Raw genomic sequence first — 70,942 nt, 5'->3', positions numbered from 1 at the left:
CATCAACCCCCTCTGTGACCTCATCACCTCCTGTGACCTCACCACCCTCAGGAACATCAACCCCCTCTGTGACCTCACCACCTCCTGTGACCTCACCACCCTCAGGAACATCAACCCCCTCTGTGACCTCACCACCCTCAGGATCATCAACCCCCTCTGTGACCTCATCACCTCCTGTGACCTCACCACCCTCAGGAACATCAACCCCCTCTGTGACCTCACCACCTCCTGTGACCTCACCACCCTCAGGAACATCAACCCCCTCTGTGACCTCATCACCTCCTGTGACCTCACCACCCTCAGGATCATCAACCCCCTTCCTGACATCATCACCTCTCTCAACACTCTCAGGATCATCCACCCCCGCCCTGACATCATCACCTCTCTCAACATCAACACTCTCAGGATCATCCACCCCCGCCCTGACATCATCACCTCTCTCAACATCAACACTCTCAGGATCATCAACCCCCGCCCTGACATCATCACCTCTCTCAACATCACCACGCTTAGTAAGATCAGCGTTGCCATCGTCAGCGTTGTTCTGATTGGTCTCCGACTCGACCGGGTCCACAGACGACCCGTGGGGGTGCTCCTGAGGTGAATCACTAACTGGAGGAGAAGAAGAAGAAGTAGGAGAAGAAGAGGAAGAGGAAGAGGAAGAGGAAGAAGAAGTAGAAGTAGAAGATAGTTAAATAAACTTTTGTCCAAAGTATATTTCATGGGAGATTTGTTGTGGACCTGGTTTCCAAACTTACTTTGTCTTTCTCTCTTTCTGTAAAAAAGGAGATAGCCGTTCTGGCTCCTGTGAGGATGGGGATCAGAATAATGCTCATAATCCACAGGAACAAAGCATCGAGTCGCAGCAATTTAAAAGTATTTAAAAAAGTCTGCACGTACCATTCTGGATTAAAGTTGTTTTTCTGTGGATAGTATAAGGATTACAGTTATACTAACACGTTGCGAGAACTGAAAAGGATATGAATATTAGACGATAGCCAGTGTCTGCCAAAGAGACGCCAGACTTACCGGTGTAACCCATGAGTCGTTGAAGTCGTACCAGCCGTCGTCTGGAGACTGGATGGTGGCTGTGTAGTGGCCCCCCCTCAGGTCCCCCACATGGTCCACGGTGGCATAGAGCTCATAGCTCGCACCCTGAACAGGGACAAAGAGACCACAATGAGGAAGGCATAAGCAGGAGGATTGACAGGCTTCTGCACCTGTTTGAAGCGACACTGGCTTCACCCTGCGTCCCGCACTACTGCTACTACCCATCATGGCCACAGGGTGGCACCATAGCCTGCCCTTCAGTCACCATCAGAGGGGTATGAGTTGACTTTACATGCACTCGTTTTCAATGTTTTCTATAGGGTTCATTCGTCTCTGTCCGGGAATGTGTGTGCTTTTGTGTGTGTGCATGTGTGTGTGTGTGTGTGTGTGTGTGTGTGTGTGTGTGTGTGTGTGTGTGTGTGTGTGTGTGTGTGTGTCCATGCAAATGTGTGTGCGTGTGTTGTACCTTTGCCATTTCAATGTCCAAAGGAACATCCACAGGGCAATCGTTTTTCACGTAGTCCATTTCGTAGTAGCTGAACTCAAATCTCTTAAGCAGCAGCACAAGAACCTTTGGATAGAGTTCTACTGCACATTCCTAACGACACCACAGAATAAGAAAAGGGGAGGAGCCGAGTCAAAGCCTATCTGTTAAGATGGTGGTACATTCAGTCTGTAGTGTTGTTACTTACAGTCGTGGTGTCTGCTTTGACCGCACACTCATCACAGTACACTTGGTTGTCTCCGGTTAACTTTGATTGGCTGAAAAATCGTTTCAACCCGTCTTCCTGTGCAAGGCAGACGAGATGGAAGAGGGAGACGAAATATTATCTCAAATCACAACCATAGAATACAATAGTACAATTATAACCGTAACTCTGCTGTGGGTAGTCTCCTTTTTGTACTCTAATTCTCTAGGTTATAATAAAGTCCACAGGTTGCTTACCACGTTATAAACTCCATTGTGGGCATTGTTAATCGGGAGATTAAGAGTCCAAAATGAATTGTGTTCAACAGTGCTTACGCCACACGAACATGTCGTGCGGTGAATTAACCTTCCATGGAAAACCTGTAAACACACACACACACACACACACACACACACGCACAACCAGACACATACACATGATATAAATTGCCCAATGTACACAATAGTACAGAGACTTGGTGTGTGTTCAGTCCTGGTAAATCCAACATGCAGGAGATGTTTATTCTGAAGGTGCACCTCACCTGTGAGGCCTTAGGACTCGCCAGACTTAGAATCTTCTCAAAATACTGGGCAGCATCTTGCTGCTGCCCTACTGAAGGATGAAGAGACAAGGGTTTTAGAATTAAAGATCATCGGATACACACTCCCTATTTTTCTTCAGGTTTCTTTGTGTACCATTTTCTATCCCAAGTTTGAAGATGATGCATTCCGTAGTGGGAGAACCATTCTTCAGCTGACGGAAGAGATCTTTGAGATGAGCATCGATGTAGGAGCTTTCACTGTGGCAAAAACAATTTTTGGGATTTGATGACGAGATGACAAAGGCTTAAAGTCATAGTCAAAGTCTTCACATACCAGACATACATGAAAATCGAAAAGACGTTTCTCACTATCCCACAGTCAAAGAGATAAAGTGAACAGGCACAAGGGATAAAGACAAGACATTTCCTAACACTAAAGTAAACACTAAAGTGCACAACAGCTAGATATTTACTAATCATAAAAACATACAATAAAGTATTTGTCTATTATGTGTAAGTAGGTATAGCAAAAGGTTTTTTTAGTTGCAATACTGCAAAATACAGTTAGTAATAGCAGCAAAAGATAAATTGTATATTGTAATAGTGCAAATTATATATGTTGTAATAGTGCAAAAAGACAGTCAGTTAATGATAGATAGGGGTAGGCTTAGAGGGACCAAGGTATAGGGCCGGGGTAGAGAGGTTAGGAGGACCGAAACATATGAAGGTATTATTGTAGCAAAAGTCTTTAGCACCTGTAACTGCAGAATTTGAATGCGTACACTAAAGTCACAGTAAATTTGAAGTCGTATATATTTATTTTGCATGTGTACTCTAAAGTCACAAATGTGTAACAGTACATTTGTAGTCGTAAAAAAAATATAAATATTTTTTATACCATTGTAAACACAAAATAGGGTCTACGAGTACGCTAATCTGTGTTACAGGTGCACAAATCCTTTTGCTACAATTATTGCAGCGCAGTTGGTGCAAAACACATTCGCACACCCGTGTTTCATAATCTGAGAACATGCCCAAAAGGTGTGCATTCGTAAACCCAAATTTGAACAAATGCATCAGAAGTTGCACATCTGTGAACGCTATGTTAATTCAGCATTTTAATGAGCGAGCACAAAACCATTTTACAACTGTTTTTTTTGCAGGTTGTTTTGCAACACCCCTAGGTGGTAAATGTGTAGCAAAAGTATTCGTATCCGTAGATGACAGAGCGTCCGTGAGCGGGACAAAATAGTCCCGCCCATAATTTCCTAATCCAATGAAAATCGCCGGCAGGGATGCATTTCTCAAATTACACTGGGACCCACCCACCCCGTGCCAGCCATGGAGCTATAAAGATCGCAGCATACTCAGCACGGGATACGTTTATTTCTGGAGAAGTGAAGAGGGCGTCCTACTGAACGGAGATGGGTATCCTACATTATGTTAAATGAAATGACTCAGTTCAAGTGAATTCCCCCCAAAGTATTTCATTAACATGCCGCAAATGTCCTTGAATGTATTTTAATGGTCGCCATAACATAAATTCAGAAATGTTAATGCAATACTTTGGGGAGAATTCCCTTGAACTAAGTCATTTCATTTTACATAGGCCTAATGTAAAATGACATAATGTAAAAGGACCCCTACATGTCCTTCATGATTGACGGCGACACAGACGTCTCTACCAAAGAGTGTGTGATCGTCTACAGCCGCATTTTGCGCAAAGGGAGACCAGTCAACATTTTAATTGTGTAATACTTTAAGCACAAAAAAAGTTTTATTTTGCTTAATGGTTTAGTTCGAAATGTTCAATTTCAGCTCAATGAAGCACCTTATTTTTCTTTTTATTTATAATTGTGCTTCAAATAAAGAAATGCCTTTCTCTACACCTTAATCTTGTTTAAAAATCATTCACATTATATGAAAGTTATGAACAGAGATATAAAGGTGACCTCATGGCGTCTGGACCCCTGTGAAGTATTGATAAATGTAATGCATTCTTTAGCCCACCCACCCAAAATCACCACCAGCCGTCACTGTAATTTGAGAAATGCATCCCTGCCGGCGATTTTCATTGGATTAGGAAATTATGGGCGGGACTATTTTGTCCCGCTCACGGACGCTCTGTCATCTACGGATACGAATACTTTTGCTACACATTTACCACCTAGGGGTGTTGCAAAACAACCTGCAAAAAACCCCACAGCTGAGACTTGCAGGAGCAGATTCGAGCAGTTGTAAAATGGTTTTGTGCTCGCTCATTAAAATGCTGAATTAACATAGCGTTCACAGATGTGCAACTTCTGATGCATTTGTTCAAATTTGGGTTTACGAATGCACACCTTTTGGGCATGTTCTCAGATTATGAAACACGGGTGTGCGAATGTGTTTTGCACCAACTGCGCTGCAATAATTGTAGCAAAAGGATTTGTGCACCTGTAACACAGATTAGCGTACTCGTAGACCCTATTTTGTGTTTACAATGGTATAAAAAAAAATGTATATATTTTTTACGACTACAAATGTACTGTTACACATTTGTGACTTTAGAGTACACATGCAAAATAAATATATACGACTTCAAATTTACTGTGACTTTAGTGTACGCATTCAAATTCTGCAGTTACAGGTGCTAAAGACTTTTGCTACAATAATACCTTCATAGAAACACAACAAACTTTTGGACAGCGTCTCTGAATTCTTTTGTCATGAAGAGCACTTGAAGCACGCTGTTCAGGTAGCAGGTGGAGCCCTGGTTTCTCAAGCCTTTGTACTTGGGTTCTGCATCGTGAGAGAGGGATACACACAGAAACACAACAGATATACCACCATAACCAGGCCTATACATGCCAATTAAAACATCCAACAAGATATAGGACTATGGAGTAATGTCCCGTCATACAAAATACAACTGTACCTGCTCGATCCCATCCACGATTATAATTACTCATGGCGTGTCCCTTTGAAGGAATATAAATTAAAATTGTTATTAGGAATTGTTAAATTATTAAATGCAGAACTAATTGGTTCGTTGTGGAAGAAAAAGCGTCAAAAATATTTGACGCTCATAAGAACAGCTATGAGCGCGCGTATTTATCCATTCCCAAATGCAAATCGAAATGGTTGTCGATCGGAAATCGACTATTGGAATAGGCCTAATCATCAGGTCGTCATGCCTACCTTAAGCTTGGCTCTGTCCAGTGTTGTGTTGCCTGCTCCTCAACACAAAATGGAGTTGAACTATTCTTGAGCCATTCTTTCACTTTCGATTTCGAAGCCAAGCCACGAAAACAACATTGATGTTTTAGGCATGCAACAGGCATTTAGCTCAGTAGGGAGACTGGGTTGGCTGTTAAAGGGAAGGTTTCTAGTTAGATGCCCGTCTCCTCCTAGCTGAGAGTCAAGGTGTCCCAGAAGCCTGACCCTGACTGCGAGCCCGACTGCTCCAGACGAGCTGCTGGCTGTCGTCTTGCATGGTTGATTCCGCCGTCGGTGTGGGAATGAATGTTAGGCAATATTGTAAAGCGCTTTGAGTAGTCACTGATTAGAAAAGCACTAAATAAATGCAGTCCATCTGCATGGTTAGGTATATTCAGAGGATAAAATACGCACTGCAACAATAACGCTTAAATAATAATGAAGCAGAAAAGTTGTGGCCTGGTTTGATTTGAGAAATTTGTTGTCTTGAACTTCAGATATGACTTAATACTTGTGATATTTCCTCCCAGTATTCATAATTTCACAACATTCCTATTTCACATATGGTTAATTATTTTAAGATAGGCCTACGTCCCTGTCTGAGCAAGGGAATGAGTAATTTCCTTAGATGCGGGATTAAATTGATTTGATGCATGATTAAACAAATCAAACGAAATATTGTCCAGGCATTCGGTTTAATACGTCATTACGTTATCCAACAAGTATGCTACATAGTTGACGATGACAATCATTCACATCAACGCATGATGAACTGTACAATATCAAAGTGCTCGCTGGTCAGGGGGTGGTCGGGGTGTCAGGGCGTCACTGTTGTCGCTAGAGCTGGACTCCGCCCGGGACCTTGATCACCATTTGGATCGCGGACTTGTGTTGAACTCCATAAGAGACCAGGGTCCTCTCGTCGTCATCCAGCCCATCGGTTGTGAAGATCAGGCGGATGTTGTCCACGCTCTTCCCTGAATACCGAGACGATATTTGACATTAATACACCGTTAAATTGCCAGATCCACTCAGGCTATACCCTGCAGCTGTTGGTCTGGTGATTAGTTGGTCTGAATTAAATAATGGTATTTTAAAGGCCATGTACCTGCCCTCCCTGGAAGACGCTCGCCTAACTTGTTCTTGAGCTGCAGCACTGTCATCGCCTTCATCTGTTCTTCGGTGTTACACAGGTCGATGGTCATGTTCTCTCCGTTCAACCCGATCACTATGACTTGGTAAATCTTCCCCATGGTATCGCATGAGGCAGAATGACCGGACTTTACGTGAGCGAGATAATTAAAAGGAGACTCAAAGTTTCGCTTTCCTTCTGGTCTGCGGAGTGAAGTCAATGTTATATTGGCGGTTGTGCGCTCAGCTCCGACGACTCACCAGAGAAGAGCAGCGTCGGTTTCCGATGTGAAACTGACTTGTGCACATTTCCGTCTTGGCCACATGTCAATGAATAGAAGTCCTGCAAGATCTACGACATTTTTTTGAATTGCTTTTATTGTTATCCTTTAAACAAAATAATTACAAACAATAATACCTTCATACAAGAAGGACCAAAAAGCCATAACAAGAACTTAAGCACATGGGAGAGGTTTGGCTTCAGGAAGACCTTTCTGCCTGACACGCAGCAAGTTGTGTTCCCGCGTCACTAGGACTAGGGGATGGCTCAATGAATCCCTGACAGCCTGCCGTGCAATCACGTGTTTTCTCAGAAAGATAGAAAGAGAACCGAAAGCCCATCTTCTTCCAGTTGCCACCAACACGCAGCAGTTTAACAGCAAACGAGCAATAACAGTCGATAGAAAGTAAAATGAGCGAGCAGAATGCAGAGAAGAGATATGATCCGGAAGACACCACTCTTAAATTTGTCAACAGACCAGATGACTTAGACCCGCTTCGTAAGTGACCATCAAATTCACTAAATTAACCCAGCGTGTTGTTTTGAATTCGATATTGTAGGAGTAAATACGTCCATCCCTTATAATTATGAAACTTTTGTTATTGCAAACTTGCAAACCGTAATGCTTTTATTTTGAAGACTCGATCAGGGTCATCGATTGATTGCCTATCGACCACTGCGTGTGTCTTCCCCCCTCAGCACCTGAGGACGGGGACGAGCAGCTCAGTGCGGAGATGTCTTGCGGTCACGCCGTCAAGCCAGAATCTCTGACCGGGTGGTGTCGCAGTTTGCTGGACCAGGTAGCCATATTATTCACGTAGGCTATTATTACACTGCTTTGTTGAATAATCGATTCAGATTGTTACGAGCCGTCAGCAGTCTGCATAACAGACCATCAATATGTTTGATGGTCCGTTGCAGATGCTATTTACAAAAAAGACTGACCTTTCATTTTGAGCAAAAGCAACCTACACCAAAAGCAGTTCATGGGGTCTTGCATCGGCCTGTTGGAGTTTATTAGGTGATAATGACCGGCTGTATATTATTCCTTACTTATTTAACAGTGACGTGACCAGACCAGTTTCTCTATTGTGCAGACGATCTGTAATTGGTAGTGGTAGTATCCCCTGGGTCCCCCTACTAAACCGTAGCTACAAGAAAGAAACCAACTTTATTGAAATTAATATGGACAGAACGGGAGCAAGACCAAAAGAGTGACGTTTTGTCCTGCGTTCTTCCTCCGCAGGGCCAGTACACATTTAAGTGCCCTGCACCCACGGAGGGCACGGAGCAGTGTGGTGCCGAGTGGCCCTACACAGAGGTCCGCCGGCTGGCCGCACTGACCGCAGAAGAGATGCTGGACTTTGAAATGAAATTGGGCCGTCTAGCCGCCGCACGGTTTTGTGACTTTAAAGCAGTAAGTGGCCTTATTATGTGTCCAGAGAAGGAAAAAACGCGACTAAATGTCAGCTATTTAATTGCCACCCTTTTGTCTTCATCCCAAACAGTGCCCTGGCTGTAAAACCTACGTGGAAAGAGAAGCGTTAGACAATCTCTGTTTCCGCTGCACTATCTGTAAAGGAAGCGGTAAGCCCACCAAGCAGTTCTGCTGGCAGTGTCTGAAGCCGTGGAAGGGGAGGGCGCCGCGCAGCGACCGCTGTGACAACGACGACTGCTCGGACAAGGATCTGGAGCTGCTGAAAGGGTGTGGCACCATCACGATGTCCCAGGTGGCGGGGGTGGGGCCTGTCCCTTCCATCAGGGCCTGCCCCACCTGTGGCTTAAAGGTGGAGCACGACAAGACCGGCTGCAAGAACATCCTGTGCCCACGCTGCAAGGTGGAGTTCTGCTTCGTGTGTCTGAAGCTCACCGGGCAGTGCCTTCAGACCAGCTGCTATTTCATAGCCTGCAGCAGCGGCATCGCACCGAGGCAGACCGCCATGCCAATATGGAAGAGATAATAACGGTGTATTTGATTTATCATTCATGTTGTCGACACTGCGCCTTATAAGATTGTTATGACAATAAAAAATAAATTGGAATGGTATGGTGGCACGCCACTGCTCATTATTATGTAGGCCTATGTGACCAATTAAAGGTGACATATTATACCAGCAGGTGTGACGACAAAACGGATTGTAATGGCTAATCACACTCGCACCTGGTGGTATAATATGTCAACTTTAAGATACAACATGCCACCCTAGAAATTGCCTATTTAGAAGCCATAGTTTGAAGATAGCGTGCAAAGTAGATCAAGATTGTATTATTGCTTATGAGCAGCCATAGTTTGAAGATAGTGAGCAAAGTAGAAGAGAATGAGTCATATAAAGAAAGAGGCGTTCCACAACATTCCAGTGTACCCGAGTCACTCATGTTGTCAAGAAGCGAAACTCATTCTGCGTGCGACCATCTTTTAGGCACCGCGGTGAAGTTAGTTTTAGGTTGGATATTCGACGGATATTCAGTCCAGTTCCAGCCGCGACTTCACGGAGATTTGCCAGGCAATAGCTGCAGGAGAACGGTTAGCACACCTCGCAGAGCCTCGCGGTGAATCGCTGGAAACTGATTTAGGGACCGTCAATAAATTACTTTACGTAAATATATCAATACAAAATACTTGCAGTTTTTTCAATAGCTTCCATGCCATGTGACCCAGTGACTCAAAACCAGTATCTAATTGTATTATTAAACCCTGAGAATAAGACACACCACTTGTTATGGTATTTTAGTGCTTCCTCTATTTTATATTAATATTAATATGCAGGAATGATCATATTTCTTTCAATAGCTTCCATGCCATGTGACCCAGTGACTCCAAACCAGTATCCACTTGTAGAACTAAACCCTGAGAATAGGACACACCACTCTTTTTTTGCACTTTTACCGCGCCATTCAAGGGCCGGATTGTGGCCTTCTTGGCTTTCCATACTGCACGTACGCCCCAACGCAGCCTCCAACAAAAAGAGCGTCCGCTGGATCCAATGATGGTCCGATCATTCTGTCACGATTAGCCGGTGGCAGGCAGGTAGGACCCAATAGCAGACAGTTCAGGTAAAGGGTAATTTATGAACGCAAAAAGGCAAGGAACACCGAGAACACAGGTGACGCAGGTAACATGGGTAACACAGGGAACACAGGTAACACACAGGACACAACTCACCACAAACTACAATGTTTGTGGTCTTAGTGAAACAGCCTTGCCTTGGAGTTGGAGAAGTTGGAGTGATTGTGTGATTGTGCGAGAGAGAGCGCACCTGCTGTGGTGATGTTTGGCTTGTTGTGGGCTTATATGTGTTCAATGATGTATCTGTCTGATCGTATTATCTGTAGATGGATGATTAAATAATGTCACAAGATCGGTCATACTGCAGGCTCTCATTTCACTGATTGTGTGCTCGTCTCCGATATGCTATATATCTGGCATTTATTAAATTCATTGTTCTTCTGATTGCGCAAGAATGGTGCCAACAATTTGGCAGGAATTCCTGCCAAACCGCACGGATTCCGTACGGATTCTGTATGGTTTCCGTGCGGTTTAGCCCTTTTACCGCGCCATTCTAAGGACAGCTTGTGGCCTTCTTGGCTTTCCATAAAGGTCTGCGCACGCACCGTGCGTCAGGCAACCCCAGCCTGGCTGAAGTGAGAAAAGGACCAGGACGGAGGTTCTGGATATGTCCCCGATCCTTTAGTGGACAGCCGAGGACAGCCGAGGAACCAGTGTAGGGAGCGGACGAGCAGTTTTGTTAATTAAATGATTCCACATTTATAAATCCATTTTTTTATGCTTCAAAAGAAAAGCAATGATTCACGACCAGTAAATTGTGCGATTGAAAAGTTATTTTTTATTATCCATCGACAGCCCCCCAAAATAAGTATTTCGATATGTCCATATAATTATAAAGCGTTATTTCCCATATTTTGTCCTTCATGTGAATATCTAAGCACACCAAAAGTGCTTATTATCTATGCTTATTTTGGGCCATGTCTAACAAACAGCACGCCCAAACTATGAAAGCAGAACAAAACACCAGATTGATTCAAAAAATTACTGATTAAACATAGTCACGGTTTTAATAGTAATCATCGTGCCGGTCAACATGTTAAAAAGGGATAGTGTCCCCAAAAAAAACACAGCTGGTGCTCTTTCATTTTACTAACTAGCTTAACTTCACTAACCAAGGCACATTCAGCTTTGAATCCTGCAACCTGGCACAACGTTCAAATACATGTTCAAAGCAAAACCGGAATGTTTAAAAGCCTAAACTGGCTTTTACTCTGTATCCGAGATCTGCTTATATTGACACATAAAGCCATTCTTCTTTCGTCTCTTTTTAATTGTTTTTTTTATCTTTGACCATGTCAACCTTACTTCCCAGTCTCTGTTTACGCTTTGCCAATCTCGGCCTAGAGCTCAAACACATTCCACTTAGGGAGAGACTGTTTGGAATGTCAAAGACTTTTCTATGTTTCTTCTGTAGTACTCCGCCCTCCGTCTCCCCCTCCTCGCGGCAGTGTTAATTTTGTCAGCTATTTTAGATTTAGTCTTAGTCTTTGTCTTTTGACAAATGCTTAGTATATTTAGTCACATTTTAGTCATTGTTTTCCTTTGTAGTTTTAGTCTAGTTTTAGTCGACGAAAAGTCTTTACATTTTAGTCAACTTTTAGTCATTACTTTTAGTCAAAATGTTTTCTATTTTTAAACTAGTTCAATTAGGCTAACCCTATATAGGCTATATGGACACCTGCTAAGTTGTTCCACTCAAATAGAGCACTAAAGTGAAAACGTTACGTTGTCCTGGCAACCGGATTTTCAGTTCTAAACAACTGAACGAGAGATGGCGTTCTCCATTGCTTCCATGTGTTTCTTTCAAAATTTAAATAAATCAATTTCAAGCGGTGAAAATCACTACCAACGGGAGTGTAATGATTGGAAAATATTGTGCATTTTGAATGTCCAAATAGCACACCACTAACATTGTCCTGTCTCGTCTCGTCAACGAAAACAAAATGACATTTCGTCATAGTTTTTATTATCAAAGATCTATTTTTAGCTCGTCAACGTCTATTCTTAGTCACGGAAAAAAGGTTGTTGACGAACATTTTTCGTCATATTTTTCGTTAACGAAATTAACACTGCTCACATGTTGGACTTTCAAATGTACTTTTGAGAATACTTTGCAAAATCTCATGACACTGTTATTGTTGTAAATATATATATAGTTATATGTCCTTAAGATGTTTGTGTTAATGTTTCTATCGTTGTTTCTACATCCAAGGTTGACCTGTACTTTGTTAGTTTCGATTGAATATGCATGTTAAGTATTACCTTAGTTTGTTTCACTAGTCACTTTTGTTGTACATAGTCACTTTAAATTGTCACCTTTTTTCCACATTTGTATATAGTCACTGTTAGTACCTGGAAGCAGTAGGAGTGAGCTGCCTTTTCTTTTGACTAGTTTTCTCATGTTTTTTGTTAGTTTGGGATGTTAGTTTTAGTGATGGTCTTTTTATTATTTACTTTGACATAGGGTTTAGGTAGCTTCCCTTTGAAATCTAGTTTGTTGGTTGGCCTTGGTTCACTCCGAAGAGAAGCTCCATTTTCAGTTTGGTGTATTGTTTGTGTGCTAAGCAGCAATAAACTGCTTGTCATTTTGACTACGCGTGTGTGGACTCCTATTTATGTTAGGCAAATAATGTACCAAAAACATGAGAAGCATTGTGATTTTTCTGTTGGATATGTGTATATATGCACAAATACACACACACAGATGAGTGAAAATAGCTTAAAAGTATAGATCAATATATATATATATGTCATATATATATCTATTATACATTATATATTATATTATATCTATAAATAGTCTAACAGTCTAAGTAAATAAGACAAATACACACACTGAGATAACTGAAAATTTGCGGGGGCAGGTCTCAAAAAAATGGACCCGTGCAGGACCAGAGAATGTCTAATATGAGGAGAATGGGCACTCGCGGGTTAGTTCCGGTTTTCTGGACTGGTTGCAGTAATAATCTCTGACCACGCGGGGCGCTCGTAGGCGAGTCCAGAATGAATGGGAGCCAACGGGGTTTTATCCTCAGAATCCACTTTTCTCACGATGTAATTTTTTGTCAAGTAATTTGAAAGTTGCGTTCAAAAGGTGGGGCTAAAATAATAAACTCAGCTGAATATTGCATTTTTTAAGGTCACGTATCTGTTCTAAAAAGGTATTGAAAAAATACGATGACGTCACACATTGTCATACTGTCAGAGGTACTGCTTTACGGCAGTTTCTGAAGCACTTCCTGCAACGATAATACCAGCTGTTGGAGGTAAGGCTTTTTCTTGCTTACTAGTTAGAGTTTTAGTGAGCTAATGTAAAAAAAAGAAATGCGCGAATGTTTTTCATATGTATGTAACTTAGAGTGTTTTTTTTTTATCCTCACTAGTGCCGATGATAAAGCCCCATTGTACCAAGATCGGTACAATGGGGCGTATAGGGAGTGCCCAGGCTCTTCGTAGACGGGCTCTGGCAGGACTCAACACACACCACACGCGTCCAAACCTCAGCCAGGTGGTCGCTAAATAAAACTCACACAAACACCATGGAACAACGTCGGCATTACTTAAGCCTATGACCAGTGTTCGTAACAGCTACCGCATGAATAAATATAGCCACAATGGCAAGCTGTTTTATAGACGAGGCATTCGCATTCCCGTTTTCCACTTAGACCCACAAACTTGCTTAGCTATAGTTGCAAGCAAAGCACATATAGAGAATGCATTTGGCATTCGTGTTTCCATTTCCCCCCCCCCACACACACTTTCTTCCACTCTTAAAGTTTAAAACTTACCGTTGTTTTGAAGAGCAGGCTTCCAGCACTCTTCTAGTGGGGGAGGGGCAATGCATGGTCTGCAGTGAACTGCAGCGTCACTAGCAACCCGGAGCTGCCTGTGTGGACGCCTGTTTGTAAATTATTTTTTTTTGCGAAAAAATTATCGGCGAAAATCTGCCGTGTATCGGCCGATACCGATACACGTAAAAAACGTGAATATCGGCTGACCGATATATCGGTCGATCACTAGTTCAGAGGATTAAAGACGCACTTCAACAATGACGCTTAATTAATAATGAAGCAGAAAAGTTGTAAGCCTGGTTTGATTCGAGACATTTGTTGCCTTTAACTTAATACTTGTGATATTTACTCCCAGTTTTTATGATTTCATGACATTCCTATATCGCCTATGGTTAATTATTTGAAGATAGGCCTACTTAAAAAAGTCTACATACACTAGGCCTACCATGTCCCTGTCTGCTCATGTAAGGAAATTAGTCATTCCCTTAGATGCGTGATTAAATTGATTTGATGCATGATTAAACTAATCAAACGAAATATTGTCCAGGAATTCGGTTTAATACGTCATTAAGTCATCCAACAACAACAAGTACAAAGTCGACGATGACAATCATTCATGTAGGCAAGGCAAGGCAAGGCAACTTTATTTATATAGCACTTTTCATACACAAGGCAGACTCAAAGTGCTTCACATATAAACATTGTCATACAATAAAATAAAATAATAGATAAGTAAAAGAAAAACATATGCAAAGAAATGGGTAAAATAGAAAAAGGATTAAAATAGAAAATAGAGGCAAAGTTAAAAAGCTTTTTAGAAAGTGCAATGTATTTAAGATTTTAGCAGAAGGCTATAGCAAACATAAAAGTCTTCAGTCTTGTTTTAAAGGTGCTCAGAGTTGGGGCAAGTCTTAAATCCTCTGGGAGTTTATTCCAGCTATTTGTTGCATAGTAACTAAATCCTGCTTTCCCATGTTTTGTGTTTACTCTGGGGATAATTAACAGATTGGTCTCAGAGGATCTTAGTGGTCTAGAAGGCTGATGTAGTGGAAGCATATCAGTTAAATATTTTGGGCCTAAACCATGTAGGGATTTATAGGTTAGAAACATGATTTTAAAATCAATTCTCTGACCTACAGGAAGCCAATGTAACGATTTCAGAATTGGTGTAATATGATCAAATTTTTTGGTCTTTGTTAGAACTCTAGCAGCAGCATTCTGAACAAGCTGAAGCTTCCTCAGAGTTTGTTTTGGGAGACCTGTGAGGAGACCATTGCAGTAATCAAGCTTACTAGTGATAAAGGCATGTACAAGTTTTTGTAAGTCTTCGGTGGACATGAGCCCTCTAAGTCTTGCTACATTTTTAAGGTGATAATATGCAGATTTTGTAACTGATTTGATGTGACTGTCAAAATGTAAATCTGAATCCATGATAACCCCTAGATTTCTGGCTTTGATTGAGGTTTTCAGGGACAGAGAGTGAAGGTGTTGGGTTACTTTAAGCCTTTCCGTTTTAGAACCAAATACAATTATCTCTGTTTTGTCCTCATTTAGTTGAAGGAAATTTCGGCACATCCATTCCTTCACTTGCTCAATGCACTGGCACAGCAGATCTATGGGCCGATAGTCATTTGGTGATAGCGATTAGGGATGGGCATTTGAAGAAATTTTCTTGATCGAGCATCGCTAGAGTTATCGATCAATTATCGATTAATCATTAACTTTTTTCTATGTTTTTTTTCTAATGTTTTTATCAATGAAATCTTTATTCCAACAATAATGTATGGGCCAAAATTAATACAATACAGTTAACTTGAAGACCTACAACTGTTTAACAGTTTTAAAATAATAAAGGCATTATAGGTTATAGGCCTATGCGGCGCTCGTAAAGTCCGAACAATGCGCCTACAGGCGCTCTTAAAGGTTTGGAAACGATTCAACAAGACTAAATCTGTAGCCTATTCCAATTACAATAAGTAGCGAACTTATCGGACAACAATAATCAAACAAAGGCAGTAGGCTAAAAGTGGGCATTAAACTGTATAACTGTTATGAAAAAAAAGGGGGGGGGAAAGGCCGACATATAATGCCTGCAGCCGGCGCGCGGAAAAGGCTCGCAACAAAAAGATGAGCCACCCATTTACAAACAATTGCATGAACTAGTCTATCTAAAAGCAATACCTTATTGAACATATATAAGGCTGGACTTGTTGCTAAAATATCACAGTTTTGGCAAAATGTAACGACTCCAAGAGGCACCAAGCGGAGCGAGAGTCAACACATTAAGAAAGAAAAGAGCGACTCACATACGGTGGTGACTGTCGTCCATAGCATACAGTAACTCCAGCCTACATATTTTTGTTTAGGAATATAAGCATGTTAACATGCTCGGGGGTCAGACGCGAACGCAGCCTTGTAACTGTCAGTCCAGCAGCAGAAAACACCCGCTCTGACGGGACCGAAGTTGCGGGGATGCAGAGGTATTGTCGCGCTAACTTTGACAGCCTGGGGAACCTTCTTCCATTCACTTTCCACCAGTCGGCAGGGTTATATTAAATTAAATGCTTCAAGACTCACAGTATGCAACACAACGTCCTTTTAATCGATAACAATATAAATTGATCGACGCATTTCTTAACGATCAATTATCGAGCATCGATTAATTATGCCCATCCCTAATAGCGATACATAGATTTGCGTGTCATCAGCATAGCAATGATGGTCAATATTGTTATTTTGCATGATTTGCCCTAGTGGGAGCATGTAGATGTTGAATAAAGAGGGTCCTAAGATCGAACCTTGTGGGACTCCACATGTCACGTTGGTTGATTCTGATACAAAGTCGCCAATGGAAACAAAGTAGTTCCTATTTTGTAGGTAGGACCTGAACCAATTTAAGACAGTGCCTGAAAGCCCCACCCAGTTTTCTAACCTTTCCAGAAGTAATGTATGGTCTACAGTGTCGAATGCAGCACTGAGGTCAAGTAGCATTAGTATTGAGGTTTTGCCAGAGTCTGTGTTAAGACGGATGTCGTTTACAACTTTAATAAGGGCGGTCTCAGTGCTGTGCAGGGGTTGAAATCCTGATTGGAAGGTGTCATAGCAACCAGTTGATGCCAGGAAGTGATTTAGTTGCTGGAGGACAACTTTCTCAATGATTTTACTTATGAAGGGTAGATTTGATATTGGTCTGTAGTTGTTAATAATAGAGGCATCTAGGCTCTGCTTTTTTAAAAGGGGTTTAATAACTGCAGTTTTCAAAGCTTTTGGGAACTTGCCTGACTGGAGAGAGTTGTTAACTATCTGCAATATGTCTACTGCTAGGCAGTCGAAAACATTCTTAAAGAGGTTGGTAGGTATAGTATCAAGGCAACAGGTGGATGGCTTTAGTTGTGTCACAGTTTCCACAAGATTTTGAGAGTCTATAACATCAAAGCATGCCATCCTTGCCACGTAATTTTTGCCTGAACAGGGTGGTAGTCCAACATTTTTGTTTGACGTGGAGATATTAATGGCGCGTCTGATACCTTCAATTTTATCAATATAAAAAGCTGCAAACTCATTGCATTTCTGCGTGGAATGGAGATCAGGTGGAATTTCTGTTGGGGGGTTGGTCAGTCTGTCAACAGTTGCAAATAGGGTTTTTGCATTATTAGTGTTGGTTTTAATGATATTGGAGAAAAATGTTTCTCTAGCATTTTTTAAGTCTAAATTGTAGGCACGGAGGCTCTCTTTATAGATATCATGGTGAATATGAAGTTTTGTTTTCTTCCTGCATTCTTTTTTCTGTGCTGTTACAGAAGCAGCTTTTCTCCAGGGTGCCTTTTGCTTTCCAGAAATCGTTTTAACCTTATAAGGTGCAATGACATCTATGACTTTCAAAATTTTCAAATTAAAGTTTTCTACAAGATCATCAGCAGAACATGGGTTTAGAGGTGGTAGCAAGGAGATGGCCTTTTTAAAAAGTACATTAGAATCTTCATTGATATACCGTTTTTTGACAGTGTTTGATTTTGTCTGTATGTCGGGAATAAAATGTATGTTAAAGAAAACACAAAAGTGGTCAGACAATGAAGGATCAGTCACAGAGAGATCAGAAACATTGAGGCCCTTTGTGATAACCAGGTCTAGAGTGTGCCCCTTACAATGAGTAGCCTCTTTCACATGTTGAGACAGTTCAAATGTGTCCAAAATGGTAAAAAGTTTTTTTGCACACTTGTCATTCAAATCATCAGTATGAAAATTGAAGTCACCAGTTATAACTAGACAGTCAAATTCTGTGGAGATGCTAGACAATAATTCTGTGAAGTCATCGAAAAAATTTGCAGAATATGTGGGTGGCCTGTAAATAATTAATAGGAGAACTCTGGGGGAGCATTTCAATACAGCACTAAGGTATTCAAACGATGGAAAATCACCAAATAACATCTGTTTCCCCTGAAATACATTTTTAAATATAGCAGCAACCCCTCCACCTCTTTTTCCAGATCTACATGCATCAAAAAAGTTATAGTCGGGAGGGGCTGTCTCTATCAGAACGGTTGCACTGTTATTTTGTTCCAGCCATGTTTCAGTTAAAAACATAAAATCCAGTTTGGAAGTGGTAATAAAATCATTAACTAAAAATGATTTGTTATTAAGATAGGCTTTAAGGTTGTTTTTGGTTTGGAGGCAATAGATATGAGATTTGTGAGGTTAGCAGTGTGTCTAAGTTTCCCTTTGTTTACTCTCTTAGTGGTTACAGCATGAATGCGAAAGTTGCCCTGCTTTGACGTAAGCAACCTTGGGTTCAGCAGATTATGAGAAACTTCCTTTATACTGTGTCTACGGCTGAACCCTTTTTTGTCTCAGTAATACTCAGGACTACTATCAGTACGGGGGCGGGGGTGGGGCGCCATCCTCCTGGGTGTTAGCAGTGTTAACAGCCTGCGGCCATGACGTGGCGATGCTATCATTGACACAGATGCAAGTTTGATGCCAGCATGTTCCAGTTTCTTAAATTCGGCTGGAAAATCACAAAGGGAGACATCGGAGCTGGAGTTGTTGTTGTGGCTATGGGAGAGATGAGGCTGGAGGTCATCGTCGATGGGGGAATGCAGAGGAGGGGGGTGGCCGTTCCTCGCCAAGCCAGCATCAGCGATGGGGGAGGGCACAGTGTTGATGGCGTCGGGCGGGCTGTTGTCTCTCTTCAAGGTCTGTGGGCTGTCTGCTATCTGTGTGTCAGATAGTGGCAGAGTAGTTGTGTGGGGGAGGCTGTAGTCTCGCTTCTTCTCAACCTGTGCTCTGATTGTGGCCTGTGCGTCAGACCATGGCAAGATTGTGGCCTGTGCGTAAAGCGAGAAGAGAAGATTGTCCCTCAACAGTTTTGAGCCTAACCTGTTTGGGTGTAGGCCATCTGCTCTGAAAAGATATTTGCGCCCCCAGAATAAGTTGAAATTGTCAATAAAGTCCCTTCCTCTTTCATTGCAGACTCTGGAAAGCCATGTATTCAGTGCAAGTAGACGACTGAATCTGTTTATTCCCCTGTCAACTGTTGGTATGGGTCCACTGATGGAAGACTTGATGTGTATTTTGTCCAGTGTATCCAATAGATCAGTGTAATCCCTCTTCAGAAGTTCTGACTGTTCTCTTTGAATATCATTAAATCCTGCATGCACAATAATCTGTGAGATTTTGGGGTTTTCCAATATGATTTTGGCTAGTTTATGGTTGATATCACTAACCATTCCATATGGGAAGATGCATGTTTTGATCTTCTTACCGGTTATATCCTTGATAGTTGAGTCTCCTATAATCAGAGTGTCTAGTTCATCTGCTTTCTCTGAGATGGGCCCTTGTTGGACGGTGGCAGACACATGCGCAGCCCGCCTCCGTGGCGACTGGTTGTTCCGTCTCAGTCCGCACTGTCCGTCCGGACACATTTCAGGGGTCAGGGGTGCACAGGTACATGAACATATGATGAACAATCCCATATCAAAGTGCTCGCCGGTCAGGGGAAGATGGGGGCCTGCGGCCCGCCTCCGCCCGTGACCTTGATCACCATTTGGATCGCGGACTCCATAAGAGACCAGGGTCCTCTCGTCGTCATTCAGCACATCGGTTAAGAAGATCAGGCGGATGTTGCGTATGTCCTGCTAACATAACGATATTTTACATTGATGCACCGTTAAAGGCCAGATCCACAGGCTATACCCTGCAGCTGTTGGTTCGGTGATTAGTTGGTTCGAAAATAAAATAATGTTATAAGGGCCATGTACCTACCACCCTCCCTGGAAGGCGCTCGCCTAACTTGTTCTTGAGCTGCAGCACTGTCAACGCCTTCATCTGTTCTTCGGTGTTGCACAGGTCGATGAACATGTTCTCTCCGTTCAACCCGAGCACTATGACTTGGTAAATCTTCCCCATGGTGTCGCATGAGGCAGAATGACCGGACTTTACCTGAGCGAGGTAATTAAAAGGAGACTCAACTTTCCTTCTGCTATAGCTACAGCTTTATTGACAACTTCCTGCTTGACAAGCAGAGGTAGTAAAGTGCAACAGTGCCATCTAGTGGTAAGATTACTATATAACAACACTCCCACTTAATCATACAATGGCATTAAGACACTTTAAATAATATCTACAGTAATACATTTACATTTAGCAGACGCTTTTATCCAAAGCGACTTACATTGGTTAATACACACATTGACACACCGACGGCAGAGTCAACCATGCAAGGTGACAGCCAGTTGTCAGGAGCAAAGTGTCAGGGACACATCAACACTCAGCTACGAGGAGCTGGGGATTGAATTAGCAACCTTCCGGTTACAAGTCAACTGCTCTACCTTCTGAGCTAAGCCGACCCGTGCTCAATTTCACAAAATGTCAAGAAAAAAAAAAACATCTTTAAACAACAAAAGACTTCCTCTTTTTCCTTGCTTAATACTTGTCATTTTCAATTAAACTGTTCTCATTTGTCTTTGAAACCTTTTTGTAACAGTAATTTTCTGGAACTCTTTTCTACATGTCTTCAGACTTGCTTAGACCAGGCAGCGTTCAGCGTTCACCTGTCAAGCATAAAAAAACACTTTATGAGTCTACTCTTAGACAGCCAAAAGTCCAATCTCTTCCCTGAGATATTCAAACTTCTGTTTAGTCAGTGGCATGGTCAAGATGTCCGCTTTCATGTCATTTGTTGGACAGTATTGAAGTTCTATTTGTCCATTCCGCACACATTCACGGATGTAGTGGTAACGAATGTGTTTAGTCCTGGAGTGGTCCACAGGATTCTTCGCGATTGCGATGGCTCCTTGGTTGTCTTCCAGGATCACTGTGGATATAGCCTTCATTCCGAGATCACTCAGTAATCGTCTCAGCCAAATACCTTCTTGAGCGGCTTGGCTAAGTGCGACATACTCAGCTTCTGTTGTTGAAAGTGCAACTGTTGCCTGTTTCTTACTGAGCCAGCTCACTGCTCCTCCACTCTGTAGAAATATGTTGCCTGTTGTCGAGCGGCGGTCATCCTGATCTTCAGCCCAGTCAGCGTCTGCGTATCCAATCAAAGCTCCAGATTCTGACTGCTCATACTTGAGAGCAAGGTTCACTGTCCCTTTCAAGTATCAATATCCTCTTCACAGCAGTCAGATTTGCAACATTTGGATTTGCATTGAACTTTGACACAGCACTCACTGCTTGAGCTATGTCTGGTCGTGTGGCCATTGCAGCATATAGCAGACTTCCAACCATTGTCTGATAAGTAGGTTGGTGCACTGGCTTACTGACACCATCACTTTTCCTCAATTTGACGTTTGCATCAGCAGGAGTTGCGACAGGATTTGCATTATCCATTCCATATTTCTAAAGCATGACTTCAATGTAATGCTTCTGATGAAGAAAGACACAGTTCTTTTCTTTGTTTTGGGACCACAGTGATGCCCAAGATATGGGACAGCTCACCCATGTCTTTCATCTTGTAGCGCTCCTTGAGAGCTCTTTTCAGCTCGTTCATGCTCTCAGTCGACTCTGTTATCAGAATGAGATCATCCACGTAAACAGCGAGTATCTCAAGCTCATGTCTTGTTCTCACAAACACACAGGGGTCTGATGTGCTCTGTTTGAATCCAATTTCTGTCATGAACCCTGTGAAAGCCTTGCTCCAGCAGCGAGGAGACTGCTTCAGTCCGTAGATTGACTTCTTCAGTTTGCACACCAGGTGTTCCTGCTCTGATTTGATGTATCCCTCTGGTTGCTCCATGTAGATCTCTTCTTCCAGGTGTCCATTAAGGAATGCAGTTACAACGTCCATTTGGTGTACATGTAGATTGTTTTGGATAGCAAAGGACAGTAGTGTGATCAACAGTCACTATCAGCATACTCATCATATCCAAATCTCCTTGGAGTCCTTCTGATTTTGTTGTTTGTTCTGACTGTGGTATCGACAGGAACCTCATCATCTTGTGTTTCACTTTCTTCAGTTCTCATGGTTACCTCACTCTCTTGAGGCGAGTACTTCCGCTTCCTGTTTCCAGTCGAAGATTGATTCATTGAAGATGATATCACGACGAGTTAGAATACTCCCTTTCTCTTCATCATACAGGCGATAGCCCTTGGCATTGTTTGCATATCCCACGAAACTAAGCTTCACAGCCTTTTTGTCCAGTTTTCTCCTCTCTTCATCTGGGATATGTGCATAAGCAACACAGCCAAACACCCTCATGTGACTCATGTCAGGTTTCTTTCCACACCATCTCTCGTAGGGAGTCTCTTTCTTGAGGAGAGATGTTGGCAGCCTGTTCTGTATGTAAGCAGCGGTGGCTACAGCCTCTGCCCAGTACGTCTTTGGCAACATAGCAGGTGACAACATGCTTCTAGCTGCTTCAACCAATGTCCTGTTTTTTCTTTCTGCAACACCATTTTGCTGTGGTGAGTGAGGTAGAGTAATTTCATGGTGGATGCCTTGAGCCTTCAAATATTATTCAAGCTCCTTTGATGTGTACCCACCACCATTGTCTGATCTCAGTCTTGTGACGCTCTGCCCACACTCATTTGAGAATGTTTTTTCAAATTCCTTGAATTTGTTTAGCACCTCATTCTTCTGTTTCAGAAAGTATACCTTGCAGCATCTGGAGTAGTCATCGATGAAAGTCACAAAATATTTTGCTCCACCTATAGACTCAGTCTGCATGGGACCACAGACGTCACTATGAATCAGCTGCATCTTGCGTTTGGAACGGATTCCTCCAATCGACTTGTATGACTTTTTAGTCAGCTTGCCTTCCACACATCCTTCAAAGAAAGGAACATCTTTCTCTGCAGAGAAGTCCACTCCGTTCACCAGGTCTTTTAGTTCCTTCAGCTTGGAGGTGTGACCCAGGCTGGCTGCTATTGATGCACTATGACTGACAGATGAACTTCCTTCAACATCCAGCTGATATAGCCCGTCAGCTCTTTGTGTTCCCATTCCTTGAGGAGTTCCATCTTTTCCACGGATGTAGCAGCGAGACTTCCTGAACTGCACTGTATTTCCTCTTTTGGTAGCAGCTCCCACTGAGAATAGATTACCAGTTAGCTTTGGAACATACAGCACGTCATACATTGTGACATTTTTTGCATCACTCATTTTGAAATTCATTTTCATTTTGACAGTTCCAATTCCTAGGGCATCAACCACCCTGCCATCACCGAGTTTCACAGACTGTGCTTCTGTGAATTGCTGGTGATCTTGAAGAAGTTCTTTATCGCATGTCATGTGTTTTGATGCCCCCGAATCAATCACCCATTCAACCTGTTGTGGTCTGGCAGTCGGGTTTGCCTCTCTGGCGACAAAGGCACTTGCACTTTCAAACGAATCCTCTGCATCGTTACACATCATCTTTTTAGTTGTATTTTTCCAGGTTGGACAGTCACGCTTTATATGACCTTCTTTCCCACATTTGTAACATTTCCATGTGCTTGGCCTTTCTGCTCCCACTGACCTGGAGTTATCCTGCACATTTCCCCGGAATTGTGATGACATCATGGCTGATGCACCGCCTGGCGTCGTAGCACCACTGGAGTTATCATTGCCATTTACCTGCTTTTGCTCTTCATTAATCAACGCTTGCTTAACAAACTGCAGTGTCAGATTGTCAATTTTTGTTTCTAATGCAGTGACAATCGTAGCATAACTTGATGGCAAACTTCCCAAAAGTGTTACAATTTGGTCTTCCTCTTCAATAACAGCTCCTATTGCTGATAACTGGTCTGTCAGCAACTTCATTTGTTTTAAATTATCAGTTAAACGATCTCCTTCCTTCATTTCACATCGGAAATATTTTTTCTTTAAGAACAGTTTATTTGCCAGCAGGCGCGTCCATATGGGCAGGTGGGGCGGCGAACTCCCTGCAAAAGCATGCTCCCAAAAAAATAGTTCCTCAGTAAATCATTGCTCCAAGTTTATTTAAAATAATGTGATTGTCACATTAACTATCTATAGTTTCTGTAGGCTTTGTAGACTATTTCTGTTGATGTCTGTTAATTTCAAATTGATGGTGGCGAATGCGAGTTTTAACATGTCATGCAATGTGGGGCGGTGGAGCTCAACGACCGCGTCCCTCTGTATGTTTCTCGCATAACCCTGCAGGCTGCAATCGGAATTGCAATCCGCGCTATAAGTCGCCCATATGGTCGTAAAGTAGTCTGCCCCATGGTCATATTCTAGGACTGCTGTTGTTTAAAATCGAATTACTCCGCCTGTATCTTTCGTCTTTCGGCGGACATGGCGAGTGGTGTTGCACCTGCGATTAACTCTGTTGAGTCTCTATTAAAAAAACCATTTGATTAAAATTTGAAGAGAAATTAGCCATCAAACAACTTGGACCAGACAAACCGTCTATTCGTATTAGCCAACAAACGACGGATAGAGGGAAAACGTACAACAGAACTTTCTCCCGAGCTTGGTATGAGAAGAAATGGCTATGTGGTTGCTCAAAAAGAAACACTTTTTTGTTTCCCATGTCTACTCTTCCGAGCAAGTGTGTGCCCAGGACAAGGAGATGTATGGACCATGGGTGTGAGCGACGTGAAACACTTTTCAGAACGAGCTAAGAAACATGAGTCAAGCAAAGCACATTAACATTGTTCAATGAAACTTGCCATGCTAGGACAAGCTAATATTGCCGCACAGCTGGACGAGGGCTATCATGTCAGTGTGAGGAATCACAATAAGGAGGTCGACAATAACCGACACATTCTGTCAAAGCTCATTGACTGTGTAAAATTCTGTGGAGCATTCGAACTGGCTCTCAGAGGACATGACGAGTCTGAATCATCAGATAACCCTGGTGTCTTCCTGGGCTTAGTGGATTTAGTAGCATCATTGGATAGCGCAATGAGAGATCATCTGGAGAAGGCAACGGTGTTCAAAGGTACGTCCAACCGCATTCAGAATGAGCTTCTCGATTGCATGCTTGATGTAATTCAGGGACGCATTATAAAGGATCTGAAAAACACAGAATTCCTGGCAGTGCAGGCCGATGAAACGACTGATGTTTCAACCCATTGTCAATTCGTTGTTGTGTTTCGTTACATAGACGAAGCCAACACATTGCAGGAGAGATTTTTTAGTTTCAAACAAATTGATGGAGGTGTCACGTTAAAATTGTACCGGGGGCGAAAATTGTACCGGCCTACGTCATCGTTTGTTTACATCCTGACAACCTGCCCGGCAACAGACTACGCGATGCAGAAAACATGTTTCCAAACGACGAAATAACATAATACAGATAGCGGATCGCTATCTGTATTATGATAGATAGCGATAACAATTGTTTTTACTTTATATTTGTATTGTATTTAATTGTTTAATCGAAACAATAAAAAAAATTGCCCGCGAAACGGCCGAACGCGTCAAATGACAAATGTTTTGCCCGCGAAACGGGCGATCGCGTCAAATGACGTAGGAAGGTTCTTGAAACATAATACAGATAACGGATCGCTAGATAACACTTGTTTTTACTTTATATTTGTATTGTATTGAATTGTTTAATCGAATTTAGCTAGTAAATAAAGTAAAAACAAGTGTTATCTAGCGATCCGTTACCTGTATTATGTTTCAAGAACCTTCCTACGTCATTTGACGCGATCGCCCGTTTTGCGGGCAAAACATTTGTCATTTGACGCGTTCGGCCGTTTCGCGGGCAAATTTTTTTATTGTTTCGATTAAACAATTAAATACAATACAAATATAAAGTAAAAACAATTGTTATCGCTATCTATCATAATACAGATAGCGATCCGCTATCTGTATTATGTTATTTCGTCGTTTGGAAACATGTTTTCTGCATCGCGTAGTCTGTTGCCGGGCAGGTTGTCAGGATGTAAACAAACGATGACGTAGGCCGGTACAATTTTCGCCCCCGGTACAATTTTAACGTGACAGAGGCACGACCGCAGAGGCCATCTCTAATGTACTTCTGCAACAGTTGGGTGTCGTTTGTTCAGCGGAGAATGAGGTGGACCGGGACAGGCTGATGATGGCACAAACATATGATGGAGCGAGTGTGATGCGAGGAGCAACAGGTGGAGTGAGGAGGAAGGTTCAGGACATTTATCCCAATGCCCATTTCCTACACTGTTACGCATACCAACTGAATTTGGTTATGCAATAGGCCGTGTCCTCAATTAAGCCTGTGCAGCGCTTCTTCTCTGACATCAGCGGCTTTTCTTCCTTTTTCTCACGTTCCCCAAAGAGAACTGCCACTTTGGACAGAATTGTAGCAAGGAGGTTGCCACGCGCATCCCAGACGCGCTGGAACTTTCATAGTCGTGCAGTCAGTACAGTCTATGAGAATAAGGATCTCTTGCTGGAATGCTTTAATACTATTCGAGTATCTCCAGAATTTGATGCAATCTCAATCAGATGCAAAGGGCTACTGCCGAATGCTGGGTGACAAAGAATTCCTCTTTTTTCTTGAGCTGTTCCATACCATACTCTCCCGTGTAGATACACTCTTTGCACAGCTTCAGAGGACAAACATTGATGTGGTGCATACTCAAAGGATCGTAGAAAACTTTGTCAGCTCAATTTCAAAAGTTCGCGATTCAGTGCCTTCTATTTCTGCGCAATTCACTCCTGACGCACCTCGACGTGGTGGCGCTCCAGACTTGCAGAGAATTGGATATGAAGTGTGTGACACTGTAATTGCCAATGCAACGGATAGATTTACATTTACTGGACACTTGGCTGCGGCTGTACTGTTTGACAGTGAGCGTTTTCCTGAATACGCAGACGAATTCCCCACAGCAGTCCTCGGAAAGGCATTGGATGCCTATCCAATGTTGAGCAAACCACGTCTGCAAACAGAGCTTTCTCTTATTTATGAAAACCCTGAATTCAGAGCATGCAGCAGCGCAATGGCATTGTTTCAGCTTTTTAGTAAGAACAACTTAATGGGGGTGTTTTCTGAAACGTTGAAATTACTTCGCATTCTAATCACCACGCCCATGACTACAGCCGAGTCAGAGCGATGCTTTTCAACGCTCAAACGAATTAAGACATTCCTAAGAAATACTATGGCCCAGGACAGACTGGACGCATTGGCAATGCTGTCCATCGAAAAGCGACTTACACAGGACATACCTGATTCCAACAGAATTGTCTTTGAGAAATTTGCACACATGAAAGAGCGTCGGGCGTCGAGGGTCGAGCGTCGGTTCCTGTATAAATGAAGGTCTGATAGCTTGCTTGACGACTTCTCATAAGTTGTTCGTTTATGTTCGTTTGAGCGTTGCCGACTTGCGTTCTGTATAGGCCTGGCTTTTGATTACTACTTTTCATTAATTTATTTGCATTGCAATTGCCTATTTTGTCTATTGACAGAAAACATATATTTGGATATTCGATTGGAATTGTTAAGTGTTGTTATTGAGAGATTTGCACACATCGTCGGGCCAAGTTCAAAATTGAAGGTCTGCTTGATTGATGACTTGTGTTTCTACTTTTCATGTATTTGCAATGCACTCGCTAAGCCTGTTGTTAAATTGTGGTTCGATTGTTAAAATAAAATATGGAAGAAATAACTTCCCTATAATGTCGAATTTGTCCTTTTAATTTTTTGACTTTGCAGAGTTGGTGTTTCCTTGCACATATAGGTTATTCTAATTAGCCCAACATCATATTGTGTGAGTATTGAGTGTTGCGGATGGCACTTCAAAAGCGTGCAGCAACATTAGGCTATTAGTTTATTTTTAATTCTTACTCACAATTAGTTTAGTTATTATCTCTATGGAGTTAACTTAGAATCATGCCAAAACCCCGCACACGCAAAACGTGTTTTGCTCACGCATAACGATTCACACGCACACAAAACGTGTTTAACTCACGCACAATGATTCACACACACGCTCAGTGTGGTTTGCAAATACAAAACATCATTCACAAACTAATGCATTTTGCTTCAGAAACAAATACAGTATGTTTTACACAAAGTACAAAAAAAAATCCTTCAAGTACACAAAACAATTCTACAAGTACGGAACACGAAAGCTGCGTGTGGATCGGAATGCATTTGCGCACGGATCGGAATGCATTTGCGCACGGATCAGCAAGGCGGAAAATTAGTGCCAAAAGTCACTGGAATGGAATTGCTTTACAAAACCTATTGAATTCTTGCATTCTGCGGTTGATTTTGATTTCCATTTTCTGGAACCATGGCTGTTTCCCAAAGTGAAGGCTGCAGCCTTGCTAGGGCGCGTCCTTGCTAGTCGCGTCCTATGGAGATGAGACTATGGTTCCAGAAAATGGAAATCAAAATCAACCGCGAAAGTCGCTTGTTATTCTTTTCATCGGCAGAGCACTGTCAATCACGCACAGCCCGGTGAACGGCACATGTGATTGGAATGTACGTCAGCCGAGAGCAACCAATAGGTTTAGAGCTAAATGGTCCCGCCCCCAGGAACTTTTTTTTTTTTTCAGATTCGACTGTCAGGAGTTCATGCGTGTGTGTATGAAAATGATGAAGATAAAATAGAACACAAAATCATGTTTACAGATGTTTGAATTTTAGTTTTTTTTTTTTTTCAGGTTATAATCTCTTTTTTCAGTGTTGCAAAACCTTTTTTACAAGGTGTTGATTTTTCAAACCCAGACTTACAAGCCTTTGAAACTTTTTTTTTCAGGTTTGAATTATGGCAGGAAACTGACTCCATAGCTTTCAGAATTGAAACTTGCCAAGGGTGAAAAGGATGTAGCCTACAATTATTATTATTTATAATTTTTGGTGATGGAGATGAAGCCTCGGTTGTGCTCGGTTGTGCTTTTTATTCAGTGAACCCCCGACCTTAAAGTGTAAACTGCGCTGAACACAGAACATTCAGTGGATCCTTTGAGTTTATCACTACTATGCTTTATTAACCAAACAGAAAAACAGTCCCTCACACAAACACAATAAACACAAGGACTCAAACAATAGAAGAACAGTCCCTTACATGTACACAATAAACACAAGGACTCAAACAATAGAAGTAGCAGACATTACTATTCATAAACAGGTGTGCACATATCTTTAATAACTGAACATGTTCTGCTGCTGTGTTGTTCCCCACAGAACACAAGGAATCAATACTCAGTTTAAAGTCATCACAACATGATCTATAACTTTTCCCAGACCGCTGGCATTATGAAAATAATATTAAATCTGCTTTAAAATCAGGTTCCATGTAAGGCTTATCAAAATATAAACTGATATCTGCTTAGTTAACCTCATGGAAGATCTTGAAGTCGCTTCCTTTCAGGGTTAATCAAGATCAACTATCAGAAGCCCAAGAAAATGTATATGAATTTAGAACACTGAAACAGTGTGTGTGTGTTTATATATATACATGAGTGTGTAGTCTGTGTGGGTGTTCATTGCAAATGCATGTGTGTGTGTGTTTGTTCATATCTCCGTGTGTGTGTGTTCATATCTGCATGCGTGTGTGCGCATGTTTGTATGTGTGCATATTTGAGTGTTCATGTGTGTGTGTGTGTGTTTTTACATATGCATGTATGTGTGTGTTTATATAATTTGTGTATGTGTGTGAGCGTGCGCGTGTGTATTCATATATGTGTATGGGTTCATATATGCATGTGTGTGTTCATACATACGTGTCTTGTGTATTTATATAAGCGTTTTGTGTGTGCTCGCGCATGTGTGTTTTTGTGTGTGCGTGCGTTTATATGTGTGTGTTTGCGTGCCTTGATATGTGTGCGTGTGTCTGTACATATGTGGATTTAAATAGCATGTGTGTGTGCGGGCACGCGTGTTTGCATGTGTAGGCACATGCGTGTGTAATGAGTGCGCACTCGTGTGTTATTATATGCGTGTGTGTATCCTCAGACAGAGAGAGAGAGAGACAGACGGAGACAGAGACAGAGACAGAGACAGAGAGAGAGAGAGAGAGAGACAGCGGTTGCACTCACACAAGGCCATCTGGCCGTGGCCGTTTTAGCACCTAACCGTGCTCAAATCTGCCAGTGTGAGTGTGGCCAGTCTGGCCAGGCCAGGCCAATTTGGCCACTTGGGAGAGGTGTGCTGCTACGGTACGGGCCGCCACGGTACAGATGCTAATGAGCCGACACGCGCACACGCACGGCTACGCAACCTGAGCTGGATGACGTATAGTCCATGCGACGACCATGGACATAATAAAAGGCGACAAGCCTTCATTCCCATTAAACGGTAAACATGGTGTCAAGCGGTTCAACTGTTGGTGTGTTCTCTGTGTTGTTGTCCATTGTTGTTAAAACTCTGACTGGCGGCAGACTTTATTATGTTCCATGCAGCGGACGCTTGGTGATGACGTGTTACGACGTGATGACGTATGTACAAGAGCCTACCGTGGCCAGGCCACAGCTGCGACGGCCGACGGCCACGGCCAGGTGGCCTAGTGTGAGTGCACCCAGAGAGAGAGAGACAGAGAGAGAGATTATAACTTACACAGAGACACTGAGGCACCGACCCCCCAGAACACAAACCCAGGGAGGATGTCCTCCTGGATGAAGGGGGACAGGAAGGTGTGGAGGTGTGTCAGTGGGTCTGAGGACCCTCCTCCACCTGGGGACACTCTGTAGAAGGACAGAGAGCCAGCAGGCCGGTCCAGATACACTCCTACTCTGGTGGAGCCAGCGGGGGGGAGAGGTAGGAGTGTTCCACTACGGTTGTACCGGGCATAGTATCGATCATCACGACAATCAAGCCTCCAGGACTTGTTGTTCTCTCCAAGCCAGCTATCACCCACTCCTCTCCTTGTGATTCCTCTGTATGTCACTCCTATACCAACATCTCCTTCCCACTCTACCTCCCAGTAACAGCGGCCAGTCAGAGCCTCTCTACCTAACACCTGCTCCCAGTGGTCGAATCTCTCTGGGTGATCCGGATACGACTGGTCCTCTTCAACCACCGTCACCTTCCTGTTGTCCTCAGACAGAGAGAGTCGACTGTAGGCCGTGTTGGGGTCCAGTGTGAGGTCACAAGCATCTGAGGGAGAACAAGACATGATGAGCTGCTGAACCATTCTTCATCATCATCACCACTAGTGCTGTTGTGTTGCATTCTTCTTCTTCTTCCTGTTCCACGTTCGTCTTCTCTGCAAATATTAACATAGAAAGACTACATCATATCAGATGATGGCTACTATAATAGACTATAGCTTTAGAAATAGTAGTGCATATTGTTTATAAGATCATTTAAGTTAAACCTAAATGTAAATCCCATTTGTGTGTGAGTGGCTGTCCCAGTCAAAACAGGTGTTGAACAGGTGTCCAAGGGCATTATCCAGCTTATACCATGGTCACTTGCCATAGAAAATAAATGAAGACCATTCATTTATAGGGGGGTTATTTGTTTATCAACACGGCGGATGTGCGCGCAGAATCATCGGCATAAGAAAATTAGTTTGACCGGTTGCCATGGTTATCTCTGTGCGATTAATTTGCAGTTGCGGTGTTAATTAGCGATGTTGTCAGTTTACTGTTACATTAAACTGTAATCAGAAAACAAATTATAAATAAGTACTCTTTATGTTGAAAGTATAGACCGTCGCGATTCAGCCTTTATACCACGGATACTATAGGGACTATAGCAGGAACTATTTAGCAGGTAGTTGTTTTTTTGCGTTTAAGTTATTAAGTGATTTCTTGCCGATGATCCATTGTTGCCTTTGTGAATGTCGGCACACATCGAATAATCGATTATTCGTTCATATCACCCACCGATTATTCAACCATGAAAAATTGGAGTTATTCACATCCCTAGTTGGTACCATAGAAGTGGTTCATACGTACTATACATAGACATGAACACGTGTCTATGTATAGTCCATCCACACAGCCCCTCCACAAGCTGTGTGGATGGACTTTTCATCCCAATAGTGAGTATGTGTTTGGATGAATCAAACAGACACTTACACTTCTTTAGAGCTGGTTTCAGCCTCCACACTCCACCGTGCTCCACACTGGGGGGAAACAAAGTGAGAGCAGCATGTTGAAACATTCACCTTCATCATCGGCCGTCTCATAACGTTCTACACATGAGTGACAGCTGGCTTTTCAAACGACTTCTAGCAGCAGCTTGAACCCTTGTAGGAGACTTTGTCCCTGAGTGGTGAGCTGTCCTCTCCATACCTGAGAGTGTCCGGTCTCCAGCGTGGATCCTCCAGTCCAGCAGAGAGCAGCGCAGCTCCAGAGTCTCCTGGGTGATTGTAGCTCAGGTCCAGCTCTCTCAGATGGGAGGGGTTGGAGCTCAGAGCTGAGGCCAGAGAAGCACAGCCTTCCTGTGTGACCAGGCAGCCAGACAAGCTACACACACACACACAGAGACACACACGATAAATTAATTACAATATCCAATATCATATATATATTCAAGATAACTGACTTACAATACCTCCCCCCGCCGACTTTCAAGACTCCAGCCCACCCACCACAGCACGTTTCTTGTGTTTTGTGCCTTTGCCGGGCCCAGTGCTTTCCTCCTCTTCTCAGCAGCTATGTGCCTCACTCTGGCTTCCTGTCCTCCTCCACTGCAGTCTTCCTGCTTTGCTTTATATACTTTAATTAATAAATGATTTATATTTTAATCATATCTAAATATTGTTTCTATCGCAGCAAGAGCAATGTTTCAAACAACAAATTAAGTCAACTATATAAACGGCATAATATCTCACTAGCTAAAATGTCAATACAATTATTAATATTCCTGAAAAAATAATACTGAGTGAAGTTTAGAAAGAAGAAGAGACTTCATAACCGTCAGCGGTAACACCACCCGGCCCTCCAGGCAACACGGCTCAGATACCCACTGGTGACGTCCTGCCCGTGCAGGTCAGTGGAGAAGGGCCACAGCTCATTTGGTCGGTCGTTTGTCTTTGATATGATCGTAATCTATAAAGTTTCATCACTGTTACTGAAATAAGTCCCAATTTAGAGAAAAAAGGGGTAAAATCCTATGTTGTTAGTTATTTTTTGCAATAATATTTGCAAACTGCCCCATGATAAAAAATCTTGTAACATCATCTCTTACAAGAAACGGTTTACTAATAGACTACTGGCCCAAAGACTACTTAAAGGCCAAGCAGCAGAAGTTAATTGACAATGTGCAAACACTACTGGCCCACTTCTGGGTGAACTCAAAATGTACTAGAGAGTAGATATGAAAACTTTATTTCAGACTCAAGTCCATAAATATCCAATAGAGTAGTATTAATGTCTCTGTTTATAACACTGGCCGCTTTATGACATTAAGAGGATCCCCACTCCTCCAGGCACCAATACACCACTGCTTAAAGCTGGTTTTACTATTAATTAACCAACATTAATCCTCTTTCCTTATTTATTATTTCATAATGAATAGAGCTTTTATGAGTTTGTCTCTTCACCCTGGTTACACAATATAACAATATTAATTCTGTATCCTATGGGGGGGGGGGGGGGGGGGGCAATATTACTATATTTTGAGTTCATGTTCATATTTATGATTGAAAAGTTGCAGGCATATGGATGGATTAGAATATCCACCTAAACAAGGTGTTACATCTCCAATGATACCAAAGTCATGGATGTGGTCATCACAGGTACTGAGTTATAAGCTAAGAGTCATATAACCGTCCTCTGATGTGGAACTTGTAGTGTAACTGTTTGACCATTGAGTAAAACTGACCTGAGAGTTTCCAGTGTACAGTGTGGACTCCCCAGTCCAGCAGAGAGCAGCTTCACTCCTGAATCCTGCAGATCATTGGTACCCAGGTCCAGCTCTCTCAGACTAGAGGAGTTGGAGCTGAGAACTGAGGCCAGAGCTTCACAGCATCTCTCTGACAGATTACAGCCATTCAGCCTGCACACACAATGAACACAACATGTTAGGAACTGTCATTAATGTTGTATTTGAAATTTGTAATAAGACATGTTTTATTAGTTAAAGTAAATGTCAGATACAGTAGATCTATTAAATATGACTTAATTAGAGGTCAGATAACTAAAGATTTAAAATGACTCCTGAAAAAGTCCCTAAAAAGAGCTAGTTCTAAGAAGAATCGGTTATTAAACTTTACTAAACAACTCTAAAGTCCACCTTACTGCCTGACTACATGATTAAGAGTAGAATAGGAATGTAATAAAACATACACCTTATAGCATCATTTACAAACTGAATCCAACGTACACCTTTTACTGCCATGGCAACACAAATAGAGTGAGATTGAGGTCTTGTGTTTGATAAGACGAGTGGTAATGGCGCTGCGATGCATGCAGACTGCCAAGGTCTAGTTCAGTGCTGGGAGTCAAAGTGCGGCTGTATTGCGCCGCCCGTGTGATCGCTCCATTGGGAAACACGACCTACTTAAGTTCCCATGAAGACACACTGCTTTGATCAGAAAACTAAAACACTGGTTTGTACTTTGTGCAAAGTTTCATTGAAATGTCACCGCAGCACTAGAGCTTTTCAAGAGCCTGTGAAGAACTGATTATTCTGGACGACCCAAAGAAGATCAATCCTAATTAGAGAATGTTATCCAATCAGCAGCCAGATATTATTAGTAGGAATATGATTGAGGTGGAGGAGGATGAAGAGTTGGTTGGTGAGGAAAGAGATGTTGAGGTGCTGGTGGTAAAAACCGAAAAAAGACCCCCTAGGCAATCAAAACATTAACAGCTTTTTTAGAGAGAGTGAATCTGTTCACATGAATGGACACAGATGAATGGTATGTGACTAAAGACATTATCACGTCTGATAAAAGGCGGCGACCAAATTTTTTAGGGTGCCACCAAATGAGAAAGTTAGTTGCAGCAGTATAAAATGTGTCTTCAGCCCTGAGAGGACATATTCTACTTATTTAGAGCTGTTAACATTATTGAGGGAAATCTGTTCAACGTCCACTGATGTGTAACTTGTGTTGTAAATGTTTGACCATTTAGAAAAACTGACCTGAGAATTTCCAGTGTACAGTGTGGACTATCCAGTCCAGCAGAGAGCAGCTTCACTCCTGAATCCTTCAGATCATTGGTACTCAGATCCAGCTCTCTCAGACTACAGGAGCTGAGAACTGAGGCCAGAGCTTCACAGCATCTCTCTGACAGATGACAGCGATTCAGCCTGCACACACACAGTAAACACAACATGTTAGTGTTACGTGTCAAAAATGGCAGCAAAGGCAGACAGAGAGTCATGAATGTGTTTTGAGTATTTATCTTCAACTTCAGGATCAAGACATGTTATTATCACAAATTTACACCATTTTCCCCCTCTTCCCTAAACACAATGTCCATCGCGACCACGGAGCGTCGGAGAGCGTCCAAACGATAGGGCATCACGAGGGAGGAAGTGAAGAGAGTCCAAACTATACAAAAAAACAAGGCGTCCACGAGAGCGGAGGGAGTGAAGAGACGTCCGCGTCATGAGGGAGGAAGTGAAGAATGTTGGCCATCCAAAAATACGACGTCCACGAGAGCGTAGGGAGTGAAGAGACGTCCAAACGAAAGCGCATCCACGGGCGCGGATAGAGTCAAGCCCCCTCTTTCCGTAATTCTCTGCGCTATATATTGCGTGTAATCAGGAATGGGCCAATCACCAATCACTATCGCTAACCACGCATGCTGATCTGATGATTGACAAAAACAAATTAGATGTCCTTATGACCACAAATAAAATACAGAATCATGTCAAAACAAAACAAAACAATTCAGAAACAAAGTATAAATGTAGGTTCATTACATTAGGAACTGCGATTAAAGTAACTTACAGCGTTTACTGTTAACATAATGAAGGACCGATGTTTGGTTACAAGTTACATGAAGTTACATATTATACATTAGTTATATGAAGTGAGGTCTTTCATTAAAATACATTCATCGCCTTGTTTATTAACCTGATCTTAAATCACCATGACTTACCACATGGGTTTAAGAGATGAGCCCTGTGAAAGCAATATTAATTTAAACAGTAAAATGTGTATTTGTAATAGTTAACAATGCCACTTTATTTGTCTGTGGCATAAGTCATAATCCTAAAGCTGGTAGTGTCTGATTTTAACCGGGGTATGAATTAGTTAACCTAACTCCAACTTGGAGCCTACAAAATATACATTCTAAAACCACAGAGGAGATACCATAGGAGGGCGTTCCCACTCACCGTGACGGGGGCCAGCCGTCTTTGAGGGGCCACTTATACATAAACCAGGGGGCATATCTTTTGTAACACGTCAATGAGGAACACATGTAAATGTCCCTCAGAATGCAAGCACTTGTTGACCAAGGAAAGCCAGGTAATATCAAGTGTTTAACATTTGGATACATATTTACCTTATATTCTTATATCATTTATACTTAAAGTTAACCGTACTTACACTTATTATCGAAGTGAACTGAGAAATAGACTGATGTCACGGACTACAGAGGGATGTCTTGTGTGAGTGTTTGCCGGCCCACCCTGAACTCTCTGAGGTGATGAATAACAATGGAACAAGGTCTGGAGCCGTCCCCTCTCCCCCTGCTGGTATATTCCTCTCCACTAATATATTCCAACATTTGGCAAATATCCTTTTAAACCTTCATTATTTTCTACCACACGATGCACGCAGACTGCCAAGGTTTAGTTCAGTGCTAAGTTAAAGTGTGGCTGTATTACCGCGGCACTGTGATCGCTCCATTGGGAAACACGACCGACTTAAGTTCCCTTGAAGGCACACTGCTTTGATCAGAAAACTAAAACACTGGTTTGTACTTTGTTCAAAGTTTAATTTAAATGTCACCGCAGCACTAGAGCTATTCAAGAGCATGTGAAGAAATGCATTATTCTGGACGACCCAGAGAAGAAAATACATCTTAATTGGAGTATATTATCCAATCAGCAGCCGGTTATCATTAGTAGCTATTTGATTGACGAGGAGTAGGATGAAGAGTTGGTTGGTGAGGAAAGAGATGTCATGGGGCTGGCATTAAAAAAAGAAAAATACCCACTATGCAATCAAAACATTAACAGCTTATTTAAGGCGAGTGATGTGTGCACATGAATGGACACAGATGGATGATGCGTGATTAAGGAACTTATCACGTCTAATAAAAGGCTTCAACCACATTTGTTAGGGTGCCACCCAATGAGAAAGATGGAGGCAGCAGTATAAAATGTGTCTTGAGCCCTGAGAGGACATATTCTACTTATTTATTTAGAGCTGTTAACTTTTTTGAGGTAAAACTTGTCCAACGTCCTCTGCTGTGGAACTTGTGGTGTAACCGTTTGACCATTTAAAAAAACTGACCTGAGGGTTTCCAGTGTACAGTGTGGACTCTCCAGTCCAGCAGAGAGCAGCTTCACTCCTGAATCCTTCAGATCATTGGTACCCAGGTCCAGCTCTCTCAGACTAGAGGAGCTGAGAACTGAGGCCAGATCTTCACAGAATGTCTCTGACAGCTGACAGCCATTCAGCCTGCCCACACACAATACAAACAACATGTTAGGAACTGGGTTTAATATTTTACCTCTTTTGTTTTTTAACATAATAAAGGACTGTTTTATTAATATATACTAGTCAATACATTATATCCTTATTTTACTGTATTGGCTGTAAAATGTATACTATTGAAAAGTTGATTAGTAGTGTTCGAAAATGGTATTGTGTATTAATATTTTATTGTAGTATTATGTATATTATGCATTGTAGTACAAGCGCGCGGCGACCCCTGCTGTGGTCCTCGTGTCCATCTCTGATGATTTAAATCCCGCTCGGAGGAAGCTCCGGCGGTTAGCAAACCAAGCTAGCTTCACAGTAAACGCCCAAAACATCCCAGACACGAACAGAAACACCAATAAAACCATCCCCAAATACACCCTCTCCCGTCCTCATTTAACCGTCAAACTAAATGTTAAAATTTCATTTAAATGGGCGATCTCTACAGAGAATAAAGTACTCTCATCCTTTGTCTCTTCACTCTCTCTCCTTTTTCCCCGCTCACTCGTGACCTCTCACCCTTCCCCCAGATGACCCGGAAGTCTTTATATCAACCGTCCGATAGGTTAAAACTCAAACAGCGTCCATATAACCAAACTACTGAGCAAGGTTTAACGTTTTTAAATAATGGGTCACCTTTAATTAATAATAAACGTATATTTATGAGTCTATCCTTATCAATAATTACTTATATCTATATATTTGAATACAGCTGTATTTAACTATTAAACAATTATTAATTCTTGGCTTTCCTTATTCATTATTTCATAATAAATAGGTCTTTCATCAGTTCTCTTCAACCTGGTTACACAATATAATGTTCTGTGTATAGTTATTAGTGATCCTTCAAAGATGTTTACATTTGCTTTACATGTGTTTTATATTTATATATGTTTTTGACTTTTATGTTCTAGTAATATGTATAATGTGTGTATTAATGAACTTACAGAGACGTTGTTGAGGCTTTGACCACTGGCAGCAGCCTCAGAAGACCCTCCTCTGAAGCAGAGTATTTCTTCAGGTCAAACACGTCCAGCTCCTCTTCTGATGACAGTAAGATGAAGACCAGCGCTGACCACTGAGCAAGAGCGAGCGATCCTGTGGAGAGACTTCCTGATGTCAGGAACCGTTGGATCTCCTCCACTAGAGAACTGTCGTTCAGCTCATTCAGACAGTGGAACAGATTGATGCTTTTCTCTGGAGAGAGATCTCCACCAATCTTCTCCTTGATGTAAGACACTGTTTTCTTATTGGTCTGGGAGTCCCTTCCTTTTTTTCCCAGCAGACCTTGTAGGAGAATCTGATTGGGCTCTAGAGAGAGGCCTAGAAGGAAGCGGAGGAACAAGTCCAGGTGTCCGTTCTCACTCTGTAAGGCCTTGTCCACAGCACTCTGGTAGAGGAGGAGTTCATCTTCCCTGGAGGTTGGTGGTTCTTCTGTGAGCAGGTTGACCCCAGTGTTGATGAAGGACTGAAAGACATAAAGGGCAGCCAGAAACTCCTGGATGCTCAGATGGACAAAGCAGAACACCTTGTCCTGGTACAGCCCACACTCCTCTTTAAAGATCTGGGTGAACACTCCTGAGTACACTGAGGCTGCTGTGATATCAATGTCACAGTCTGTCAGGTCTGCCTCATAGAAGATCAGGTTTCCTTTCTCCAGCTGGTTAAAAGCAAGTTTTCCCAGAGAAACAATGATCTCCCTGCTTTCTGAACTCCAGTCTGGATCTGTTTCAGCCCTCCCATGGTACTTCCTGTCCCCCTGTATGGACTGAACCCTCAGGAAGTGGCTGTACATCTGAGTCAAGGTCTTGGGCATCTCTTCTATCTGGGATGTTTTGAAGAGGTCCTCCAGAACGGAAGCAGTGATCCAACAGAAGACTGGGATGTGACACATGATGTGGAGGCTTCGTGATTTCTTGACGTGGGAGAGGATTGTGCTGGCCAGTGTCTCGTCTTTGAATCTCTTCCTGAAGTACTCCTCCTTCTGTGGGTTGGTGAACCCCCTCACCTCTGTCACCATGCCAACACACTCAGCAGGGATCTGATTGGCTGCCACTTGGCGCGTGGTTAACCAGATGCGAGCGGAGGGAAGCAGGTCGCCCCTGATGAGGTTGGTCAGCAGCACGTCCACCGAGGTGGACTTTGTGACATCAGTCCAGATCGGGTTTCTCTGAAAGTCCAGAGGAAGTCGACATTCATCCAGACCATCCAAGATGAATACAACTTGGAACAGGTCGAATCTGCAGATTCCTGCATATTTGGTCTCAATAAAGAAATGATGAAGGAGTTCCACCAAGCTAAACTCTTTCCCTTTCTGTAAGTTCAGCTCTCTGAAAGTGAGGAGAAATGTGAAGTCTATGTCGTGGTTGGTTTTGCCTTCAGCCCAGTCCAGGGTGAACTTCTGTGTTAAGACGGTTTTACCAATGCCGGCCACTCCAGTTGTCATTATTGTCCTGATTGGTTGATCTTGTCCAGGTAAGGGTTTAAAGATGTCCTCACATCTGATTGGTGTTTCTTCTTTGGCTGGTTTCCTGGAAGCGGTTTCAATCAGTCTGACCTCATGTTCCTTGTTGACCTCTCCGCTGCCTCTCTCTGTGATGAAGATCTCTGTGTAGAAGTCGTTCATATGTGTTTGCTGTCCTGCTTTAGCGATTCCCTCAAACACAGACCTGAACTTCTTCTTTAAATTAGACTTGATTTTATGTTGGCACTTGACAGCAGCTGATCCTTAAAGTGAAAGCAACAGAAGACAAGTTATTGGAAGGTGACAGTGGAACCATGTCAATATTTCCTGTTAAATGATCAACTTAATGATATTTAGTGGCTTCATAACTTGCGGTCTGAAAAGCTGGTCGTGACAAGGACTGCACGTTACAGTTTCAAAATGTTCAGGACTCATTTGATATTTTCGAAGCAGTATGATTGGTCTGATGATAGGAATAATGATAGTGAATCAGTGTAAAGTGACTTGCTATGCTGATATAATAAAATAGTGTTGTATCTCTTCCACTGAGTTATTCTGCTGTTGGTCTTCTACAGTTTATTGTTTTGTTATTCAACCTGATGCCCCCACAATAACCCTACATATCTGGATCAAACCATTCAACCTGCCCCCCCCCCCCACAATAACCCTACATCTCTGGATCAAACCATTCAACTCCCAAGAGGAAAGTTATCCCCACATTGAAGTTAGAAATGTATAAGTCTCACATTATGTAATTTAGTCTGAACAGAACAAATGGAAGTGCTGCTCTCCATTCTTTTTATAATTTTTCAAGGTAAGAGTCTCTTCAAAGTTCAAAGGTCTCTTACCGCCCAGTGTGTCAGCCAGTTCCTCCTGTTTCATCAGCTCTGTTAGATGCTGCTGTACAGGCTGAGCACTGGTGACCTTTGACCTCTCCTGGTGTCTGTGGAGAACACACACACACACACACACACACACACACACACACACACACACACACACACACACACACACACACACACACACACACACACACACACACACACACACACACACACACACACACACACCTATTTTTCCTGACTTGTAAACATCAGTACCAGGAGAGTCTGATAACAAGAGTCTGCTCTCTTCTACTGGTCTATTGTAGAAAAACAAGAACCAGGATTTATGGATGAACCCTCATAGGGTGTTCGTGTTTTTGTTACACAGGAGGTGCTGCTGGGTCTGGTGGACCCATTGCATTTTAGGCCTTTTAATTCAACATAATCAAACTTTTTTTTTTTTTAAATACTCACCAGATGGTTACTTCATCCCAATTGCAAGTATTATAAACAACACATATGTTAAATTTGTTCACTTTACCTTTGTTAAATCACATTTATGAATAGAGGTGCCACTCGTTTTTGTTTCTTTTTGCATTAAAATGCAACAAAATAAGGAAATGCCTCATAAAACAGGCATAACTGGGAAATAATCAACATCATTAGAAATTGAAACATACTCAATAACATCTGTCTGAACAACACATTAAAGCCTTTGAACACGGCCATTATACGTATATCAGACTATACCACACATGAGGGGCAGAGTCTCACTGTGTGTGTATTGCATATGTATTTTTTGCACTGGTTGCATATATTGTGTTTCTCTGTCCATCATGGGTCCACACACTTCACAGCGTTTCTTTTTGGCTGACGGGCTGGTCCTACATCTGGCTGCTTGCGGGTTGTTCCTGGGCCTGGCTGCTCGCGGGTTGTTCCTGGGGCTGGCTGCTTGCGGGTTGTTCCTGGGCCTGGCTGCTCGCGGGTTGTTCCTGGGGCTGGCTGCTTGCGGGATGGTCCTGGGGTTGGCTGCTCGCGGGTTGGTCCTGGGGTTGGCTGCTCGCGGGCTGGTCCTGGCTGCTCACGGGATGGTCCTGGGGCTGGCTGCTTGCGGGTTGTTCCTGGGGCTGGCTGCTTGCGGGTTGGTCCTGGGGTTGGCTGCTCGCGGGTTGGTCCTGGGGTTGGCTGCTCGCGGGCTGGTCCTGGCTGCCCACGGGATGGTCCTGGGGCTGGCTGCTTGCGGGCTGGTCCTGCCTGCTCACGGGATGGTCCTGGGGCTTGCTGCTCGCAGGCTTGTCCTGGCTGCTGAAGGGCTAGTCCTGAGGCTCTTTTACGTTTCGGAGCTGGCTGATGCTCATCCTCCTCTTCAAACTCTGAAATGTTATCCTCACTTTCCGAACTTATTTCCTCTGCATTACCATCAAAACCCTCTGTCTCTTCAAATATCAGCTGTAAGGCAGTCTGAACAGAGAATTGCTTTGCCATCTTGATCAGTTGTGGTATGGAACCACGCTGACAGAGCTTTTTTATAGTGTCAGGTCCCCAAGCTTGATAGTGTTGGGTGCTCCAATTTTGCAACCTTGTGGAACAGTGGGTGCACACTGTGGGTGCTCACACCAAGGGCCCATTCACCTGCTTTACTCTTTCCCCCTCTCTCTTTCACACACACACACACACACACACACACACACACACACACACACACACACACACACACACACACACACACACACACACACACACACACACACACACACACACACACACACACACACACAGAGGAAGAAGGGAAAATGAGGGTGCACAGAACCTATGATTTCCACACTTAAACTAGCTCCGGGTCCACTGGACCCGAACACCCTGTGTGTAATAGAAATGTGATGGGGGGGTATACAGGGGGGGGTCATTGAAAATGTTTTCTGATTCATGTTCCTCACAGAAAATGAGCCAAAGCCAATGAATCTTAGTTCAAAATAATAATTATTTGTATCACTTTTATAAAGCTAAAAACTGAAAACGGGTCCCACAGACCCGAACACCTTATAAGGGTTAATAGAAGCTTTATCTTTATGCTCTCTGATAATCCTCACCTCTTCTCAATAGACTGATGTCCATCTTTAAAGGTAGCAGGTGGATCCATAGAGTGGTCACTCTTCATGGAGACACAGCTGGGTCCAGGGGAGTCTGCTCTCTCCTGCCACCTTCTAAAAAACAAGAAGCATCTTGAAGTTAGGATTTGTGGATGTTGTTTCATTTGATAATTTATTGCAGGGCTACCCAACTACTATCTCTTGGGGATCCTATCATTGGAATGGAAATATAAGGGGGGACTGAAAAATTAGGTTATTAAAGGCATTTAAGTACTTACATGTTGACATAAAACACACTAAGCACCCTTCATACTTTGCATAGAGTGTTGATTCACAATGCATTTAGCTAACATAGAAAATAGGTTTATTCCCCTTGGATCCTGAGTTTCAATCAATCACTTTACCTCCAAAGATAGAACTGATTCAATAAATGGGTTCGTTTGAAAGACGTTGAACCTTCTAACATTAAACCTGTAAAGTCTGCTACAAGTCGTCTTAATGCTCATTTCTAAATTGCTGTGACGTTGGTACTGGACAGACTGTTCTCCTCCAGCTCATCATCGCTCTCTACAGCAGGCGCTCAGTGGACTAACGCCGTCCACCCACTGCACCGTCCGTCAACGGATGACGGCAGGCGTGGCTGACGGATGGGAGAGTAGTCTTTGCAGAGGCATCCGTCAGCCAAGCCCGAGCATACGCGATCTGATTGGATGACTGATCCGTCGCTGTCTGAAAAGTTGAACAGTTTTCAACTTTCTTGACGGAGCCGACGGAACGGATGGACCCACAATGCATTGGGGCTCCGCCCCATTCAGAGTCAATGGGATCCGTCCGTTGACGGATGCAGTGGGCAAGAGGGGTTAGGAACGACGAATACAGGCTAACAATATAACATACATTGGCCTCGCAGGTTATGGCCCAGAGTGTGTTCTTCTGTTGCTGCCATGGCCATGTGGCAGATCAACTTACTGAACGGATATCCCACACTCCTGGTTTAAGTGTCGAGTTTCACTTTCTACCTTTCGCCTTCCCAACGTCAACATCCTCTTTTGAGTCCAAGCACTTTGCCACAGCAGAGGCAGACATTGGCCCACGCACAAAGAGGGCGGGGCAAACTGGACAGAACAGGTACCTATTGGAGGAAATTAAACTGGCTCTCATTCTTGCACAGAAACAGCTTCCTCCTGGCGTTATTTTATCCTGATTGATTATGTTCTGATTAACAATCGGCGGGCCGGATCAAGATGATCCGCGGGCCGCCAGTTAAACAGTCCAGATGTATTGACTGAATCCTCACCTTTCCTTAGAAGGTTGGTGATTCCATCTTTAAAGTTCCAACACAACACAACACAACGCGCACGCACGCACGCACGCACGCACGCACGCACACACACACACACACACACACACACACACACACACACACACACACACACACACACACACACACACACACACACACACACACACACACACACACACACACACACTATTGTTTATTCCTGACTAGTAAACATCAGTATCGATAGAGTCTGATAACAACCAACTGGTCTGTTGTCATCGTCGGTTTGAATCTCCCACCTCTCCTCTCTGGAGGGGCGTCCATCTTTAAAAGTAGGAGGTTTGTCCATAGACCGGTCACTCTTCAAGGAGACACAGCTGGGTCCAGGGGAGACTGCTCTCTGCTGCTGCACTGGGCTTCAACACACATAAACAGACACACACAGCTGTTACTCCGAGTAATGATGGAGTCATGATATATCACTGCTGAGCTCTTAGATGGACAACTGTCACAGGCAGAGAGATCCTCTTCTTACCTCTTAGCTTTGCTCTGGCGGCCATGTTCCCCAGACAGAGTGGTCTTAGAGGTAGGACCCCCCTCCTCTCTCTCCTCATCCATAGTAGACTGGAGACCTGGACACAAACACAACTCATCCATCACTTCATTTGCCTTTTGAACTTTAGCTGTTTATTGAGAGAAGATCAGTGTGACTGCGTCACACTGAATACGTCATCAACTTTCAATATGAACCCCACGACATAACCACACTGACCTCACTACAGTACAGATGTGTACAGCAGATGAGAACAGCGATGAGAATTAAACACCTTGGAGACTGTAACTGTGTTTAGACTACAACACAAAAAAGATATACAATAGACTTAAAAAAAGCATTGTTAGAATAATTTCTCCACTCGAACAAAGTCTGAATTCTGTCACTTTACTGAATCACAGATTCCATATAAATCAACTGGTGAAGCTTAACACATCGATAGGGTATCCTCTTATGACCAACGAGTCTCTTTCTCTCCCTCCATGGCCCCAACTGTGGTTTAAGCCAACGGATCGAGTCTAGACCCACAGGAACCCCCCTGTGAAAGTGGTACAGTCCAGCAACAGGCTGCTAGGTGGATCTATAAAACTGTTAATAGAGTGGCGAAGTCACGCCCCTTCCGGTAGAGCCCATGGGACCTATGAGATCGAAAAATATGAATGGGTTTCAATGGAGAGGAAGTAATTATTTAGATTACAGGCGCGCGATCAGCTGATATTCACAGTTGATCAGCTGGTTAATCATTTTCGACCCGGTCTTGTCCAGAAACGGTGCTCCAAGTACGGTTTTAACTGCCGTCTTTCTGTTTTTTTACCATCACTTAAGAACATCAAGTACAGAGCTCGCCTCCGGTGTTGGAGCAACGAATATGTTTGAGCCAATATGTCGAGTTATATCTGGAGATACATTAGTACATTGTACAGAGATCATTTGCATTTCACCTGCCATTTTTTTGATGAGCGTCGGTCTCAAGCTTGTGGCAGCGTCATGTTAACTGAACGTCATCGTTTTTGAAAGCCTCCGTCTACCCTGTCCACACACATTCATCCACATCAGCATCGTTTTCAGTGTCGGAATTCTCAGTTTTAGTGTGGATGGAAGGGCTAAACGGAAAAATATTTATCCGTTTGTAGATTTACCCGAGTTAGTGTGGCAAGAGCCTTAAAGGACAATTCCGGTGTAAAATGGATCTGGGATATGTTTAATAGGATAACGAGTTGGAATCTTCGTTTGGGAGCAAAAAAGCGAGTATAGACGCATTCTTAAGTTGGTTGTTTTTAGCCGATTCCACCAAAATGCTATAAACTTGGAACGATGGCATTTTTATAATGGTAAAAACTAGACGACGCCATCTTGTTTTTAAGACTCGATAGGTAGATTGACGAACACAGAGATTGTGACATCCGTCAGCAACACGCAAGCTGTGTTTACCAATCTACTTATCGAGTCTTAGAAACAAGATGGCGTCGACAGGTGAACTACTGATGGTATGGTGTGGATAAAATGTCCTTTTTAATAAACAATCTGTACAATCAAAGTTATCAATGCCTCGTTTTATATGTCAAGACCCTTATTATACTACCAAAGAAGTGTCGGGCTACTTCTAGCCTGTTAAGTGGTTTAAAGTAGCGATTTAGTTTTTACCATTGTGACGACCCCGCCTACTTATTGACTACCTATCTTCATTAAGGTGATCAGCTGATGACATCAGCTGGATCTGGAGCACCTGGGACCGGTGCTCCAGCCGAATAAAAGAGCAGCTGATTGCCTGTCGGTGGCGCTACTCACTGGCTCCTTGCAGGCGTCCACACCTTTTGGGGTTTTCGTTGGCGGTTTTGTTAAGTTATGTTTTGTATGGAAATAAACCTTTATTTTATATTGGTAATGCACCGTCTCTCCCGTTTTTGTCATCGCCATTGAGCCGGGTTATGACAAATGGGGGCTCGTCCGTTCGGTTTGCGCAATAGTTGAGTGTAGATTTTGTTTTGCCTTTGTTTGTTTGCCTTGAGGTTGAAACGGTTGTTGCTCATTTTGCGAGTGTTTTTTCCGTAGTTAAGGGGAGAGTTCATGGTGCATGGGCTGACGGATCAGGGTGAGTATCAGGGTTGCTCACTTAATTTATGCCAGTACCAAAAAGCCGGTTGACAAGTGTTGTCCTCAGCGTGTGGATCTTAGTGCGGTGCGGAGTTTTCCCTGGTAGGCATAGCGGCGTTCCCCTTTGGGTTCGTTGCAGGGGTCGTGGTAGTGTTGTGGCGGCATAGTGGTTAAAGCATTGTCTTGGGAGCATGTCCGTGATTTTGGGGGAGTTGCTGGCTTGCTAGTCGCTTTCCCGGGTCAGCGGTCTCTAGTGCGTAAGTACCCGCCACTGCCCGCTGCATGAAGACTAGCCGGGAGTTTAGTTAGGGGGTTGATGTTTAGTTAGCGGGGAAACTCCAAACTGGCATCCTCTTAGTGCGCACGGGGACACTTCGCTGTCTTGCTGGTCCGGTTCGGGCATAACGGTGTGTTTTGTTTGGTCCAAGTGGTGGTTTTGAGATGGCTGAATGTGAAGCGTTTGTGGCGGCTCCGTCAGAGGAGGCCTTGGACAATTGTACAAAGGAACAGTTGTTGAAACTGTCGGAATATTATTCGGTGGCCGGGATAGAAAGGAAGCGTAAAGAAGATATTAAAATTGCTTTGAAGGTAAAACTTATTGAACTGGGAGTCCTTACGTCTGGCCCGGTGCCAGCTTCTCCACCTGCCGTAGGCATGCCTTTTCAGACCCAGGGGCTGACGTTTGAGCAGCAAAAGGAGCTCCTCTCAATGCAGTTGGAACATGAGAGATTTAAATGTGAGATGGAAGCAAAAAAACAAATAGAGCTGGAGGTGATCCGCCAGCGGGAGGGTTATCGTCTGGCTGCTGAGAGTCAGAAGGGGCAGGTGTCTGGGGTCGGTGCGCGGCCCTTTGACATCACCAACTTGCGGCTGTTGCCACCGTTTAATGAGAGGGATCCTGACTAATTTTTTGTGCTTTTTGAGCGTGTTTCCGCGGCGAGGGGTTGGTCTGATGAGGACTGTGCTCTGCTGCTCCAGTGCGTCCTCACAGGTAAGGCGCAGGGGGCATATTCGTCTATGAGCACGGCTGATAGCGGTAGTTATGTTAAAATAAAATCTGCAGTGCTGAAGGCTTATGAGCTTGTGCCTGAAGCATATCGCCAACGTTTTCGCGCTTGGGAAAGGGAAAGTGGCCAGACCTATGTTGAATTTGTTCGGGATTTAACTACCCATTTTAAACGTTGGTTGGCTGCGCTTGAAATATCTACTTTTGATGAGTTGTGTGAGTTAGTAATTTTGGAGCAATTTAAGAATACGCTACCTGGTTTGATTGCGACCTACATTAGTGAACGGAAGGTTGCCTCTGCTGCAGAAGCGGCTGTGTCAGCAGATGAGTATGTGCTGCTCCATAAGGGCGATGTGAGAGAGCGCACACCCGGCCGCAATGATTCTGGCTGGGGTGGAAACAGGCGAGGTGTTGCGGCGGCTGACCAGATGCGTTCCGGGGCGTCTGGCATGATTAGATCCGAGTCTCACTCACGGAGCAATGTTGACAACAGTAGAGCCTGTTACTATTGTCGTGAGATGGGCCATTTGAAGGCTGATTGTCCGGTGTTGTGGTCTAAACATAGGGGGAGCAGCTATAATGTTAAGCCAGCTGCGGCTGCAGCTACGCTGGGAAGTGGCTGTGTTTCTAATGGGTTTCCCTCTGTCCGTGAGCCAGATGTTCTGGAAGCATACGCTCCTTTCATTAGAAGTGGTTTTGTATCGCTAGTTGGTAGCGATGTTAAAGTCCCGGTTACAATCTTGAGGGACACAGGGGCATATGATTCCTATATGACTGAGTCAGTGCTGCCTTTGTCCGCGGAGACAGACAGCGGGGACCGTATTCTCAGTCGAGGGATGGGGTTGACGGTTTTGCCCGTGCCTTTGCATAAGGTGGTCCTGGATTGTGAGCTCGTGCAGGGTGAGGTAGCTGTGGGAGTGCGGCCGGCGTTGCCTATAGAGGGGGTTCATTTTATTTTGGGCAATGGCTTGGCTGGCGGCCGCCTCTGGGCTGATGCTCCTCACTCACCTGTTGTTACGCTCTGTCCGGATCGTACTGTCTCTGACTGGAGTTCCAGTGAGGTACCTGAGGTTCTTTCAGCCTGTGTGGTTACACGAGCAATGAGTAAGGCTGAGCCTGAGTTATCAGATGGGGAGCTTGGTGACGATGATTTTGAGGATCCGTCTTTGTCAGATTTTCCACTGTCGGTGTCAGAGTGAGTTGCTGCAGGAGCAAATTGGTGATTCCTCTTTAAATGAATTATTTGGTCGTGTTTTGTCTGCTGCAGAGATAAAGAGTGCAGCCAGTGGCTACTTTTTGCGTAGCAGACTGCTGTTTCGGATATGGGCTGTTTTGGGTGACGGTGTGGGGGATGCTGTGTACCAGTTGGTTGTACCGACTAAATTCAGGCCTCTGGTCCTTAAAGTGGCACACGACGAGAGTGGGCACTTTGGTGTCAGGAAAACGTATTTAAATGTCTTGAAACAGTTCTTTTGGCCGCGTGTAAAATGAGATGTTGCCGAATATGTTAAAACCTGCCATGTGTGCCAATTAACGGGGAAGCCGAATCAGAGTGTGAAGTCTGCTCCTCTGCAACCGATTCCTGCCATAAGCCAACCTTTTGAATATTTGATTGTGGACTGTGTCGGCCCGTTGCCGATCGCTAAATCTGGCTGTAAGTATTTACTGACAGTTATGTGCCAAAGTACCAGGTATCCGGCTGCATACCCGCTGAGATCTATTACAACTAAAGCCGTGGTGAAGGCATTGACTCAGTTCATTTCGGTTTTTGGCATCCCGAAGGTTATTCAGAGTGACCAAGGGTCGAATTTTTCCTCCCACATGTTTAGTCAAGTGTTGAGGTCCTTGCGCATTAAACACAGTCAGTCATCGGCGTACCACGCGCAGAGTCAGGGTGCGTTGGAGAGATTTCATCAAACTCTCAAGTCTCTGCTGCGTGCGTATTGCACGGAGCTGGATCGAGACTGGGAGGAGGGGCTCCCGTGGCTGATGTTGGCTGCGAGGGAGGCCGTACAAGAGGGTACTGGTTTCAGTCCGAATGACTTAGTTTTTGGGCATGTGGTGAGGGGCCCTTTGGCTGTGTTAAAGGATAACTGGGTGGATGCTGAGCCACCAAAAAATCTGGTTGATTTTGTGAACGGGTTTCGGCATCGTTTGTTCGTGGCGGGTGGTATGGCACGGGACAAGTTGCAGATGTCGCAGGTCAAAATGAAGAAAAATTATGACCGTCACGCAGAGCAGCGAGAGTTTAGTCCTGGGGACCAAGTTTTGGCATTAATGCCTATTGTGGGTTCGCCGTTCCAGGCTAAGTATACCGGTCCGTATACAGTCATTGAGAAACTCTCAGATTTGAACTATTTCATCGCGACACCAGGGCGGAGAAAGTCCAAACAGCTTTGTCACATTAACTTGTTGAAGCCGTTCTACAACCGTGTTAGTGAGTCGGGTCAGGCTGAGGAAGGTGTGCGTCCGGTTCTGGTTGCTAGTTCAGGGGCTGGGATGCATGAGGATGGGGTGCCTGAGCCCGATGACAGTTTGCTGTGTGGTCGTTTAAAAAATTCTGAAGCTCTAAGTAGCTTGGACAAGGTGTTGTCCCATTTGCCTGATTCTAGACGCTGTGAGCTGGGGGACTTGGTACGGAAGTTCCACTGTCTGTTCGGTGATGTCCCTTCGCGCACTGATTGGGTGGAGCATGACATCGAGGTGGGAGATGCGAGGCCGATAAAACAGCGTTTTTACCGTATGTCACCGGAGAAGCTGAAACATCTTGACTCTGAGGTGGCTTACATGGTTGAAAATGATATGGCTGTCCCGTCTAACTCTAGTTGGGCCTCCCCCTGTATTTTGGTGCCGAAGCAGGACAAAACACCTCGGTTTTGTACAGATATGAGAAAAGTAAACTCTGTCACAAAGCCAGATTATTTTCCTTTGCCGCGAATGGACGACTGTATTGACAGTGTTGGGCCTGCCAAGTTTGTCAGTAAATTCGACCTGCTTAAAGGATATTGGCAGGTACCGCTGTCCAAGCGTGCTCAGGAGATATCGGCGTTTATTACACCGTCAGGTCTGTATTCTTATACGGTAATGCCGTTTGGGTTAAGAAACGCTCCCGCTACATTCCAGCGGTTAATGAACCGAGTTGTGTCCGGGTTGGAGGGGTGTTCTGTTTATTTGGATGACTTGGTGATTTTTAGTGATACATGGCACTCCCATCTTCAGCGCATCCGGGCGCTGTTTGAGCGCCTGGCAGAGGCGAGGCTTACTGTTAATTTATCCAAGTGCGAGTTTGCTAAGGCCACTGTTACTTATCTGGGGCGAGTAGTGGGGCAAGGTTGCGTAGCTCCAGTCCACGCGAAAGTTATGGCCGTCGAGAAGTTTCCACGGCCCACAACGAAGAAAGAGCTGCAGCGGTTTCTGGGTCTGGTGGGATATTACCGTGGGTTCTGTCAGAATTTTTCCACGGTAATGTTCCCTCTTACTGAGCTTCTGAAGACCAGAGCAAAGTTTGTGTGGTCGCCGGAGTGTCAGCAAGCCTTTGATAAGGTCAAGACGGTTCTCTGCTCTTTCCCTATTCTAGCGGCACCGCGCTTTGACCGGACCTTTTTGCTCCAGGTTGATGCCAGTCAGGTGGGAGCAGGCGCGGTCTTGCTGCAGGGAGATGACCAGGGTGTAGTGAGGCCAGTAAGCTTCTTCTCGAGGAAATTCAATCGTTACCAGTTTAATTACTCAGTGATCGAAAAGGAGGCATTGGCGCTGGTTTTGGCACTGCAGCATTTTGAGGTATATGCGGGAGGAGGTGCCGCCCTTGTGGTTTACACAGATCATAATCCTCTGACCTTTTTAAGGTCATTGCAGTGTCCGAATCAGAGGTTGATGAGATGGGTTCTGTTTCTGCAGGGATACGATCTTGATATTCGGCATATCAAAGGGGTGGATAATGTCATTGCCGATGCGCTGTCACGTGCTCCTTTGCCGTGAATGAATGTGATGAGTGATGCCATTTCATGCTGTTTTGTGTTGTGTTCTTCTGTCTGTTCTCTTAATTTGCTTCTCCAGGTACCAGGGTTGCTGAGGTCAGGTGGAAAAGGAGCATGACATGGGCAGGGTGGAGTTATGTGTTTTCTTTCTTAGATTTGTCTTTGAATTAATATATTTTTGGGGAGGATAATTTCAGGTCAATTTGGTTAGTATGTGCCGGTGTTCCCTTTGGTACACCGACTTTATGGGGGGGGGTGTGACGACCCCGCCTACTTATTGACTACCTATCTTCATTAAGGTGATCAGCTGATGACATCAGCTGGATCTGGAGCACCTGGGACCGGTGCTCCAGCCGAATAAAAGAGCAGCTGATTGCCTGTCGGTGGCGCTACTCACTGGCTCCTTGCAGGCGTCCACACCTTTTGGGGTTTTCGTTGGCGGTTTTGTTAAGTTATGTTTTGTATGGAAATAAACCTTTATTTTATATTGGTAATGGACCGTCTCTCCCGTTTTTGTCATCGCCATTGAGCCGGGTTATGACACCATGACAAATGCCCCCATCGTTCAAAGTTTATAGCGTTTTGGTAGAATCGGCTATAAACAACCAACTTAAGAATGCGTTTATACGCACTTTTTTGCTCCCAAACGAACATTCCAACTCGTTATCATAAACATATCCCAGATCCATTTTACACCGGAATTGTCCTTTAAGTAAGTACGGATAGAATGGATAAGATAAGATAAGATACAACTTTATTGATCCCCCAATATTGGAACACATTACATGTCTGTACCGGAGTTCCAAGTGCGGGTGGTGACGTATATCATTCGTGTCGAGAGCAGTAACCTAAAGACAATATAAACGGTAGTAAACTGTCAGCCTACCTTACCTTAACTTGTCCGTGATTAAAATGCGTCCATACGGTGTAAGTGTAAAAGCATAAATGTAAGGGAAGAAACGGAGGTTAAAGTGTTTATAAAACAAGTTAATCAGGTGAAGGTTTTCAAAGCGGAGAAAGATAGGCTCCCCACTACGACAGACCGTTCAAGTAACTTAACCAGTTTGACTCCACCCCCCAGGAGCAGTGCATTCTTCCGCATTCCACCAGTGCTCAGACGGCTCAGTGTGTGTGTGTGTGTGTGTGTGTGTGTGTGTGTGTGTGTGTGTTGTCATGTAGGCTATAGATATAGATTGATTGTCTTGGCTTGCTTGCATCCATGAAATATTGTAACATCAAATAGAAACACTACCTTTAACAACTTGCTCTACACACACACACACACGACTCTCTCCGACCACATGTCACAAGATCGGTCATACTGCAGGCTCTCATTTGCAAATGCACTGATTGTGTGCCCGTCTCCGATATGCTATATACCTGGCATTTATTCAGTTCATGTTCATGTTATGTAATGTTATGGCCTAGCTGGCTACTGCATATCGAGAACAATCTGGGGATGAGGACATCCCCGAATATTGTCGGGTATTTCGCACACTGCCATCTCAATATATAGCCTAACATATACAAATATATCACTGTACTAGACACAAATGTATTTTCCACTAGCTAATGGTGGTCATTACATTGTAGTGAAACTAGTAAAGACAATACAGCTTTATGTTACAGCGAAACATCGAGGCACTGCAGCTCTGATTGGTTAGACAGCCTTCAAACTTAGTGGTCAAGCAAAGAAGAGGGAGGGGCTCGTTCTGCATACCTGATAGCCGGAGTGAATAACTAATAGCCGGAGTGAATGACTAATAGCCGCGGCTATTAGTCATTCAAAACCGTACGGAATCCGTACGGAAACCGTACGGAATTCTTGCCAAACCGTACGGAATCCGTACGGTTTCCGTACGGATTCCGTACGGATTCCGTGCGGTTTTGCACTTTTACCGCGCCATTCTAGGGCCGGATTGTGGCCTTCTTGGCTTTCCATAGCTCAGACACGCAGGCTGTGTCCCAATTCATAGGACGCATCCTTCGAAGGCTGCATTCAAAGGATGCGTCGACGCCGATTGCGTCGCTTCAAATGCGGCCTACGAATGCAGCCTTCTTTTCCCGGATTTGAAGGATGCATCGGCTGTATCCTTCATCAATGGAGATGGCGGAGAATGGCGATTTAAGTTTTGCATTTAAATGTAAGTATTTGGTTTCCAGTGTTTCCCGCAGGATTTTTTTCAGCAGCGGTGGTGTGGTCCCCGATCCCTCTAGGGGTGTCCGGGGGCATGCCCCCCCGGCCGAAAAATTTTTGTACCCTTTACATGGAAAGCATGAATCTGGTGCACTTTGAGAGGAGAATATGCACTTAAATCCTATTCAAACAGTCCTGTGTATTACTGTAGATGGGATTATTGGTGTTGTAACTTTGCCTTTTGTGTCTTCATTTACAGATTTTTATATTTTTGTATAGTAATATTTAAACAAAAAATGCCACAACGCAAATATAATTTGCACAATTTATTTACAGATTTTTGCCTAATGCTTAAACACTAAACATGGTTGCTATGCCCAAAGCATAACTGTTTTTTACATAAGACACTTTGTTCAAAAATGAAATCCCCTGCAACAATGGGCAAAACACATCTTTTTAAATTATAAACCTAACTAAAATTTGAAAAGAACACAGACTCACACACATGAAAAATAAAAAATAAAGCTAATTGAATACCAATCAGTGTGAGCCTTAGCACTACAAATAGACCTCAGGTGAGCTCAGCTCCTTTGTGAGACAGTGAGAGTCAGGGGAAGAGGACAAGAGAGCGATGATAAGCTTGTTATTGCTTAAAACACTTCTTCTTAGTCTTGGGAGTCAAAAAGTGATGAGAAAATTATAAAATAAATATAAGTTATACATAATAGAAACTATTCATGATCTTTTAAGAAGTCCTTAGGTTTTTTCCCTGCATTTATGCTAATGACCACATGCTTACAGGCGATTAGCATAAATCGCTAACTAAAATACGCGATGAAAACAGATTTTATATGGTAATAAAGAACAACATCGGATCTAACAGTATGGATTCATTTTTCAAAGTTCCCGAAAATACCTAGGCTGGATATAAGCTCCTGTAAAGGCTATGAGTGATCCCAAAAAGAGCGACAACACGCACACACACACATAGGCCTAAGCACACACACACAATACCAGAGGAAAAACGGCACGGAGGTTGCGGTTTATAGATACAATAAAATGATTGGGCTCAGAGGGTTTTTAACACTGGTGGTCATGTAGCGACACATTTTAGCAACTTACTTTCTCTCTCTCTCTGTCTGTCTGTCTGTCTGTCTGTCTCTCTCTCTCTGTCTGTCTGTCTCTCTCTTTCCTTCTTTCTTCGATCTTCCGCTTCACTCGCTACTGCTAGAATCAATGTAACTTTGCAACCGTGTAGGGTAGCCTACTGCCAACAACTGCCACACTCGCTGTGTATTTTCCTTCTTTGATGTTGGTTACGTGACGATGTGCCGCGTGCTGCGCAATTGACGTTACGCGCTGTACATTTTCTAAAAGGAGCTACGTAAAAAAAAAAAATGAGGAGAAGGATTTTTATTGCAGCGGCGGAGAAAATTCAGCAGCGGCGGCGCGCCGCTGCTGTGTGAACGTGGGGGAAACACTGGTTTCTAGTCACTCGATACAATTGTTAAAAAAAAACAAGGGCCCTTAAAACTTTTTTCATTAAAGGGACTCTCACCTTTGTTGCATTTTTACACCTTTTTTTGGATAAGGTTAAATTGGTATTAATAAGGTAATAACACTCTAATATGCAAGACAGACCCACCAGGAGTAAAAACAAACAATTATTTTACTCTCATAATATTTAGTGAAAACTTCAACCAATAAAATTCTTCGGACCGAAGGACCTTATTGGCCGACAGACCTGTCTGTTTGCTGCATGGATATATAAGGTTTTCCGTCTGCTTCTTGTGGCGCATTCGGGCCCGCGTCATCAAGGCGCGTCCTCAACTAGAGGGTTTGTTTTGATTCCACGGCAGACAGTAGCGAGTAGCGACCGTAGCGACCGTAGCGACTGACGATGGCAGACCAAAGTGGTCCACGGCGTACTGAAACTGCACCATTCAGTCCGATTAGGGGACTCATCTCGGACTCAGACTCACAGAGTTACCCTCCTCTGGAGCCTCAGGAAGACCTCCAGACTGTTGGCCACCAACTGCACCATTCAGTCTGATTAGGGGACTCATCTCGGACTCAGACTCGGACTCACAGAGTTACCCTCCTCTGGAGCCTCAGGAAGACCTCCAGACTGTTGGCCACCAACTGCACCATTCAGTCCGATTAGGGGACTCATCTCGGACTCAGACTCACAGAGTTACCCTCCTCTGGAGCCTCAGGAAGACCTCCAGACTGTTGGCACCCAACCGCACCACTCAGTCCGATTACGGGACCCATTTCGGACTCAGACGTGACGTTGTCCCGCTACTCTGGAGCTCCAGGAAGACCTCCAGACCGTTGGCACCCAACCGCACCACTCAGTCCGATTACGGGACCCATTTCGGACTCAGACGCGACGTTGTCCCGCTACTCTGGAGCTCCAGGAAGACCTCCAGACCGTTGGCAACCAACCGCCACACTCAGTCCGATTACGGGACCCATTTCGGGCTCAGACGCGACGTTGTCCCGCTAATCTGGAGCTCCAGGAAGACCTCCAGACCGTTGGCAACCAACCGCACCATTCAGTCCGATTAGGGGACCCATTTCGGCCTCAGACGCTACGTTGTCCCGCTACTCTGTTTGTAATGGTCATACACCTTTCTTATACTCAGTGGGACCACTGTCCTTCAACATGGGGCCTCAAAACGGTATCACACGAAGCCCATAAAATTACAGTGAGCCACCTGCTAAATTTCTTGTTTACTAGACCCCTGGTAGATATTATGACCCCTGGGAGTCTAAACATAACCCATGGGAGTCTAAACATAACCCATGGGAGTCTAGAACTTTTGTACTCAATATAAATAAGGTAACGTTACAGTTAGTGACTCTGTAACGTTAACTAAGAACACCCGTTAAGCCCTATAGTTTCAAATTTAAGAAGTCAAAATGGTTATATTTACCGAAATTGTGGCGATTATATAGATAATTTGCTATTCTGTAACGTTAGATAAATGGACCAACGCGAACACAGGTTGTGGACCCTGGTTTTCAGACCGTAACGTAACAGACGTTGGGATTGATAACACAGTTACCTTGGTTATTTTGCTATTTAAGCTGCTTTTGTTTGGTAGTGTAAAGCCAAACTAATTCTAACATTTGGTTTTGGTTGAGGGAGCCAGCAGCATACTGCTCGATTTATTCAATAGAGTGGCGAAGTCACGCCCCTTCCGGTAGGGCTCATGGGACCTATGAGATCGAAAAATATGAATGGGTGTCAATGGAGAGAAAATAATTATTTTCTGGTCCCAGTCTTTATATGCCCTGGATTACACATATGTTGTTTGTGGATTTAAATGATAATTTTTCATGCAAATAAAACTAAAAATGTTCGTGAAGAAGTTTGATAATTTTAGGTTTTATGTGAGGCCGCTTTGTGAACTACAGCTCTTCGCTGCTCTCGACGCATATGAGATACGTCACCACACCCGCCCTTGGAACTCGGCACAGAGATGGCGATCTCTCTGCCCCACTTCACCGCTTTTTCCAAGGGGAGGATAAAAGCATCGAAAGAGGTGAAAACCATTATAAGTCGGGGCACGTGCAGAGTTTCAGTTAGGCCGATGGGAAGATTGTCGGTCTTCTCCACGCCAGTCGCAGGGAGCGTGACGTCACATACGAGCCGTGTAGTCTTTCTCGTTGTGTTTTCTCTACAGCCTTTATCTGAACAATTGCACAATAAACGGTCGAACTCTTTGCATGAAAAATTATCCTTTAAATCCACAAACAACATATGTGTAATCCAGGGCATATAAAGACCGGGACCGGAAAATAGTTATTTTCTCTCCATTGACACCCATTCATATTTTTCGATCTCATAGGTCCCATGAGCCCTACCGGAAGGGGCGTGACTTCGCCACTCTATTGAGGGGGAGAACGATGAGCTGTTCACCGGGATGAAATACTCACCAAGTGTGGCTTGGGGGTAAGGAAACAATCTTTTATTTATATCGTAAGTTAGTTTATAAAAATTATTATAGGCCATTTTTATATATCTATATCTCTAATTTAAATGTAACCTTTACAAGATGGTCAAATGTATGTATTATAAATGGCCTATTGTTAACATGGGCTACTAACATGATTGATAAATGTGTCTCTTGTTTTCTCTGATTAATAATCTCTGTGTTTAGGACAATTCTGGAGAAAATAGGCCCGCAGGGGAAGGTGACTCCCCTGCAGGCAAAGAAAAAATGGGACTATTAAAAAAAAAAAAAAAGTATGTACATGTCATTTTAAATATACATTATTTGTTTTAACCATGCAAGTTGTTAGATTTCAGCTTATTTCTAAACTGTTCGGACAGACTCTGCGTTGTGTATTTTCAGTCGTAGTAGTAATTCTTGAAGTCGAAATCAAAGCAGCTTGACAGGTTGGATCAGAGGGTTGAATAGATGGTTTATTCCAGGATGTACAGCGAGATACAGACTTAGGTTGAATAATCTATAGTGGACCCGGTGGTCGATGACTTGTTCCTTGGCTGTCGAAACCCTCTACTCGTCGAACCAAAGGGTTGGGGCGAGTATAATACAAAAAGGGGATAGATGAATAACACGTGAACAGACGCACTCTCAGCCTTGATAAGGTATTTGGCCTTGGCTATGTCCCGGAGGACCAGGTTGGTTCAACCTTGTTGAGACATAACAATGGCAGAATGTTGGGGATAACACCTTGTATCAGTATGAGAGGCCCTGGCCTGTTCCTAGACTAGAAATGTGAACAATAAGAGAGACACTAAAATACACCAACATTCTACAAAGTTAATAAACACTTTTGCTGAAATTTGTTTTGATACTGCTGTTGTTGTTAACTGCCATGATTGATTTCCTCTGCCTTAAGATTGCAAGTATCCAGGGTCAGGAGAGGGGGTAGGTGGGAAACCCAGTGCTGCCACTTGGCCCTGGTTGGTCCTCATGGATAAGGTATTGGGACTGAGGCATTCCACCAACCCCCCTGTCCTAATTGCCTCCATCCCTGAGAACACACCAGGGCCAAGTACAGCAAGTACAGCAGTGGTGGATCAGGAGGTGGAGGACAAGGATCAGGAGGAGGAAAGACAGCGAGGGCCAAGGTCCAGAAAGAGGGACAGAGAGGAAGACATGTTCCAGTTAATAAAAGAGGACATGAGGCCACAAAGGGAGGCAGAGGAGAGAAGAGCCCAGGAGAGCAGGGAAAGAATGGATAGGTTTTTCTAAATTTTGGAGCGTTTGGTGGACAAATAACTTATGTTCTGTTATATTTAACATATTGTTTATTATTTACATATTTATTGAAACTAACTTATTTAACTAACTATTTATTAACTAACTATTTAACTAACTTTTTTGATTAACTATTTATTAAAACCCTAACTAACTTTTTTGTATTAACTAATGTATTCGTCTATAACTTATAAAACATATATACAACAATAAAACTATTTACAACAAAAAAAATTCATGTGACTATTTGCAACATTATTATAAAACTACTATGTACAAAAACAATGATCAATAATCATTTTTGTTGGTCTATTTGGTTTCTTTGTTTCGCTGTCCGGTATAACTTCTGTTTACTAACAGGTCAGGTCAACTGTCAGGGTTGCTAGGTGACAGGAGCAGCGCGTGGTCACGCAAGGTAAAGGGTGGTAACGGTTTGTTACGTAAACCGGAAATGCTCCGTAGGCTAGACCGTCCCATTTCTTCGGCCTTTGGAGTGTCCTTCGCGGTCTACGAAGGCCGCATCCTTCGAAGGACGCGGTCTACGAAGGATGCGTCCTATTCATAGGACGCATCCTTCGTAGACCGCGTGAACAACGACGACTGCTCAGACAAGGATCTGGAGCTGCTGAAAGGGTGTGGCACCATCACACTGTCCCAGGTGGCGGGGGTGGGGCCTGTCCCTTCCATTCGGGCCTGCCCCACCTGTGGCTTAAAGGTGGAGCACGACCAGACCGGCTGCAAGAACATCGTGTGGCACGCTGCCAGGTGGAGTTCTGCTTCGTGTGTCTGAAGTTCAATACAAAGTGCCTGGAGACCAGCTCCTATTTCACAGCGTGCAGCAGCGGCATCGCACCGAGGCAGACCGCCATGCCAATATGGAACAGAAAATAACACTGTTTGATTTATCATTCATGTTGTCGACACTGTGCCATATAAAATTATATGACGATAAAACATTTTATTGGAATGGTATGGTAACACGCCACTGCTCATTATTATATACAATATTACAGGGCTCCAGACTAACTTTTTCCTTGGGTGCACTGGTGCGCCTACATTTTTAATTTGGGTGCACCCGCACTTATTTATGGTGCACCCAAGTTTTGAGTTGTTGGGGGGGGGGGGGGGCTCAACCGGGCAGCCGCACCGGTTGCACCGTCGATATTTACGCCATTGATTAATAATATTTTGACCATTAAATAAATGCCTTAAATAAATGCTGAATCTGTATCTCTCATAAAGAATATCATCAGACAATGCCAAGGGATCAGTTCTGTCCCCAAAAACCCTCTGTCTCCGGAGAGACGCCTGTACGATAAGTGCGCCGAGGTCCATGGGAACACCCACAAATTGTGACGCCATTATCGGAGGAGGGGCTAGGAGGCTGCGCACGCCGATATAAGTAGCCGATCTCCTGGTAGACTCGCTGAAAAGCTGCTCCCGACCAGGTTTGGTTGCGAGCGTAAGTCACCAATGGTGATACAGCTACGCTTAAAGAGATCGACTTTCATGGTACAGCTAACCCAGGCTTTCAGCTCAACATACCTCGCTAACCCTCTAATCGAGCTTCGTAGTACAGCCCCCTGGATTGGGCTTTGTGGGTTCGTTTACCGGCGTTGCTATTGTTACCGGTCTTGCATGTTCCAACGGTTTATTAGGCATCTAATAAATCGCTGTCTAATCAATACTTCATTCACTGCCTCTTCCGTGGTTATTACAATATTATGAATAGACTTCTCTGTAAAAAAATAAAATAATAATAATACCAGATCGATTTTCAGTCGCACCGGTGCGCCCAAATAAAATATTTGGTCGCACTACCCCGAATTCTAGGCGCATGTGCGCCCAAATTAGGCGCACTCTGGAGCCCTGTATTATATACAATATTTAAGATACAACATGCCACCCTATTAATTGCCTATTTAGAAAATCCCATATTTTCTTTGGAAGCTTTAAAAGCATTTGCATGGTCTTATTTAAAGGGATTGACCCGTCGCTAAGCTCCGCCCTTAGTAATGTGGATCAGACTGTGTTGCAGGCAAGAATACCAACTGAATTTAAGCTTGTCACCTTCTGTATGTGTTTTGAGGTTTTGAATATGTTTCAACCAATCCTGTTGCTGGAGGCAGAGTTATTTGCAGAAAAACTAGACCAGCCCATGAACATTTTAAAATGTAAATACACAGACATTCCTGTATAATTAAGGTGTATGACGGCTCCCTTTGCTGGACAACAGTCTCACACCAAACTACATTTTCCGTTTGAACCAACGTAGCTATAGTACATTGATGCGAGACGGGTTGGTGGATTGAACGTGTTGTAGTAGCAGAGAATGGCCTGCGGGGCAGTATGTACATTGTTAAATACATGAATAGGCTTGAATTTAGTAGTAATATGGAGGTTTCATATTTTTACAAAATGGATTATGTGAACATTGCTGAATAACAATCATGTATATTAAATGTATTGCAGGAGTTTAGCTTGACATTAACCAAGTTAAAGGATAATTAAATGAACCGCACCAAACATGTAGAAGTCAATGTGGGATTTTAATATATAAACAAAAACACTTGACAGAAGTTTTATACAATTTTGTAAAGGAAAGCAGAGGAAAACCTTTTCCCAAATGAATCTTTTCAAAATGTCACCACCATTCCGAAAGCAAGTGAAGAGGTTTGTGTAAAAGCAGTCCTCCCTGACCAACTCTGTCCCTGACTCTAAACCCTGACTCTCAACCCTAACGCTGAACCCTCTGAGGGCAGGAAGGCGCGCCTCCAGTGTAAAGGTTTGAACCACAGAGAAGGAAGAAAAGAGGAAGCAGTAGAGAGAAGTGAAGTAGTGAGGTTAGTGACAGACGTGAGGGAAAGGCGTGTGGAAGCACACGGTTACATGTGGGGTCAAGAAGCTCACTCCGACTGGAGTTCATTGATCCATCAGCCTCAGACTGCTGAGCTCAGCAGGTCTTCTGGAGGACGAGGCTCAGATGAACTGAGGAGACAGGACCTGCAGGATGTCAGGATCAGGGCGGGTTTAGCTCAGGTGTGTCTACCCCCGACCAAACAGGATCAGGTGAGGTTCAGCTCAGGTGTGTCTGCCCGGACCAAACAAGGACATTGATTAGGTTCAATATTCAAAAGATGCAACATTATCTGAACCAAAGATAGGTCATTAAGGAGCAGGCAGGCTTTAGGGCGCCTTGCTCAAGGACGCATCACTGTATTCTGAGGACTTGAACCCGGCACCATTGGTTTGAGAGTTGAACCCCCAACCCCCTACCTAGTCCACCATGTCCAGATAATGCAAACCTTTGAGGAATCCTTAATGGTAGAGTCCTGGTCGTCCTCAGGATCTGCCTTCTAGATGTACGGCTTCTCCATCAGTCCTCCAGATTCCTGGTCTGGTTATAAACGTAATTTGTCTCTAATGAAAGGTAACAAACACAGTAGTAGTTGGGCTCTAATGTAAGGTAACAAACAGTAGTAGTTGGGCTCTAATGTAAGGTAACAAACACAGGAGTAGGTTGTCTCTAATATCAGGTAACAAACACAGTAGTAGTTGGGCTCTAATATCAGGTAACAAACACAGTAGTAGTTGGGCTCTAATATCAGGTAACAAACACAGTAGTAGTTGGGCTCTAATGTAAGGTAACAAACACAGTAGTAGTTGGGCTCTAATGTAAGGTAACAAACACAGTAGTAGTTGGGCTCTAATATCAGGTAACAAACACAGTAGTAGTTGGGCTCTAATATCAGGTAACAAACACAGTAGTAGTTGGGCTCTAATGTAAGGTAACAAACACAGTAGTAGTTGGGCTCTAATATCAGGTAACAAACACAGTAGTAGTTGGGCTCTAATATCAGGTAACAAACACAGTAGTAGTTGGGCTCTAATGTAAGGTAACAAACACAGTAGTAGTTGGGCTCTAATATCAGGTAACAAACACAGTAGTAGTTGGGCTCTTATGTAAGGTAACAAACACAGGAGTAGTTTGTCTCTAATGTAAGGTAACAAACAGTAGTAGTTGGGCTCTTATGTAAGGTAACAAACACAGGAGTAGTTGGGCTCTAATATCAGGTAACAAACACAGGAGTAGCTCTAATGCAAGGTAACAAACACAGGAGTAGTTGGGCTCTAATATCAGGTAACAAACACAGGAGTAGTTGGGCTCTAATATCAGGTAACAAACACAGTAGTAGTTGGGCTCTAATGAAAGGTAACAAACACAGTAGTAGTTTGTCTCTAATATCAGGTAACAAACACAGTAGTAGTTTGTCTCTAATGTAAGGTAACAAACACAGGAGTAGCTCTAATGCAAGGTAACAAACACAGTAGTAGTTTGTCTCTAATATCAGGTAACAAACACAGGAGTAGGTTGTCTCTAATATCAGGTAACAAACACAGTAGTAGTTTGTCTCTAATATCAGGTAACAAACACAGTAGTAGTTTGTCTCTAATATCAGGTAACAAACACAGTAGTAGTTTGTCTACTGTAGTGTCACAAACACAGGAGTAGTTGGGCTCTAATGGCGCGTAACAAAGTAGCAGCTGTAGTTAGCAGTAATAGTATGCTGTAACTTGTACTGGACAAACTAATCTTGCATTACAACAAGTCCACTCTGTTTATTTTAGGCAAACTTACGAGGATCCTGGTTGGTGGAGTGATGTCGTCCTCCAGAGTCTTGGCTCCTCCATCAGCTCTCCTCAGCCAGAGTCCTGGTCTGGAACAAACAGGCGAGTCTGGCCCTAAAGTGTGGTAACAAACATGTAGTTTGTCTTATTTTTAAGCCCTTTATTTCCAGTTTGTTTGGTTAATACAAACTTACAATCCTTGTTGCTAGAGTGATGTCATCCTCCAGATTCATGGCTCCCCTACCAGCTCGCCTCCACTCCAGAAACACGTTCTAGTAAGAAAACACAGATTGTCGCGTTCAGCAATTCATCCACTACGGTCGTAGCAGCACTAGTAACATTAATGGCTCATATGACTCTTGCATAACCCCCGTATGAATTAACTCAAATCACAGCTTGGCACAGATTTAAAGTCATAAGATGATCAAAACCAGACCTAAACTACCGTGGATTTTAGTGTTTCAGATGAGCTTGAGGATGGTTACCCTCTGGTCCGGTGCTGCAGGCCCCTGGTCTCCAGCCTCAGTCTCCGGTCCACCCTGGCACCACAAGCCTCCGGTCCCCAGCCTCTCAGCCTCGCCTTTCAGCTACAGCAGCAGGTTTATATCAGCATTTGCCCAACAATAAACTTAATGGACTCATCCGAAACCGAGTTACACAATTAATTTAACTATTATTATATAACTCAAGGCTAGAAAAGACTTGAGACCAGACATGAGCATCCCGTTTTTGGGAATGAAGACCGAGCAGTCCACAAGTTTAAAGAAGTGGTTCAGGCCATGCATTGGAACTGACCTGAGAAGACTCTACTCACACAGCAGAGCACTGACCTGTTCTGGAGGACTTCTGACAGGAGGTGGAGGTCTGGCTCTGGGTGAGGAGGTGGAGGTCTGGCTCTGGCTGAGGAGGTGGAGGTCTGGCTCTGGCTGAGGAGGTGGAGGTCTGGCTCTGGCTGAGGAGGTGGAGGTCTGGCTCTGGCTGAGGAGGTGGAGGTCTGGCTCTGGGTGAGGAGGTGGAGGTCTGGCTATGGGTGAGGAGGCAGACACCTTGGGACAAACTACATGTTTCCTTTTTAACCTTGTACAGTTCTAGAGTATCTTCTACTGTAACATGTGGGAATGACGGCCATTATTTTAGCTTTGATATTATCCAGTTGGTAACTCTGCACCAAAGTCGTTGTTTAACGTCATTCCATTGGGTAGGGTTTAACTTCTGTGGCAATTAATGACAGCCGATATTTAGAACGTGGAAAAGCTGAAGTAACAAAGAACACTAAGCAGTATCGATATTAAATCAAATATACTCAGCCATATTCAGGTGCTGGGTTCCGTTGAAGAAATGTCAAATTATCTTCTACCTTGAAATGATTTTCAGTCTTCACTGATGTCAAAAATGGGCCCGCAAGTAGAACGCTGTTTTGTACGCATTGAGAGTCCCGTCACGTCATCGTGGTTAAAAGTACGGCGCAACCATCGGAAATTATCAACATATTGTACGACGTACGTGTCAGTATGTATTTAATATCAAACTTAAGTTGTTTAAGATAGGGGCAACAATTCCAAATGGAAACCGACAAAAAAATTCTTTCCGTTGGCAACGGCTCGAGGTTACGCAAATACAATCCAGAACGTTCCGCCAGATTCCCTCAGGGGACTCCCGTCCAACTAACTGCCAGGTGGTTTCTTATGGTTGTCAAGACTACAACATTCTATGCTAACCATTGGGACTAAATCAAGTGACCGCACTCAGAACCTTCCACGGCGGGAAGCACAAACCGTCCGACTGGAATCCGAACATTCCGGCCGGAACCAACCAAAGAAAAAACAGAACCAGCGCCTCACCTTGAGCTGAACGGAGGAAGATCCTGAAGTCCAGCGATGGTCTTCATTAAACACAGCCAACAGACTTACCTTGAGGAGATCTGTTTGTTGCTGTTGGTCATTAATTCTATTCAGTGTACCTTTACATTAATATGCACCCAGTGTGTACAAGTTATATCACTCAAAACCAAACGAAGAACCAAACTACCATGTACGTCCCACAACAACTTTAAACCTAAAATCATTCAATACAAAACCGCGTCTACATTTGACAATTATCTAGATTATTCAGGGTACAAACATACAGAGCAAATCTAAACATTGAGCTCACAGAGAGCCGACCATAGCCCTGCAACGTCACCCTGACCGCCTCATCACCAACAGCAAATCATGCCAGCCAGCCAACACATGTACAGCTCCAGTGAGAAGTGGGCATCTGAGTGAAAGGACTGCCCATAGAAAAAAGAAGCCCTATTCCTGAACTATCCAACCATCTTCATGGTTTAAAGATTTACAGACATTCCATTGTGTTCTAATCACCTTAGTCTGCTCCCTCGTTACTTATAAAACTCTACATCTCCAGCACTAGAGTGTTGCATCCTACTCATGGGGGTGTGGTCTGAGTGAGCAGAGATGCATGCTGGGATACAGTGCTGTCTGAAGTCTTCAGTTCAATAGACACGCACCTCAGGAGAAACCAAGGGTTTGAGAATCTGTCGTGACATCAGTTACATGAGCTGGAATATCCTTCAAGATGGCGCCAGGATTCTCAGAGAAGAAAGGCCACGAGGAAGATGTTTGGGTTCTTCCTCTCAGCCAGTGGAACACAACAACGGTCTTCATCAGAGTACCATGGAACACTTTGAAACAGTCTCCTCTTTACACCTTGAAGCCCCAGTGAAGGTTTCCTTACCTCCTCAGCCGAAGAACACAACTTCAGCTCGAAGAGTGCACTAGCTGGAGTTCCCGGATTGTTCTGATTTTAGGGAACCAATCGTTCAGCTAGTCCTGTCCGAAACAAATACAGTTCAGCCTGAGAAGACGTGCAACTGAGAGCAAGACAAGATCCACAGGGCTCTCCATCAATCCAGCCAGGTAGGAAGAGCCGTCTCATTACAGGTCTGAAGGTCATCTTGAAAATCCATTTAGGTCCCTTTCCAACGTCAGACTCTCCTTGTGGAATTCCTTTTGGTGTCCATCCTCCATTGATCCTGATTGGTGTAGTCCTAGTTTGAAGTCACTGATCTGAACACGCCGCTTGCATCCTTTTACACTTGAGTTGGATACTCTCCTTCCTGCCCAGTGTGTTGGATCTCGCTCCGGAGCGTCGCTCAGGGCTCTTCATGTCTACTGGAGGAGGTTAAGTAAACTTGTGGCCGTCCATCAGGTATGATTTAGTTGACCATTCCAATATCCCAAGCCAATCACACAGACCCCCGTATGAACATTATCACTGTCAAAGCAAGCCGGACACACACACATAGAACCCAGGACAGGCACGTAGAACTCCATGCCAGGTGTGAGTGGGAGACACACACACACACACACAGTAGAACCCTAGCGATGCTAAAAAAATCTCCCATCTCATGTCAAACACACACACATACACACACCACTGAGCCATAAAAGGCCAAACAATCATGCAGGGTAAAAACCTCATGCCAAATAACATTCCATCATCCCCCCCCCCCCAGCACTCCTGCCAGGGCACCCATAACAGAACAACCAATGTCTCCAGAGACGTGAATTATGTACAGTACAACATTCTTCAGTGGTGTCCCACATTGGCGATGGATTATGCTTGGCGTCTCCAAAATGTGTCCCAGGTTGATCCAACGTTTCTGAAGTCATGACTTTGTAGTCCAGTGGTTTCCTGAATGAGGGGCCTTCACAGATGCAAATGGTGCAGCTTTAGTCAGCCTGAGGACAGGAAGGAGGTCATCTGTTCAGAAGACCACCCAGTGGAGGGGGTTGGCTCTTGAGGAGCAGGATCCATATGGGGATGGCCCCAAATAAGACCTTCTTGGAAATGAAATTGTTCCTGAGGAGTCACGATGCCTGGAGGGGACTGTTGAATGTGTTCCATGGTTCTCGGTGTCAGACTGAAGTTGTGTTTTAGTCGTTGAGATGAGGAGCCCCCTCATCTCCCCCTGGTGTTTCTCCTTCTGAATCCCTGTCTCCATCTTTAAGAACATTCCAGTCCATGTAACTGACGTCACGACAGTTTCTCAAACACTCGGTTTCCCCTGAGGGGGCGTGTCTACAGACCTGTAGACTTCAGACAGCTCTGTATCCCAGTATGCACCTCTGCTCACTCAGACCATACTCTCATCAGTAAATCAACACTCATGTGATGAAGATGCAGAGCTCAGGAGAGTAGAATGAAAGAAGACTGACGATATCAGAACCCAACCCATTACTCCAGCTTACAACAATAACTTGGAGCCTGTAACCATTTTAACAAATCATTAAAACCAACATAAACCAAACACCTAAGTAACCCATGAACCAGTAAAACATCCTGACTACTCAGATCAACCTTCAGGTAACAGGTTAACTCACCAGGAAGCCAAAATACATCAATGTGCCCAAGAGTAATGAGAAATTAATGACTTACAGTTTGCAGTTCATCTTCATGGTTAAGTTGGGATACTCACAGAACTGCAGTTAAATATCCCAGATAGACCTTTGAAGGAAGGTCCAAATTTCAAATGAGTTAAACCACCACAATCCCCGATTTCCTTCACACATTAGTGATTTATATTCAACATACAAGTCACGTCAGTTGTGCTTTCCCACACAATTCTACTCACATCAGGTTCAGATGAGATGCTCCTCTTTACTTCAAAAAGTCTTTAACCTGTGAAACAGGAAGAGATGTTAAATAAGTCACAACAGATCTCAACAAAACAGTACACACACGTTCTGGTTTCTGTGAACAGAACAACATACGTTTGGGAGACGCTACACTGCCAAACAGTGGAGGACCCCAACGTACTGTCCGGTTCCCTCTTAAGTGAAACGCACCAGATGCAACCAATTAACTAATCAAGAAAACCACTTGGCAGGCGAGCTGCGGCAGGGGAGCTAATTAGTAAAACTCAACGCAGGTTCGGCGCCCTGTGGCTATTTCAGCTCTGTGTTCGATCTTAAATGACCTCCCTCATTTTAATTAAAGGGATGAGTCTGATTTAGATTCATACTTCCAAACGAAAAAAGTCTTCATTCAATTCACCTTACACTGTGTGTGTGTGTGTGTGTGTGTGTGTGTGTGTGTGTGTGTGTGTGTGTGTGTGTGTGTGTGTGTGTGAGAGAGAAGGAAGCTTTCATCAAAGAGACCAGAGAGACTCATTCACTGGTTAAACTGGAGTCATCGCCTACCACCACACACACACACACACACCATAGAGACAAACACCATACACCATATAGATTTGCACCATATGCACGCACACACCACAGATACACACATATAGATTCACACAACCCATATGCACACAAACGACAGATACAAACCATATATATATATATATATATATACACACACACCATAGGTATACACCATATAGATACACACCATAAAGATAATCACACCAAATAGACACACACACACACACCAAAGATTAACTTAATATAGATACAAACTATATAGATACACCCCCCCCCACACACACACACTCCATACAGTTCTGGTCAGTGGTCACTAAATACTACTCCTTCTCTCTTCTCCTTCTTCCCTCTAATCCTTTTCTCCTTCCGTCTCTCTTCCACGCAGATCACATTTTTATTGCCTCTACTCAAGAGAATAGATTTGGGTGGGGATTTCTACGTTTCATAAACATCCGGGGCTTAGCCCAGAGTGAAAATGAAAATGCTGCACGCCAAATGTATGTGTATGCTTTATTGTGCATGCAAACTTTTTCATAATACTTTATCTAAATAAACAAAATACGCGGTTTATTATAGCTTTAAATAGCTAAGTGAGGCAGACCTTACACATTGTGGTAACCCGGTTCTATCAGCCCGCCTCCAATCAATGAACAAGAGTCTCTGCTGCTCAAACTGCCAACAAGGCACGTTTATCAAGTCCACAAAACAGAAAAAAGGGGAATCACCCGTCAATGCAAACTATAACTAAAAGAGTCTGGGCTCCGTGAGCCACTGGGGATGCTGTGGTCGTATCTCACCCGCTGTCCCGGTATCCAGATGAGGAGGTCCTTCCGTGTAGTCCTGTGGTCTTCTCTAGACCGGGTCCGGGGGCCAAGGTCCGTCTAGGTAGGGAATCTCAGTCAGCTCTCGGCTCCTACATGGGTCACATACCTCCTGCCTTTAGGCTACGTCTCAGCTTCTCTTATATAGCCCTCACCTGGGTCTGATTGGCTTGGTACACAGGTGTCTCCCGTTGGCCTTGAGTGGGACCGTGCCAATGCGGCCCTTGGCGCCCTCTGGGGGAAAAGGGTGGTACACACACACACACACACACACACACACACACACACACACACACACACACACACACACACACACACACACACACACACACACACACACACACACACACACACACACACACACACACACGTGCAGAGATCTGACTGGGGATAGGAAAGGTTAATACACTTGAGTTTGTATACAGGTTGTTGTTTATTCTCTTGCCAGAAGGACTATGTCTATCTAGACTAGGCTACTTAAAAACTGTTATGAATATTTTTATTTTATTTTTTTTCCCAAAGATCATATTCGGGGCTGATTAAATAACATCCGAGGCTATAGCCCCGAATAAAACAGCATCCAGCCACTGCCTTAAGCTAACGTATTTATCCACGATAGCAGACACTTTAAATAATAGTTATAATTACATGCAACTTAATTAACTCAACGAAATTTCAAATTGTATACTAGATACATACAAATATATATAAAGGAAAATATACGAAAATGAAATGAGTAAAGTTAATGCAAAATTATGATGTAGTCGAGTACAAACAGTATACTCTCATTGCAATCTTTGGAAGTTAATTCTGACTGATATACTGTTATCTTCCACAGCATGACATAACACATCTCAGGACGTGTTGGTGATCCACTTTGTTGGAGAATCTCCATACTGAAGGTAGTTCTTCTGAAGCAGATGTGCTGTGAATT

At 43.6% G+C, this 70,942-nt stretch overlaps 4 protein-coding genes and 2 long non-coding RNA genes across 31 annotated transcripts in view; 1 reads left to right on the top strand and 5 right to left on the bottom strand.

Annotated features, from left to right (window-relative positions):
- Positions 1-6,019, bottom strand: part of si:ch211-212k18.13 (retinitis pigmentosa 1-like 1 protein) — a 7,507-nt gene extending 1,488 nt beyond the window's left edge. Inside the window, exons 1-13 of one of the 14 annotated variants that reach the window (XM_060076901.1) lie at positions 5,461-6,019; positions 4,960-5,240; positions 2,435-2,551; positions 2,281-2,351; positions 1,997-2,119; positions 1,743-1,838; positions 1,517-1,648; positions 1,030-1,155; positions 901-923; positions 759-805; positions 382-612; positions 164-333; positions 1-127 (exon numbers count right to left, since the gene is read on the bottom strand). The exon at positions 1-127 is cut by the window's left edge and continues 1,488 nt beyond it. In XM_060076901.1, coding sequence (XP_059932884.1) covers positions 1-127; positions 164-333; positions 382-612; positions 759-805; positions 901-923; positions 1,030-1,155; positions 1,517-1,648; positions 1,743-1,838; positions 1,997-2,119; positions 2,281-2,351; positions 2,435-2,551; positions 4,960-5,128 — 1,432 coding nt within the window. In that variant the 5' untranslated portion in view covers positions 5,129-5,240; positions 5,461-6,019. Of the gene's footprint in view, positions 334-381; positions 613-758; positions 806-900; positions 924-1,029; positions 1,156-1,516; positions 1,649-1,742; positions 1,839-1,996; positions 2,120-2,280; positions 2,352-2,434; positions 2,552-4,949; positions 5,241-5,460 lie in introns of all 14 variants that reach the window. The other 13 variants (XM_060076899.1, XM_060076902.1, XM_060076898.1 and 10 more) reach the window with 13 other exon arrangements.
- Positions 6,020-6,154: 135 nt separating this feature from the next.
- Positions 6,155-6,881, bottom strand: zgc:194655 (uncharacterized protein LOC794380 homolog). Its single transcript, XM_060076910.1, has 2 exons — positions 6,587-6,881; positions 6,155-6,455 (listed from the first exon to the last, which is right to left on the bottom strand). Exons 1-2 carry the CDS (start codon positions 6,729-6,731, stop codon positions 6,316-6,318), a joined length of 285 nt encoding a protein of 94 aa, XP_059932893.1. The 5' UTR covers positions 6,732-6,881; the 3' UTR covers positions 6,155-6,315.
- A 312-nt stretch (positions 6,882-7,193) lies between these two features.
- Positions 7,194-8,941, top strand: si:ch211-212k18.15 (uncharacterized protein LOC563681 homolog). Its single transcript, XM_060076894.1, has 4 exons — positions 7,194-7,388; positions 7,589-7,689; positions 8,136-8,306; positions 8,398-8,941. Exons 1-4 carry the CDS (start codon positions 7,301-7,303, stop codon positions 8,848-8,850), a joined length of 813 nt encoding a protein of 270 aa, XP_059932877.1. The 5' UTR covers positions 7,194-7,300; the 3' UTR covers positions 8,851-8,941.
- A 20,303-nt stretch (positions 8,942-29,244) lies between these two features.
- Positions 29,245-53,051, bottom strand: LOC132475453 (NACHT, LRR and PYD domains-containing protein 12-like). Of its 13 annotated transcripts, none has more exons than XM_060076596.1 (12): positions 52,861-53,051; positions 44,880-44,976; positions 44,644-44,760; positions 43,063-43,176; positions 40,997-41,091; positions 38,632-40,411; positions 37,496-37,663; positions 35,167-35,334; positions 33,904-34,077; positions 32,370-32,543; positions 32,154-32,200; positions 29,245-31,224 (listed from the first exon to the last, which is right to left on the bottom strand). In XM_060076596.1, the coding sequence occupies exons 2-12, from the start codon at positions 44,960-44,962 to the stop codon at positions 30,674-30,676; spliced, it is 3,471 nt and encodes a 1,156-aa protein (XP_059932579.1). In that variant the 5' UTR covers positions 44,963-44,976; positions 52,861-53,051; the 3' UTR covers positions 29,245-30,673. The 13 variants fall into 13 exon arrangements, with proteins under 13 accessions (XP_059932579.1, XP_059932578.1, XP_059932580.1 ...); XM_060076595.1 differs by having other exon boundaries at positions 52,866-53,051; XM_060076597.1 differs by lacking the exon at positions 52,861-53,051 and adding an exon at positions 45,117-45,381.
- Positions 53,052-61,366: 8,315 nt separating this feature from the next.
- Positions 61,367-64,247, bottom strand: LOC132445474 (uncharacterized). Its single transcript, XR_009522599.1, has 3 exons — positions 63,988-64,247; positions 62,625-62,745; positions 61,367-62,439 (listed from the first exon to the last, which is right to left on the bottom strand). It is a non-coding gene; the product is annotated as an uncharacterized LOC132445474 (long non-coding RNA).
- Positions 64,248-64,269: 22 nt separating this feature from the next.
- Positions 64,270-70,131, bottom strand: LOC132445473 (uncharacterized). The gene is made up of 4 exons (XR_009522598.1): positions 69,985-70,131; positions 68,611-68,657; positions 64,808-68,483; positions 64,270-64,564 (listed from the first exon to the last, which is right to left on the bottom strand). It is a non-coding gene; the product is annotated as an uncharacterized LOC132445473 (long non-coding RNA).
- Positions 70,132-70,942: the final 811 nt, after the last annotated feature.

This window comes from Gadus macrocephalus, chromosome 17, assembly GCF_031168955.1.
Source record: "Gadus macrocephalus chromosome 17, ASM3116895v1".
NCBI lineage: Eukaryota > Metazoa > Chordata > Actinopteri > Gadiformes > Gadidae > Gadus > Gadus macrocephalus.
Note: the sequence above shows the minus strand (reverse complement) of the source record. Positions and strands in the feature narration are given on the sequence as shown.

What these genes read in the sequence shown, in the direction of transcription:
- zgc:194655 (XM_060076910.1), bottom strand. Translation starts at nt 6,731, where the DNA reads ATGGGGAAGATTTACCAAGTCATAGTGATCGGGTTGAACGGAGAGAAC. An exon ending in GCGTCTTCCAGGGAGGGCAG is followed by an intron (nt 6,456 to 6,586) that starts GTACATGGCCTT and finishes CTCGGTATTCAG; the next exon opens with GGAAGAGCGTGGACAACATC.
- si:ch211-212k18.15 (XM_060076894.1), top strand. Translation starts at nt 7,301, where the DNA reads ATGAGCGAGCAGAATGCAGAGAAGAGATATGATCCGGAAGACACCACT. An exon ending in AGATGACTTAGACCCGCTTC is followed by an intron (nt 7,389 to 7,588) that starts GTAAGTGACCAT and finishes TTCCCCCCTCAG; the next exon opens with CACCTGAGGACGGGGACGAG. An exon ending in GGTTTTGTGACTTTAAAGCA is followed by an intron (nt 8,307 to 8,397) that starts GTAAGTGGCCTT and finishes CATCCCAAACAG; the next exon opens with TGCCCTGGCTGTAAAACCTA.
- LOC132475453 (XM_060076594.1), bottom strand. Translation starts at nt 45,001, where the DNA reads ATGGATGAGTTGTGTTTGTGTCCAGGTCTCCAGTCTACTATGGATGAG. An exon ending in ACTGGCTGACACACTGGGCG is followed by an intron (nt 40,412 to 40,996) that starts GTAAGAGACCTT and finishes TTTCACTTTAAG; the next exon opens with GATCAGCTGCTGTCAAGTGC. An exon ending in TGGAGACCGGACACTCTCAG is followed by an intron (nt 32,201 to 32,369) that starts GTATGGAGAGGA and finishes GTTTCCCCCCAG; the next exon opens with TGTGGAGCACGGTGGAGTGT.